General features: G+C 34.4%; 1 protein-coding gene across 1 annotated transcript; it reads right to left on the minus strand.

The window, feature by feature from the left end:
* Nucleotides 1–15,581: 15,581 nt before the first annotated feature.
* Nucleotides 15,582–42,900, minus strand: LOC113495496 (growth hormone secretagogue receptor type 1-like; the record flags this gene model as incomplete). The annotated part of the gene is made up of 2 exons (XM_026874279.1): nt 15,582–17,638; nt 42,713–42,900. Coding segments are annotated over 2 exons (1,221 nt in total), but the record flags the coding sequence as incomplete, so codon positions are not given.
* Nucleotides 42,901–50,714: the final 7,814 nt, after the last annotated feature.

A 50,714-nucleotide genomic window follows, 5' to 3' on the forward strand; every position in this document is an offset into this window, starting at 1 on the left:
ACCCAACAAGCGTTTTAAAATACTTGTAGAGTGGTAAATGCCTCCAATGCTGGACAAAGAAGTCCTGTCATAACCTGAATTAGATTAAATATATTTTCCATCAAAAACCAACAATGCTATGTATGACCAACCGCTATCGCCAATGTAATATTATAGTAAGGGTCTTGCATCTTTTGTCACAAGAAATTGTGTTTCAAAACTTTCAGGTTTTTTATTGAACAACTTATAAGTTTATTCTGAACACGTTTGGACCATCGGCACGGGTCCCTTGTCCGAACTTCAAAGTGGAAGAAGTTGAAATAAAAATTCAATTTTGAAATAATAAAAAACAAAAGTTTTCTCTGACTTCATAGTTATAGTAATTTGAATAGTTTTTGATCGATGTCGTGTTAATTAAAAATAGTATTTAAATACACATATTACTAGCTGTTAAAATTATTTTCAGCCTACTTTATTATAAAATCAAAGCTTGCTGTTTTGTTTATTTCTAATTTTTAATCAGATGTGTTTGACTCAACCATGTTTCATCGTTTTCGCCATCGTTTTGATAGGCTTGTCCAACCTGTTTGTATCGACTGCGGCAGAGGGGAGGGCTATGTTTTTCAAGCGGTGATGAACTTTGGCCCGCCTTACGGTTGAATGTATTTTGACGTTTGAGGTGTCATTACATACTGTCTACGTCTTTGTCAAATGGAATATAGACTTTGACTGTATTGATACACGAGTGGTTAGCGCGACGTGTCGCGGTTTTATCCCCGCGTACGATTAACGTTTGGATGTTAAATAAATGCGGACAACATCACATACATTGTTCTGAACCCAAAGTAAGTTGCTAAAGCACTTGTGTTATGGAAGTCAGATACAACGAAGGTACCACAAACACCCAGACCCGAGACAATGTAGAAATGGCAATTTTTAAATTGACCCGCCCGGGGATCGAACCCGGGACCTCAGACCTAGCGACACCTTGAAACCGGTGCGTACGCCGAGGCGGAAGTGGTTTTAAGTACCTATACTGGCAAAAATGGGTATTTAATTAAATCGGTATATTCCGCCAAACAGAATTCCAAAAACTATTGAATACGTCACGTTATTAAAAAGTAAGCAGGATAAAAAGTGCTTTAGTTTGGTAGTGTGTGCTAAAAACATAATTTGCTTGTAAAAAGCGCACTTTTAAGTGACGTGCAAGAGATTTTAAATCACTATATCCCCTTATTCATTTGATTACGAGATAAAAATATATTTTTGAAATCTCTCTGACGTACTAAACAGATTTTCTTGTCAAATTCCGTATTGTTACATAGTTCTCATAGAGCCCCGACTAACTTAACGTAGTTAACTTTGACGGTGAGGAGTTTAACTGTAGTTCAACTGTTTAACTGTTTGTTAGGTGTATAAGTTACATTAGTAGGTAGCGAGATTCTCTTAACTTTTAAGCTATTGTTTTGTTCATTATGTAAAGGGAATTTGTTTTGTGATGAAAAACTTCTTAGGGATCTGTACCCATAGGTGATTGGGGTATAAACGGAATCCCCAACCCTAATAGGGTCCTAGGTTCTCTTCTTGGCGATAAGAAGTTCATGGTTCAGTCCTGAAATTCATTTATAAGGCCTTGATGTTCAACGCATGGATTTGTATACACGAGGTGCTCATTCGATTCCAACTCAAACAAAAGTACCAATGTGACTGTATCAAAGTTACATGTATTTTATTTATTATTCTAAGATGCCACTAACTCTAAATTCAGAATTTGAAATCGCCTATCTACAGACAGCTAGCGTGATGATCAATGCTCAACCCTTCCCTATACGGGAAGAGGTCTGTGCCCAGCCGTGGGACTTATATAGGCTATCATTTCGTCTTGTAATTGAGGATTACTTGGCTCTTATATCATAATTATATTTTTGGTTTGATTTGTATTCAAAATTCGTGCCAACTCTTTCATACGTCAAAATAAGGTTGAAATTACCATAACATATTGAGACCTATTCTCGAAAGACCAAAACGCTTTGAACATTTCTATGTAGATACTACTTTATTCTGAGGTTGAAGGTTATTGACCTGAGGTGTTGGCGTGAATCAAATTTACTCCCGACCACACTGGAATACTGATGTGTGGGGCAAATAACCTGACTGGTTACGTTACGTAATATTGGTCTTTTATCTTGCACGTCATTTCGAAGGGAATGCTTGGAAACGGCGAAAATTTGAGCCAAAGCCAATCTGCTTTGTGGCTAAATACATTTCTTGAACTGCTGGGCACAGGTCTCTTGAAGAGCCTTTCGGGATTAACCGAAAGGGTTTCTAAGGTACACAAAGCCCAACCATGTCCCTTCCGGAATAGAAAGGGACATGAGGAGAAGATGGACAAGGGATAGGAGAATATGAAGAGTGTCCAATTTAATCCAATAGAAGCAACGATACCTTCCATATTCAAATCCATCAAGCCAATTGGGCTGGCAAAGCAAAAAAAGACACGTCTACGTGTTTCAGTTGTTTTTATATGAAATGCAATAGATCACAGTTTAAATATAAACTAGTCCTTTTAGAAAGGTCACTCGCTGCCCTACTCTAGGACTTTACTGTGAGGTGCACTAAAGGTCAAAGGTTACATGTAAATCTCAGCGGGACTGCAGTGTTATATTTAGTCAACCTGGATTTACTGAGATAAATAGCTAAGTCTAATTTATTGACCTAAATATCTAACGTGGAAAGTGCAAGTGGAAGGATTACTCTACTGAAATTTAAAAAGGGAGCTACAAAAATTTCCTATGTATAGAACTAAGTATTAGTATAAGTGAATTCCTGAATGAAAACGATTTTATGACATAGAATATTTTAATAAGGATATATAAAATGTATAATATTGAAAGGCTCTTGTAACGGTTATTTTTAATTTAGTTTATCTCATTTAAGTACTTTTTTTTTAAATAAATATCATACTATATTATAATATAAATTTTATGTACCTAGTTGATCAAAATTTGCATGCCTTGAGTGCATAAGTGCTTTGAATCTTCCTAACTTTTTAATGATGTGATAAAATGAAAAATTCGTATGCGGTTATTTAGAAAACCTGTCTGACGAACTGCTTAGATTGCTTTCGTTAAATACTCTATTCCGCTTGTTAATTCCAACCATTTGAGAAGATCATCAACGCGCTGTAGAAATTGTAATGTGTGATTGTAAAGTGTTATTTGTCTACAAGTCAAGAACAACTTCGCAAAAAAATACTTAGTTATTTCTTCCACTCAATGTTTCTGTTTCCCCCAAAACTGGGAATAATAGCAACATATACATTACTGGGCCCAATAAGAGGGTAATACGGGCTTTGCGTATTATTGTCGGGCAAAAAGCTTCGGATTCAGAGAAATGACCTGAACAATGACCTTCGGGAATAGGGATGTGACACGAAAAAAAAAAAAAAATATTATTTATTTGACACAAGTAAACATAATCATAAAATCTTACATCGAGACCTCCTTTTAAGTAAGTATTTACCTGTGCTAGGAGGCCTCAAATATCGAACACGAATATCGATACACGTTTAAATCATAGTTTATTTCGAACTACGAAGGAGATTTTATTAATATCAATTTAAGTTTGGGAGTTACCTAATGGCCTGTTCATCTAGTGGTTAGTAGTGGGTCGATTTTCACTTTGGCAAAACGCTTTGTGTGCTGAGCACAAAAGTTTGTTCAGTGCTTGGGTGTAATTCTCTGTAATATGCATATATTTTGAAATACCTAAGAATGTTTATCAGTTTTCTAGTAGGCACAACACTCATAATACAAGCTATCTTTACTTACAGACTAGATGGCGTTGTTTGAAAGTAGTGTAATTCAAAACAATCATTCTTATCAATGTAAAATTTACTAAATATACTAAGCCCGAAATATTGAAACGTCAATGCAAAAATCCCAGACAATTTTCCCGTCTTAAAAATTATACACGTAAAATACCTACATGCTATTTGCAACAAATCAACAAGACAAGAAAAGCTAACTATTAAAGAAGTCCAAAGAATACGCAAATTAGGTCGAGAACCATTCACATCTAATTGGTTATCACTTGACATCTCAAAGTATTTTCCATTCTTCGTATTCTTCAAATCTGCTACTGCAAATAAAAAGCAGCTTTAATATCGAAAATTTTAAGTTCCATATTCCTTTACACGACGTAATTGATCATCATAAGCTTTCTCGTTTCAAGTTGCAAGCACTCAACGTGTCAAACGTATCGATCACTCAATACAAATATTTTCAGCATTCAGTTTCTGTATTGATGGCGAGTATAATACTGTGATTAATACGGGTGCTTTGTGATGTTAACACTTTTTAGTCGACAGACAAGGTTTGGAAAATAATATTATTTTCCTCGAATGTATAATAAACCCTCTTTAAAAAAATAAGGAATTTAATCCACAATGGAATTCAAGTCACACAAAAACACCTCGACTCAGGATAAACCATCGTGAATCACGCAAATTCGATGCAAAATAAATATTAACTTTTCTAGAAAGTAAGTAGGTCTAAGAAAGAAATTGAATTTGTAGGACCAAGTTCTGTTCTGATATATTCTGGCGTAAAGAAAAGCAAACCGTCTGAGTGACGGACTAAGAGACGGTCAGACAACGGAGCCTTTAAATATAGCTCCGTTTTTTTCTCCTCGGAAAAGGGTAACCCAAATAAAACCGTTTAAGTGCGAGTCGGACTGGCGACTAAAACATCATCTGTAAGAAAGACAGAGAGGTGAGCAGTACCTCAGTAAAAACGTTTCGTTCTTCGTACGAAGTCTGTACATACCAAAACCTAAATATGGATAGTGATTAACAAAAACTTGTATCGATTATATTAATACGAGTCAGCGTAAAATATCTATTTCACGCCCCAGTATGCAAGCATCGTCATACATATTAATCTTCTCTCGATGTTATAAATATTCATTCGCCACAATATTCATCACTCTCTCAAATACCCTTTGATGTCCACACATCGTCTATCATTGACATGGTTTCTGCTGGATTTTTATGTAGTTTGCATGGTTTTATTATGTTGTAAAGCGGTTTTTGTGAGTTAATAAACACAAATAAACTATGTTGACAAAAATTTAAAAGATGTAATTTTAGAATCTCCATATTTCCATAACGGGCAAGTCACAATTATTACCTAGAAATAGCTATATTATAGCCGTTAGTATTAAATATAGAAATAATAGATTTATGAACCCACGTTTTTAAATGAACTCAAATAGTCTCAAAATCGGTCCAGCCAGCAGCATTTTATAGTTGTAAATTGCATTGTCATCGGGTTTGAAGCTAAGTTTAAGCCTGCTAGCTTATCGGGAAGTGCCTGAAAATTGAGTTGCAAAAATCCAACCGGAACAACAAACAAACATACAAGCAAGAAAATGAGTGTATAAAACCGTTGGAAAAAACGAATACTATCGTTATACGATAAAATATAAATCATCGATAACTGTCTAGTACAACACTAGCCATTTAAACATTGTTTTACGCATCTCGGTGTGTGTCGACTGGTGAAATACGAGGAAAACCGAGGACTGGATGCCCGACGGAGATTTTTATTTGAGCACGTTTTTGAAACTCACGAATTAATGGGTGTTTTAAAAAGTTTGCTGAGATTTATCACGTTTATTCTATAGAGTTTTTTTTGATTATTTTTTATTTATACAGAATGGTTTTTTAATTTGGTTATTTAAAATGAATTGGGCACGGGTTGGATTTCATCGCTTTAATTCTTTAAACTGAATTGATTTTGACATTGTCTGTTTGATTCCTACAATCTGTTTTGTCTACAGGAAAAAAAAATGTAGGTTGGGAATTTTATATTTGCCTTAACAATCTATAAAAAAGATTTATACGTGCACAGTGGTAGTTGGTTATTTCGATTTGAACCCCCACCCTTAAAATTAACCATATAATGGATGTAACTGCTACTTTTATCCGTCTTTTTAAAATCATTTTCACTTTTAATAACATTTCCATTTCACAATCACATCGACTACTCGGCCTACACTAACCCCGCCCATTTCCGAGTTATGATTGACGTTGACGATGACGTCACATCCATCCATTTGATCGACTGACAGTCAGTGGTGACGTGCGTGCTGCTCCATAACTCACGCCAGAGGCTGTGGTGCGCCTGATATTGCATCAAGCTATAGATGGGTGACTTGTATTCTGAGTTGATTGTTTTATTGTTCCTCCTTAAGGTATTTGACAAAATTTTATAACATAAGTTTGTTTAGATTCAGAGAGAATTAAAAAAAATATTGTATGTGTATTTTTCATTTCATCACATCATTAAAAAGTTGGGAAGACTAAAAGCACTTAAGACGATAAAATGTTAGCTTACTGGTAAGTGACGTCACACGAGATTTGACATCACTGTATAACCTTATTTTTTTTACTATTACGAGTATTTTTGTAAAACTGTCTGAGGACGTAAATATTTATTTTTGTAAAATGGCCTATCAGCCCGCATTTGTAACTAATTTGACAAACGCTAACCTCAACTCAAACTTCGTCACTGTCTTAATTAATTATGTAAAGGTAAGGTTTCCTGAAAAGTTTTTACAGAAACTTCATTTTGTTATGTATTTAACTGGGTAATAAGTCTGTCTAATACGCCCGGCTTGTTTTTAGTCGGTCTGAGTTGTGGGTTGAAGTCCTCCATTTTATTAGCGTTCCACCTAGGAAACCCAAAAAAGCACACTATAAAGGAGTATTTGTTTTTTTTTCTATGATATGCTGTCCTTACAGATCGGCAATCTCCGTTAATCTATAAATTTTCCCTATACCACTCCTCCTTGAACGAACCCTAACAGTAAATATGCCACTTATTCAATTCAAAACTTCTTCCTGGTACTTTCATTAGCCAGTTTTAAATTATTGTTAATACTTATAAATTGTTACGTACCGGCGAACTTCGTTTTGCAAAAAAAAAGTACATAAGAATAGGACCAGCTGTTTAGGAGGAGTACATTAGCATACACACGCATAGTAGAATGATAAACATAAAAAAATCTTACAAAAATATTAATTTAATAACTTACAAATGACAAATGTTTGTTTCAAATACAATTACATCTGCAAACGTATTACGGCGTTAAAAATACGTTTACTTGTCAGGTTTAATCCAAAGATTTATTATTATCTCTCCGCCATCTTGAATTATTACTCAAAAGTAGTATTTAAAGAAGACTTACGGGTAAGGCAATTGAAAAACTTTTTACACGATGAGGCGAATTTTTAACTTTTAAATAAGCAAGTTGGGTACTTTGAAAACTTGCGTATATCGTTTTAATAAGTTCGGATGTTACTTATCTTTCAACTTTTAAGTAATGGCAAAGTAAGTTACCAAATGGATGGCTTAAATAATTATTGTTTATTTCATAAATCATCTCTTTTAAATATGTTTGAGCTGTTATTTTCACTCTTTCTGTACCTACGCTATATATTAACTTCTGGTAACTAATAAGAGGTAGCTAGGTACGTTGTTTATTTGAACATTTAGTTCAATAGCTTTCAGTACGATTTTTTTTAACTATTAAGAAATTTTCAATAAAAGTCATTTCTATTACAAGTAGCCAACAACAACATTAATCGAATCTTATTTTTTGTACCTGAATTATAGACTAAAACATTTTTGTCTTTATTGAAACGCCAGACATTTTGATGTGTTCAATTTAGCTTGTTCTGCCAGAACACCGAAAAAACAAACCTGTTTATTACTCCAGATTCTGTAGCTCTCAAAGTGCATATTAAGATAGTATCGTGTCGCCGCCTTAGCTGTAAAATTACTTAATTTAGTCCATAGTTATACAGGCTGATGACGCAGAACTCTGAATTTTGTTTTTAAACATTTATTTTCAACAGCCGACACTAAAAGAGGTTTGTTATAAGTTTGACGTGTCTGTTAACATAGCCAAGTCGAATGGATTGAGTGATTTCTGTTAGTTTGTTTTGTGTATAAGGTGAATTATGTGCCATTGTCTTTAAATATGCTTAAAAATAAACGGGTGTCAATATACGTATATATGGGTGCAAATATATTTGGTGTGAACGTAAGTAAAAGCGTACTGAAATAGAATATTGATGATAATCAAGGGAGTTCTTAGCTTCGTTCGTTTAGATAATTGGTGTTTTGAAAAAGGGATATGTAAATCTGATTGTATTAAACTAAGAGCATCTACTACATCAAAATCTTTGCAATTCTGCTAAAGATGATTTGTCATGTGGGTTATTGTCGGGGTTTTTATTATTTTCTAAGTTTGTCTTGTTGTTTGTACCTATCGAATTTAATTGAATCCAGTAATCTATACTTCTATATCGATACTAATATATAAAGCTGAAGAGTTTGTTTGTTTGTTTGTTTGAACGCGCTAATCTCAAGAACTACTGGTCAAATTGAAAAATTCTTTTTGTGTTTAATAGACCATTCATCGAGGAAGGCTTTAGGCTATAAACCATCACGCTGCGACTAATAGAAGCTAAGATATAATGGAAAATGTGAAAAAAAACCGGGCAGGTATATCTAAATCATAACTTATATCTTCTACCCACGGGGACGTAGTCGCGGGCAACAGCTAGTTTGGTATGAATTTGCCACACCTTTTATGGGGGCAAATAGAACAAACGCCTAAGCTAGCTTTAACAAAATGTATAACTAACCGTCTTGCGTAAGGGCTCTTTTCGTAACTGCAAAGTGAAAATGCAGAAATATGAAACGTTATTTTTGAAACAACCTTTATTTCAGTCGCTAATGCATATCGTTCAATTAAGAATCATATTTATATTAATTACTGAATTCAAAACGAAATAATAAGTTACTGAATATTCATTAAGTAAATATCGGTAGGAGAAAAAGCAGGATTCTTTTTATCTGACTTGACTTGATTTGAATTCAATTAATGCATTATGATAATTCAATAATTGAAATATTGACGAGATTGTATGAAATTATGAGTTCATTTACATGATATAGATGAATGCATTGCTTTTTTAATGGGACGGTGTATTTACTAATAATCCCGCTGCTGGACACAGGCCATAAATTAATTTTGCAGTTTAAGTATTGATCACCACGCTAGCTCACTGCTGCCTTACGAAGGTTTGCAGAAGAATTTTTGAAATAGATTTTGATTATCGTATTCACAATTGCATGTAATGCATTAATTCTGATAGTTTTTAAACTCTTTTTTGGCTTTAAGATTTATAATTTTAATAATTAAAAAATTTGTATGCTTAATACCTCAAGCGTGGCTGAAAGTCCTTACAAATTTTTAGCAGTTTTTTTACTAGTCACGTGGATATTCGTTATTGGGTTGCAATCGTGGTTTCCTACATCCTACCTGTACCTTTACATGTATGAATTTATGGAAATTTGTAATTCCCAAATGTTTTTTTTTTTTTTTTTTTTTTTGTTTATGGCAATCTGCTGTTCTTTACAACAATTTCTGCCAGTGTCGTGTAGTGATAGCACATGGGTAAATTGTAATTATTTACTGGGACAGTTTCCTTTAATATTTTGTTTCTTTTTTACCTGAAACAACACAAATATAGGTGTTAGTAAATATTAATACTTATCATACAGATTATGTACAAACATATAATATATAATACTACATATAGAATAATTACAATCTTATTTTGTTAATTATTATAAATTTAATAAAGGCACATATAATTTGGGGATTGGGAAAGAAGGAAAGGAGATGACGGACATTAACTGGGTGTTGGATTTTTAAGTTACTTATGACCTGATCCATATTAAAGGAATTGTTGCAGGGGCAGTTGAGGAAAATGTGGTCTAGGGAGCCCTCCTCTAGACCACATCCACAAAGGGGATTGTCACGGACACGAATTTTGTGAAGGAAGATTGGAGTACAGCAATGACCAATGCGGATACGGCATATTACTGACGTAACCCACTTTGGGACCTTTTTGAATTTATAGAACCAAGGTTTGGAGGGGATAGAGGGTTGGATTGCTGCGAGTGCTCCGCCCTTGGTCTTACTGGTCTCTGACCAGTAAGATTGCCAGGCTTTGAAGAGGTCTATTTTAGCCTTATGGATCAGGTCATAAGTTTCTACTCTGTAATGGGACTTGTCGGCTAAGCTACTGGAGATAGCCGCTTTAGCGGCTGTATCCGCGCACTCATTGCCTGCGATGCCCATATGGCCTGGTATCCATACAAGTATTACCTCTATATCCTTACTGGAAAGAAGATGCAAAAGGATTTTAATTTCTATAATGATTGGACTTCGGAGGTTATCTTTTAAAGAATTTTTGACAATTGCTTCCAGGGCACTTCTGGAATCGGAGAAAATGACCGCTTTTGTAATATTACTATGCGAAGAGATGTATGAACATGCCTCTAGGATGCCAATACACTCTCCAGTGAACACTGATGTCTCTGGAGGGCATTGGAATTGGAGAAAAGTTTGTTGGTTCGAAATGTAGACGGCAACCCCAGTTTTGCCGTCTGGGCTAAATTTAGATGCGTCTGTAAAGAATCGAAAATGCTCCGGCCACTTATCATTTACAAACTGGGAAAAGTACTGATTCGCCTGAACAGTCTCTTTATTGAGGCCAATACTGGGGATGAAATTGGGGACAAAATGTACGACGTTGTATGGGGAGGCAAAGACGGGTAATTTACAACACTGGCGAATCGGGGCAGACTCTCCGACCATACTTAATTTACGAAATGAGTTTAATACTAAAGGGGGGACTTTATGTTTCCAATATGGACTTTGTCTAAACAAGATATCCAAGGTGGATAGTCGCGGCAATAACTTGTGGTTAGAATTAAAGAAGACCTTATACATAAATTTGTCAGCAAGGTATTGCCTGCGAAGGAGAAGGGGAGGGTCGCCACTCTCAACCTGCAGCGCGTTAATCGGTGTAGATCTCATACAACCCAATACAATGCGGAGGGATTTGGACTGGACGATGTCTAACCTAGCCAGTGCAACTTTGCTGCACGGCTCCATCCAAAAGTTAGCATAATCCAACAGACTCCTTATTGTGGCATTGTAAATGAGTTTTAATGTGAACGGATGAGCACCCCACCAAACGCCTGCGAGAGCACGCAACAAATTTAGCTTCTTCTCACATTTGTCAACGACATAGCCAATATGGGAGACACCAGATAATTTTGAGTCCAGGATGACACCCAGGAATTTCACGCGACCCACTAAGTTAATAGGGGAGCCTTCAATTTCCAGGTGAACATCCGGAATAACTCTTTTCCGAGTAAAGATAACTGCGGAGCTCTTAGAGGCAGACAAAGTGAGACCGTGAGAAACTAGCCAGTGGTTTAGGGAGTCGAGAGATACTTGCATGGACGCCGAAGCCTGATCAATCGATGCCTTCGGCAGATAAAGACAGAGATCGTCCGCATACTGCAAGATCCGACAGTCACTGTTGAGGGATCTATGGAGGTCAGAGGTGTATATACTGTAAAGTAGGGGGCTAAGGACCGAACCTTGAGGGAGACCTTTCCAAAGGGTTCTAGATTCAGAATCTACACCAGGGATGTGAAGCTTGACGTAGCGTTCGGAAAATAAGTTACAGATGCAGTGTCGCATCTTAGCCGGGATGCTCATCTGTCGTAATTTACTAATGAGCACGGGAAGAAGAACATTGTCATATGCAGCTGAAATGTCAAGGAAGACCGCTAAAACGGACTCGTTTTTTGAAAAAGCGATACGCGTATCCGTGACAAGGACGCCAATGTCATCCATGGTGCTGACACCTTTTCGGAAACCAAATTGTGACTCTGCTAAAAGATTGCGGTTCTCCACAAACCACTCCAATCGATTTTTAATAAGATGTTCTAAGATTTTACCAATGACGGGTGAGAGAGCAATCGGACGGAAATTATTTATATTGTCGGGGGTTTTTCCTGGCTTTAGGATCGGGATGATTAGCTGGGTTTTCCAGCTTTCTGGGATATGGGAGAGTGTGAAACAGGAGTTGATTAGGGATAGGAGGTACTGGCGACAACGATCACCAGACCTCTTGTAAAAGGAATAGGGAAAGCCATCAATCCCCGGGGCCGAGTCACGGACGTGGTTGAGCACTGACTCTAACTCACGTAACGAAAATGGCAGGTCCAAGGGGTCATAGGAGATGGAGGAAGGGACGAGGGCCGAAGGACATTCCTCGTTAAGAGGAACATAGGGAGGGGCTAGCTTACAGAGGAAGGGGGTCGCGAGGTCAAGAGGAATTATGGAAGGACTTTGGGATGAACAGCCTCGGCTGTATCCCTTAAACTTTTTCCAAATGACTGAGGATGGGGATGAAGGAGACAAGGAAGCGCAGAAATTCTTCCAACCCTCGTATTTCTTCTTTTTGAAGAGGCGCCTGGATCTAGCAAGGATCCGTTTATATTCCATCAGGTTGGTCACCGTCATAGACCCGACGTATCTGGACTCGGCTTCCTTCCGGGCTTTAACCATGGCTGAACACTCACGGTCCCACCAAGGCGGAGATGAAAGCTTCCCAGAAGCCGAGTTCTTAAGCGGGATGCTACGTTCGGCAGCCAACGAGATAGCACCAGAAAATTGCTCTATACAGGCGTCGAGATTGTCTGGAGTAACTTCCGGCATAGAAAGGACTAGGGAATCTAGGTATCGGGAATACAAGTCCCAGTTAGCACCTGGAAGCTTGAATCTTAGGAGGGGAGGATTGTCTCGACTGGGTAGTGATCTATTAATAAGGGTGGTGCGGATGGGGTAGTGATCACTACCATGGGTGTGGTTAATACGGTGCCAATCCAATTGACCCGTCAGGCTGTTCGAGCAGATAGCGAGGTCCACGCAACTTCTATTTTGGCCAGGTCTGGGAAGGCGGGTTTCCAACCCACCGTTGACGACACAGAGCCCGACCTCATCGATTAAATCGACAAGGTCCAACCCCGGGCCATCACAGTAGTCGGATCCCCAGAGGAGGTGGTGACAGTTAAAATCACCCAGGATTATGGTAGGGGTTTGGACGGAACAAATATTTTTAATATATTGGAAACATGTGGGATTAGGGGAGGGGATATATATATATATATATATATATATATAGATATATTCCCAAATGTTCTCGTGGGATCATTTTGATTAGTAGCATAAAAGTGGGTTGGATATTTAAGACAAAAATGATGGTAGCTATATTTTCGTCTGTGTTTTGATCGAAAGACTTTTTGAATTGAAAGTCTTGATTTAAGTTAACTTATGTGGACATCGGGCTGTGATTTAGGTTCAGAGACTAATCTTCCATTTTGTTCAGATGGGTATGAGTCCAGTCTTAAAACAACTTGTCTTAAACTACAGTTATTCTGATTGAAGTCTTATACGTTTTAATCCATATTAAATCAAACTTTGGGATAAATTAAAAGTGTGTTTTTTTTGTATCTCTCATTTGCTAAATGTATTGGAAAGATAAAATTGGCTTTTTGTTTTTGTCAAAATTGGAAGAACAAACGTTGAGGTTAAAGGCTATATAAGGTGACCAATTTCTTTACAAATTCGTTTTTGTCTGGTCTTTGTGTAACGGTCCCATGATATTACTACTTCACCGTTTTTTTTGTCATACCCAGAATCGATATTCCAAAGACAAGACTTTTTAAATACATATTGTATGTGTTATGGTTTTTCGTAACTCTGTGCCTGAATGTGTTCCGATTTTTTTTAATAAATTACAATTATTGCATCAAGACTTTACTTTAAAATGCTTACAAGTCGTTTGCCTTATTTAGTTTTAATATTAATGCACCGATATAAAAACCGCTACTGGACATTACGAGTATGCTAATCAATGTCTAATTAAGATTTTATGGCTCCCTTTTTAGCCTTTCCTTATAGGAATCTTCTTTGGTATTCCAATAAGTTAAGGACAGTTTTTCTTTATCGAGTAAAATTGCAATTAACTCAGTAAAGATATAATCCTGCCTGATTTCAGCAAATACCGTGACAATTTTAGCTCCGTTGGCCTTGCTATAAACTGACAAAGTAAATTTTTGTGATAAGAAATTCGGCAAATCAGTCACTTTTTCGTTTACTTGAGTGTAAGATATATTTAATTCCTTGTACCTTTCCTATATATTGAAAAGCCTTTGAACAGCAGTGTGACGTATTATTCTTGCATTTGTTCCATTGAAATTTAAACCTTACGCAGGGTTCGAACCCGCGATACGTGGAGCGCAATGCGTTTGGCGTCATGTCGACAACCACTGAGCTATCCGTGCAGTTTATATATTTACTTTAGCAGTTAAAACTTACCTTACACTTAACATGTGACTTAAAAGACGACTTGTTCCCAATTTATAGAAATAAAACAACAAATAAATATGCAATACATGTATTTCCAACTTTGCACACAAACAAGGCGTTCCGAGAATACAATTTAATTACATTCATCTTAATTAGCTCAGTTTTGAAACATTTCATTTTTCCTTAATCATCTGCTAATAATTATTATGTCATTAAACAGCTCTTTAAGTGTATATATCTGGCCTTCATTTGTAGTTCATAACTGTACCAAGGTACAAACGTTAAAGATAGTAATCAATTTAGGCTCTAGACTAGTCTAGGCAGACGGACTGCATTTCAACTGCAATCCAACCGCAAAGTGCAATGTCCGATTGCAGTTCTGCAATAGGGATGATGAATGGGTATAAAAAGAAAAAATCTCATTAGTCCCTCAGTTAGATAATTGAAAAGTATGAGACACGTATTTTTTCCTTTTTCAGAAAAACTAGAATTGACAAAGATTAACTGCTTTAAAGTTTGCTTGGCTTGACTTGGGCTTGTGACGTAACGATAGAGTAAAATTTATACTCAATCGTGACGTCACGCGTAAGTTTCATTCACTGTAATTTGGTCAAATTATGTTTGCGGGACAAATTAAAAAATAAGTATCCATTATTATACAAAAAACTACGAGAAGGACACTGCAAATAAAATTGTCATCATCCCTATCGTTTGCAGTCGTGTCAACTGATTGCATTGTTAAGTGTAATCCAATTTCCATTAATTCATCGGCCTTTGTAATTTTGTAAATAGATTAATTTTATGTTTTGTTTCTTTTTAAAACATACTGCATTATAATTTATTTGTTTCACATTACTACGAATAAGGTACGTATAAATTCCATTGCGGAAACGGCACACATTACTTTCTAACATTAATTTATAATACTACTGTAATAAAATATATTATTGATTCTATCGTATATACAATTTAATTAACATTTCGTCTTGGTTCATCCATTTTCGCTTTAACTAACATTCGTTCAATAATTCGTTCCTTTAGACATTTCGTTAATATCTATACATACAAATTATATATTTATGATGACACTTGGTTAATTTATTTTAATTTTAAAATTATATATTTTATAAATACAACATTTTTTAAACATAAAATACATCTTTATATTTTGAAATGAAAGCTTGCTGACTAGTTTTAGGTAACTTTAAACGTACGCTTCATTAATTGCACGTTTTTTCTTTCCAGATACAAACAACAAAAGAAAAAACAAAATTAACCATTTCAATAATTATTTACCCAAAGTTTTAAATTAATATTTTACACTCAAATAAGAGCAAAACATTACTACAGAAAAATAACACTATTACAACCATAATAACGTTTAATAAAAACAAAACCCTATTTATAAATCTTCTATCTCTTTTTCTCTAGTCAAAAAGACTTCTTACTTATTCCTGTACTAAGTTCTTTCACCTGCGTTCAAGTTAACAGTTTTGTAATCTATACAAGTACCTAAAGGGGTTTCTCGATAAGAGATAAGGACCAGACATGAGAGCATTACCAAATCAAATAGAATACGTGTGAAAAAGTTTGCATGAAAGGGACATTTCGTCCGAACTTTGAAAATGCGACGGCTAATATATGTTTGATAAACTTAGGACAATTTTTATATCACAGTAAGAAAACACTTTATTAGTTTAGACGCTGTTCTATGCTGTATAGCCGAATGGTTGAGGTCCGTATGGCAGACCCACTCTAGGTGACGTGAGTTCGATCCCCTCGTAAAACAAGCGTTTGTGTAATCCACGAATGCTTGTCCTGAGCCTGGGAGTTCTTGTGCATGTGACTTGAATGTTTGTTCCACCGCGACACAAAAATTACACTCCGTAATCGTTATAAATCAACAGTCTTAGCACTTATAACAAACTTACAAAGTCAGCAATAAGAAAAACTCTTCTGTAAGTCGATCTGTCAAAGATTCTTGTGACAAATGGACCACTGTACATCTTCCTCTCATACACAGAATACAAACACACATACGCAAGCTTTCATTTCATTACAATGTTTGATTAAAAGTTTATGAAAACCATTCATACGTCACTGCACTATAGAGATTAAGTTAAGATTATTGGTTAAGTACAAACGGAACTCACAGTATTGCACTGGATTCAGAAAAAAATGCAATGATTTAACTGAAACCAATTGCAGTGTTTAAAGAGATTTTAAATGCATCAGTGATGTACGAATTGATCCTAAATCATTTTGAATGTCTTCATTAAATGCACTGATTTCTTTAGCTTAAAGCCAAACGTTTCATACAAAACTCTCCTTAGTTCTGTAATCGTATATAAATATATTGTTCTCTCTATCCAGTGTCGGTATGCACACAAATTTGTTTCTACCCTCAACTGATTCACTGACATCTAAAGTTATTGAATAAACATTATTAGTTTTTACATCTAAGTTTAATATTTGTATTTGTTTATTGTTCTCATTGGCAGTATCTATTTCTAATTCGTTAGAGTTATGATTGTCGTGTATTTCAGCATAAGTATCGTTTTCTGTTTCGTTGATAGCTGCGACCATTTTCATGCTATTTCGTCTTGTATTTTCAACGTTTATTATTTCTCCTACTTTCATCTGTTGCACGTTTTCCTCTTTGACTTTCTTACTTTCTCTTTTAACAAATATTTTCTGGGACGAAGTTCTGTTGCTGTACCTTCTCCAGAAGGAGTCAGAAGTGTTTTGACTGCTTGAGAATCCCGTCGAAGTGGTTGTATTGAACGTGTCTCGTCTCTGCATAGTTTCTCTCAAAGTCCTGCTACACCTCATCAGCTTATTAATCTTCAACAACTTTACAAAGCCTTCCCTAAACTTCGAAGACATCAAATTGTATAATATTGGATTTATCGCCGAATTTAAATACAGCATAACTCTACAAAAATATAAAAGTATATAGTAACCGTCTATACCTAATGACATTATTGTCTCTGGCGGGAATACGATGATCCAAAGTGTGAGGGCTTTGAACGGTAAGAGGCAGAGGAAGAAGGAGAGGACGACGGTCCCAAGCATGAGAATGACTTGCTTCCTGTAGCGTACAACATTACCAGTGTTGCTGGTGTTTTTGGTGTTCTGAGCGATGATAATGGGGTTTTCCATAAGGTTTTTGGCTATGACGCTGTAGAGGACGAGTAGAACGCCAAGAGGAACGATGAAGAAGATGGCGATGGTTAAGATGAAGAACAGCGCTGCCCAAAAGGTGTCGGCCTGAGTGAGGCAGACCGGGACCTTCGTGCCGTCGTCATAGTCTTCGTAGGTGAAGGTGGCCACGGCGAGGATGGGGCTGGGGACAAAACATAATAATTAATTATGGTTATTTATTTTTCGAACTACTCATGTAACAATAAGATGGCTGCTTTTCGTTTTTTTATGACTTCCGAATTAGTTAATCCTTTTGTTGAAAGGATTTTCACACAGCCAAAAGTCTTTGGAAACAAGCATTTGTGGCTCACATATGCTATTTCTTCGCCAGCATTGAACCCGCGGCATTCGCTCATTTAAGTGATTTCGTTTCAGTTCTTAACATAACAATACGGTCAGATAGGTAGAGATAGAAACAGCTCAGTAACTTTATAAAACACCCAATACGATTAAGTACTCGCTTCGTTTGTTTTTGATCAAATCAATTCAAGATCAGATCAAGTAGCTCCGTGAAATTTTAATTAATAAAATACTTAAAGTACATAACATAAATAAATACAGTGAAATACATAATCTATGAACTCTAATAAAAGTGTAAAAACGTTATCTAACATCAGTGAGTCCAAATAAAAAAGTTACAAAGATTTTTAAAAAATTTGCCGCCAAGTGTTCAAAAACATTGTCAAACAGTGATAATAGTGATTTGACCGAACTAAAGTGCCAGTGAAAAGTACATTTATCGTGCGTAGTAACTTGCCTAAACTCCTGCAGGCGTAAAATCCACAAAACACTACAAACTTTCAATTTTAATAATTTTTCATATCAGTTATAAAATTTAAATTCGTAACTTTTGTACTTCATAAACAAAGACCACAGATAACATAACTGTTACAATACTTAAAAAAGCTCCATCTATGAGACATTGGATAAACTACCAAAATACTTGGACAATTACTTGATAATTTTATTAGTAAAAAAAACAAAACAGTGAAGAATAAATGTGCAGTGTTTTAATTGTCTAAACCTTAATGCTAAAGAACTCCAAGAAGTTTACTGTGAATTTAAAGTGATAAAAAAGGGGTCGTCAAGAAAAAAATTGAAAAATTCCCCGACAAACTTTTAAAATGTTAAATTCGCTCCAAACAAACAGTACTTAAATTTCGTCTTAGATCACAGCTAATGTCATAGCTCTGTGTACAGATAGTGACGGTCACAAGTGACGAGTCGTGAGTTCGAAACTGGCATAAGAATTTGTATTTTTGAAGATTTTTCAATTTGTAATATTTCATATAAAATATCAGTATGAATTTCTTACAAAATATAACTATTCGGAAAAAAGCGAAGACGCCAGTTATTACTTTGAATGAAAGCAAAACATCTACGTGCACTTCGACATTCAGTGACGCAAGTAGTTTACCTGATTTATCTGAAGATGTCGCTAGCAGCAGCGAACATGACAAAATATCAGATTTAAATTACCAAATTAACAGACTCACGATCGAACTAAACAGTGCTCTCCAAAAAATAGAAACACTGTCTCAAGAAAACCAGAAACTCAAAGATATAAATAAGGAATTACAAAAATCTGATAATACCAGTCCTATACAACAAACACCCAAAAATACGCTCCAATGTAACTCAGACCGAGCGAAAGAGGCACAGACGCCTGAAGAAGATACTCTTAAGTCACCAAAACCAGCACCAGTTCAAGATCATGAGAGCTACAAGAAGTTCAAGCGTAAAATTTGTATAATCAGCGAGAATAAACATAACAACATATTGACCATTGCCGAAAGGAAGTTCGAAAACTCTGAGCTATGCCACTACTTAACACCAAATGGTGGACTTAATACTATCATAAGTAATCTAGCACCTAAATTGAAAACATTCACTATGAATGACTACTGTATGATATTGATTGGTGAAACAGATTTTTTAACTACTCAAGATTACTCTAAACTCATTTCCTACGTAAGAGAATGCCTCAAAGCTATTCAACATACTAATGTAATCCTGTGCATGCCAACGTATAAGATAGGTTTAAATTATTATACACTTTTTAACAGAAGAGTAGAACAGTTCATAAACTTACTTTGCCGAGATGTAGTTACACACGAATATGCTTATATTTTTGACTCGAATAAAAATATAACATGGGACTCCGCAATGTACAGAATACATAAGGGAACTCTTAACAATTATGGCATGCAAGTAATCTTTGATGACATCGTCACATACATAAATTATATTCATGAATGTAATTATGTTAATTTTGAATACGGAGAAACTAATAATATAAAACAAAACGAGACTCCTGAGCAGTTATTTCTATTATAAACATCTTAATTTATTGCACCAAAATATTGCTGGCTTATTAAATAAAAGTAACGAACTTGTCGTCTGCATTGAAGAGATGTCAAATAATAATACAAAAATTGACATAATTTGCCTGTCAGAACACTTTATGATTATTGATAACGAAAGTTCACTATTTATACCTGATTATACTTTGGCAGCATGTTATTCTAGAGAAAATAGTAAGAGAGGTGGTACATGTATTCTAGTCAGGAAAGGTCATCAATTTAAAGAACTAAATAGCATTAAAAAACTGTCTATAGTCGGAATATTTGAATGTTGTGCAATTGATTTAATGACATATAAAACAATTATTGTGTGTATATACCGGGTACCTAAAAGTAATAACTTGAATATATTTTTTGATAAATTAGAAAAAATGCTAGATATCCTAAAAAGAGAGAATCCAAATAGAAATGTTGTGATTGCAGGTGATTACAATATAGATTCTCTAAAGCGAAATTATACTTTATTACAATTAGAATGTCTGCTACTAAATTTTAATTTAAAGTTAGAATTGTTTCAGACAACTCGACATTCAAGTGGAACCTGCATCGATAACTTTGCTCATAATTTTGGTAGGAAGTGTAAATCTGAAGTTATTGACTTTGGTCTCTCAGACCACACAGCGCAAATTTTAAAATTACCCGTTACTAAAGTTTTTTTAATAGAACAATGGCGAATAAAAAGACGTGACTATAGTAAATGTAACTTACAAAAATTTAAAAATTACTTGCAAGATTTATCATTTTCAGATATTTATGATATGGATAATCCCAATCAAGCCTATAATTTGTTTATGCACACTTTTAAATTGATATATAACTTATGCTTCCCTATAAAAAGGGTTACTGTTAGTATTAAAGACAAACAACAGTGGATATCACGTGGAATAAAACTTTGTAGCAAAAAAAAGAGAGCATTGATGTGGAACTATAGACATAATAAGAATATAACTAACAAAACTAAATTTAAAAAGTATTCAAAATTGTATAAAACCATAATTCATTTAACTCAAAAAGCACAAAACACGTATAAAATAAAAACAGCATCTAATAAATCAAAAGCTACATGGGCAATCATTAATAAGTCCAAGAATAACATACCTAAAAATATTATCAATTCCATAAGAGTAAGCGACCAAATTATAACTAATCCAAAGGAAATCGCAAATTATTTCAACGACTATTTTATCGAAAAAATTAAGCCCATCTTAGGATCAGGTGACAAAGTAACTTCATTAATAACTCATTCAAATAAATCCATGTTTATGGCACCAAGTACACCGTACGATATCTTTAAAATCATCAGGTCACTAAAAAATACTACAAGTGTTGGACATGATGAAGTATCCACTGTCGTAGTTAAGCACGTTGCATCCGAAATCTGCGAACATCTAAGTTACATTATGAACTTGTGTATTAACACGGGACTATACCCAGACAGTCTCAAAAAGTCTATTGTAAAACCGTTGTTTAAAAAAGATGATAAACAAAACATGAATTGCTATAGACCCATAGCACTTATTCCCATTCTCTCTAAAATATTCGAAAAATACATATATGAACAAATTTACAATTATCTAGAAAAATTTAATATTCTTACTAATAATCAAAAAGGATTTCGAAAGAATAAAACTATAAATCTGGCAGTTTTTGATGTTTTGAGTGCAGTCATGAATAATGTAGATAATAGGACACCGGTATGCGCTGTATTTTGTGACATGACTCAAGCGTTCGATTACGTTAGTCATGACATTTTATTAAAAAAATTAGAAGCATATGGCATCCGCGGAAATGTATTAAATTTGATAGAATCATATCTCAAAAACCGTGAAATATATACTGAGATCTCTAAAATTAATTTGAAAAGTAAAAAAGAAGAAAACTTTCAGTCTTCTAAACGTGCAGTTAAATATGGAGTTCCCCAAGGGAGTGTGTTAGGTCCGCTCTTGTTTATAATTTATATAAACGACCTCCCAAAGGTGACTCGTAATCCCATTTCCCTTTTTGCAGATGACAGTACGATAACAATAAAATGTAGTAACAAAACCACATATGAAAATGAAATTAATAATACCGTAAAATCAGTAATAGAATGGCTTAATAACAATAATTTAAAAATAAATCTAGCAAAAACTAAAATCATGCACTTCAGCCAAAAAACAGCCGCACCAGACATTAATATCACATACCAAGGAACAGCTATCAATAAAGCTGACACTACAAAATTTTTAGGTATTACTATTGATAGAAATCTTAACTGGAAAGCCCATACAGAAGACCTCAATAAGAGAATCAACTCCTCATCCTATGCCCTCTATAGACTCTCTCGAGTTATAAGTAATGAAGCGCTCTGCACGGCCTATCACGGTATGGTTGGTTCAGTCCTCAGGTTCGGAATCTTATATTGGGGAAATTCCACAAACAGAGAAATCATCTTTAAGTCACAGAAGCGTTGTATCAGAGCTATGTTCGGGTTAAAAGTTACAGACAGCTGCAAACCGTTTTTCATTGAACACAAAATATTGACTCTGCCATCTCTTTTTATATTCGAAGTAGCAAATTTTGTTCGGAATAATCCACATATTTTTAAAAAACAAGCTGACACTTTAATCCGTAACCGTAGAAAAAACGACTGCCTCAGTATAGTAAGTTCAAAAACTACCTTAAAGAATAAAAGTGTTTTCTGTTTGGCGCCGAAAATATATAACAAATTACCCAAAGAAGTAAAAGAAATGCCACATGCCTTATTTAAAGCCCATTTTAAAAGGTATTTATTAGATAAATGCTACTATAGCATACAAGATTTTTTAAGTGAGTGATGTATTGTATATATTTTACATTCGCTTTTATTGGTGGCATTGATCTTTGTATTGTAACTACTGAATTTTATTGTAATTATTTTTTTATTTTCTTTTATATAGAGTCAGTGTACTTGTGTAAATCTTAAGTTAGCTTAAGTACCATTTAAATTTTGTACGCCACAATGTGGCAGAACATGAGTTCATAATATTTATTCTAAGACCTATGCCTGTACCATGTTTTACAAAATAAAAATATCTTTATCTTTATCTTTATCTTTATCTTTATCAAATCGTGAGTTCCCAATACCCATTTCTACGTAACAACAATTTCGGTTGTTTACGCAGAACTTCTAGAAATCGGAACACATCCTTTGCGGGCTTAAAATCATTGTAGCGGAAAATCTACATACCAAAGGTTACGAATCAGCCGAAGATGATTGCTTTGCTGTTAATAACTTTATTTGGGAGAACATTATAATCTCAGGGTAGGTTATGTGTGATCTCAAAGTATTAGAGGAAGAGCGTATTAACGTTATGCGTAAGGGAGATGCCGTTAGCCATTATATAAAGCGCTATCTCTCTTTCTCAAAGGCGACAGTCTTGCGGAAATACTTCATAGTGTGATGACAGATCATTTGATTCAAATAGTTGGTCCTTAGAGATTTAAGTTGTTAGATCAAAAGTCACGTGTAATTGCCTTGTTACATGTTGTGTACTGCACAAACTTTGACTGCTGTCATTACTATCGCTAAAGGTAAATTGGTGATTGGTAGGTTAGAAAGCTGTTAAAATAAAACGTAAGAATTGATATTCAGTCATTCAATATGGTCATCAGACTATTTTTGTGTGCAGTACTTAAAGTATACCACTGTTTTGTTTGCTGTTAGGTAACGTATGTATATAGAAGAGTAACTTATGCCTAAAATGGAAAATAGTCTTTTCTCGCTGGTTCTTAAGATTTGTGGACAGTGAAACTAGAGTCTACTAGTAGTTTTATTTTCATTGAATGAAAATTCATATATTTTTTTAAACCCACATATGTAGAAACATGATGAAAATTTTTGGTAGACATAAGATCGTATTCTACTTAATTGCAAAAGGATCCAATATTATGTAGTAAGTAATCCTCTTCTATAATCACCATTGGCCTAGCCTTTTCCCAACTATGTTGGGGTCGGCTACCAGTCCAACCGGTTTCAGCTAAGTACCAGTGTTTTACAAGGAGCGACTGCCTATCTGACCTCCTCAACCCAGTCACCTGGGCAACACGACACCCCTTGGTTAGACTGGCTGTCAGACTTTTCAAGCTTCTGACTACCTGTAACATCTGTCAAAGATGTAGGAATAACAGCCGGAACCCACAATTTAACGTGCTTTCCGAAACACGGAGGACGTGTAGAGACACCCATCTACGGACCAACCGCGTCAAGCATAGCTTAACCTGTGATCGAATCACTTATGCTGTTATAGCTTAGCCACGAGCTCCACTAATCCTCTTTTATAATGTGGAAATAAAATATCAGGACAAGAGAATTTTCTCTCAAGCAAATTCGTAGATTAAGAAATAAGGACACTGGGTACAAATAAAACTAAATCCCTACTTCTGTAATACGCTCATGAAATTCACGATGCACTATGCGGATGAGAAAAAATAATATTGGGGACAAAGAGATGCAAAGAACAAAAGTTGAGAGAAATGGATCTTGACTGCACGGATAACCGGGAGGTTGAGGTCATTAGGCCAAGCCATCAGTCCGCATAGGGGGTTCGATCCCCGTGTAGGGCAAGCGTTTGTGCAATCCACGAATGCTTTGTTGATAATTAAGCTATCCATCTTTGAGTATCGCTTAATTCGTTATTTAGATATATTAAAATCGGTTAAGTGGTTAAGACATGAAAGCAAACAAACTAACATTTATTATTATATTAGTCAGGATTCGTGCTCAGTTGTCTTGTTCTTTCTGGGGATTCCGTACAGAACTTCAAATAAATATAATATATAAACGTGCTAAACTATGTCCACCAAAGTATTTTTCTACCCTTAAATTGCGCCAGGAACAAGATAAGGTGATAAAGAGAAATCTAACCCTATCTAATCTTTTAACAAAAACGATGTACCAAGGCTTGGTAGAAATCAAAATCGATCAATAAATTGCCAAGAGGCTTCGATCCAATCGTAATCCCGATACTTTTGTAATTAAGGTCAAGATCCAAGAAGGTTTCAAACATTTTTCTTTTTTCATCCTAATTTTCGAGAAAGGCAAAGGAATCTACGATAGTAGATGATTCAGCCGGCAAATTAAAATAAACAAATGCGTGGGTGCTGGTTAAATTACTAAGGCTGTATTACTTTGTTGTTGTGCTAGAAAATGTTTTATAGATATCTATTTCTAAGCCCCGACGGAAAAAGAGGGGTGTTATAAGTTTGTCCTGCCTGTCTGTTTGGCTGCGGCTCAAAGCTCATCAAAGCTCCCGAACGGATTAATCGATTTCAATTCAATTTGTTTTGTATTAAAGGTGAATTATGTGCGAGTGCTCTTCTACTTGTTTCTTTTTGTTTTTCAATACAAAGGGACAGTTACAGTAGGTCTAAATTTGTAAATAACACAAAGAGATCTTTGCTGTATTTCTTATTTACCGCCAGAAAAAAGGCAAGAAAAATAACATTTTCTGTTGTGTCACTAAGGGAGCTTATTACTCTATTTATTTGTGCAAATTAAATTAATTTATCAAAAGAGATGAGACCCGCTTCAAGTAAAAGTTTAATTATGGAAATCTCTTCATATTTCATGTCCACGCAATTCTAAAACGTAATGAAGTTTACTCGTTCCATTTCGACGCTATTTGTACTAGACTTTTGGGGAGTCTCTGCCGTTTCTAGGCATTGAGTAGTTACATATTCCATCACTAATCACATTCTCAAGCAATAATAAAACGATTAGGTAAATTAGGTGGCTCGGAATGGATGCGGAGGACCGGGCAATGTGGTGTAACTTGGGGGTTGACTATGTCCAGAAGTAGATCTTGATGGCCTGAGTTGATTGAATGGTTAAATAGAAATTAATATAGCACCCGAATGCTCGATGTTCTTTTCATAAGGTTAGCATTGATCAGTACGCCAAGCTCAATGTATGCGATGTGTCACATGTAGGAAAAACATCTTTTTTTGGCCTGAAGTTCCCTTTCAATTAATCCACGTAGGGTATTCTTAAATCATATGACGTTAATTAAATGTTTTGAAAAAAAAACAACATTTTTTTTATACTATTCTTTATTTTCACCTTAAATGGTCCGAATAATTCGTATTGCCGAAACATTGGAGTTACAATCACTTTATTTACTGAGTCTTTGATTTCGTTTATGAATTCCATCTTCAGAGTCAAGTTTACCAGCAATATATGAAGAGGATGTGTGTATATCCTTCCTTGAACCCTGCTTATACAAACAGCCATAAAATTAACATGGTAAACAAATTATTTAATACAGTGAGCGCCTTCGCAGTCAACACCTACGTTAATAGGGTTGTCGTTTATGTGTTGGCTGGTTTTAATTAAGATATATATTGTTTTAGAACTAAGTTAGTTTTTTTTTTATATTTGAGATTTAAAATTTAGTTACAAAAATTAGTTAAGTGGCTTGGGTGTCAGTGACGTGTCGAAAGATCCTTAAATCTTTTTGTGACTGTATCGACGTCTAATGTAGGTACGATATCTCATAATTTAATTACTAAATCAAAATTAAATTTTATAAATTAATCAAGTACTAAACAATCAGAAAACATTGGTAGCAAGATCAGACTGGCTGGGATAGGCCTATGGCCAACAGTGGACGTCGATATTCTGAATTGATTGATACAAAAGCATTATGCCGAACTTATTATCTTCGCAATGATTGAAAATATAAATTCGTCATCTCCTTACAAAATTGTGATAAAATGCACTCCATATATTTAACATAGATCGCGAATTACGAAACAAACGAAACATTCCTAACAGTTTGAATTGAGAACAGCCGCCATATAAAGTAGTTACAAAATGGCGGGGAGAAAAAAGGTCACTGTAAAAAGGATCTCTGCATCAGTGTTGAATAAAAAAAAGCTGGACAGTGCTAACTGTTGTGTATTAGTTTTTATACCGACCCAACCTTCGTACTCGCTCTATTCAGTATGTAAGTCTACTTTTTAATATAGAATTAGTGGAAAATCTTGGCAATTGGGTGAAATATATATTATTTGTTAAGATTTAGGTTTGGAGATGTATTTTTATTGTCGATTAGAGTCACTTCAGTAGGTGGTGTAGGTCTCATTTAGAATGGGTTGGGTGAGTATGATGTATTTCATGCATGGTTCGGAATATGCTGAATACCCGGCCTATATAGACAATTTTGTTGCAATATAAGTTTTGAATGTGCATCCTTCGATAAAATCGTTTTTGCATATTTTAAACTTGCAATTTTTGTCTACAATATCAACAGACTCATTCACCATATTTTGTTAAGCCACCATGTAACAATAAAATCCATTGACCAGTGTATGATAAACTGATTAAAGAGGTAAGATTTTACGTATTTTTTCACGTTTTAGCATAATCTAAGACTTAAATGATATTTAACTCAATATTGGCAGCCCTAAGCGTCTATTGTGCTCAGACAATGTGCAATAAGTTTAACATCGCGCTATAACTTACCCCAACCAGCTGATATGACATTGTCCGCCGATGCGCCTTCAGATCGACCTGAATTATTGCCTAGCATAACTGGTTCCCATGTTGGTATGCTTTTGGATAGTTTTAATAAGAAGAATATGTTTAAAATTTTGCTGAAGTTCAATTTTTAATGCTTATTTATTTTATAAATGTGAATATAAGTTTGTTTGTTACGCTTTCACGCGAAAAATACTTGACTTGATTATCGTAAAACTTTGTACACGTGTTCTTGGAAAGATTAGGAGTAAAAAGGGTGTTCTTTTTACTCGACTTAAAAAAAGACCAGTATATGAACTTTCAGCTTTACGTCAGCGATTATTGGATACATTAAATACAAAGAAAAGAAAACAGAATATTGTGTGTACATTGTTAACTAAAGTTTTAAGTAATGAAATACATTATTTTTCTTTCTAAGTCTTTTATTATTAAGACAAATCTCAATAACAACTTCACTGCCAATAAAAAAATCCACCAAACCTTTAAAGGTAAACTGTATGCTAAAATATACATCGATAGGTAGGTACTATACGTACTTCTGTTAAAAAACATAATTATATCTGTCGTTCTAGTAGGTACACTCTGAAAAGAATTTACCATATTTAAAAACTAAATAACGTCTAGCAACAATTTTAAATCTCTTCTACTAAGTATCACTACTAAAATTAGGTACAAAAAATATACCAAGACAAAGTCGCTACTTAACATTTGAGATTGCCTCCCACGGGCCCAATTAGGCGGTCTATTTAATTAATACAAATAAAAGTTTTATGAGCGAGAGTAGCAGTTGTTAATAATTACGACTTTTACAGCTTAATATAGAGAACGTTATTATTTTATGACTAAGCGCCCATGTGACAACCTGCAGTTAAATTAGAGTTATTGAAGAATTTTTGTTACAAAGCAACTCTATTTCGTGGGCTGCTATAATAGCATTCTTGCCTCGCCTTTATCGGACGAGGCGAGAATGCTTTATAGCCTTATGGCAGGTCACTAGTTATATTATTATACTATGCAACTGTTAATTTTTTAAAAAATATCTGTATCAATCATCGGGGTGACATCTTCTATTCAGAAAAAACCCCGTAAATAAAAAGAAAAAAAAATTATTTCATACGCGATTCGGCCGCCGCGTCGTCTATTAAGGACTCCGATTGAGTCTGAGAGTAGTCGGGCAATCCGAATAATTAAGCGTTAGGAAAACTTTGCATTATTTAAAAAAAAAACTTTTGGTTTTTGACAAGATTTTCTGAAACATGGTAGATAGGCGTGAGTGGTTCTGTGACTGTAGCTAGTAGATTGGTATTTTAGTTAGTAAGAGTCCGATAGATACAAACGCTATGCATTCAGCGTGGGTTGATGTTAGTGGTGTTTTACCCCGGATCACATAAAAGGGCAGCCCTTTTCTAAGTATCCGCAAAATTGAATGGGAGATCCTGACAGAAAGATGTTAGATAGATAGGCAGTAATTTTATATACATGCGCAAAATCGACAAATCTATATCTTAGCCTTCTTTCTTCCTTGGTGAAAAGCTAATAACTCCAACCCACACCGAGTGCACAGCGTGGGGATGTGTTGGACTCACACTGACTAAAAGCACTCCGGGTACCTTCAATTGCCAGGATCCTCGCGCATGAGCATGTGCGTTTCTGCCCGAAACTATAGCTTTGTCTGACGTAAGTGAGGTTTTTAGAAGTCACATACAGGCTTTAATAACATTTTGCTCCTTTCATAGGTTAATAAAACACACGTTCAACTTTGGCACTTATTTTTAATAATGTTTGTTTAAAAATAGGCATTTTCAATCACATTCAAACAGTTGGCAAACATTTAAATACATTTTACAAAATATTCTCTATAAATAGGCAAGTAATAATAATATCTTGTTCTTTTTTGCTACAAGTTACGCCGAAATAGGTTAAAAACGGTTTGGCATAAGAACAGTATCGTAAAACTTTTTTGCTAAATCTTTTTATTCAAATCATTATTGAAAAAATTATCATTCGTTGCCTTTTTAACTGGCGTTTTCTATAACCACTAAAAATATACAAAGCGTAAAACAGTTTTATTTTGTTCTTAATTGTATTTTCTAATTACAGATATCTTAAAACTAATTAAATTATCTACTGGCAGTTATGACAAGATTGGTTCTTAAACACACAAGATCTATACTAGATTTAGGAAAATGATAATACATAAATATAAATGTGGTCATCGATGAAATCTAAGTAGGTATACACCGCGATTTTTAGTCGTCTTACAAAAGCAGCCCAGTTCATGTATCCAATGACTAGAACACGTTCATGTTAAAAAAAATGATATTTATGAGATTTGAATAAATTTAAAATGCAATTTTTATTCAATATTATGATGCAATTTGTAGTTTTTTAGAAACAAATCTCTGTTGCTAGCGCGGTCCGAGCCTTGTAACAATGGTGAGGGGCGCAGGCGGCGGCATTTTTATCATTTTTTGAGATCTTCTCATCATGAGAAGAAATCTGAAATATACTCTTATATTTCAGATTTTTCTTGTTAAATTTTTCTTCGTACTTTTTATCTTAGTTGATGATAAAAAAATAATAATCGTGCCTAGGGGTATTTTACGTCTGATACAAGAACTGGGCTACTTTTGTAAGACGACTAAAAAATCACCGTGTATATAAAGTTATGAATAAATTAATGGTTAAATCAACCGATTTTAAATATAAACTGCAGAGCGAAACATGATGAAATTTATTGGATTTATATGGATATTATGGAATTGTATGACAGCTATTTCACGTTATAAAAAGAATCAACAAAATTTGTTCATCTAGTCCGAAGTTCTAAGGTAACAAAATGGTACAATAATATAACAAAATACAGAGGAATTGAACCTTTTCATAATTAATGACGTTTGAAAACAATAAATAAGTAAATAATATAATTATTATGTTTTCATTTAAAACAATAATGAACTGTGTGGGGAATAAGTTAGAGAAATAAATTTTAGAACAATAGTATTAATTGTCTAGAAGTAAATCAAATGAATACTCTCTAGTATCTGTAAAACAGGGTTTTTGTAATTTTAATTCTGGATATCTTTACTTGCATAAAAAAATAATTTATTTTTTATACAAAATATTATTTATTTTATGAATTGCTGATGACTGCTTTCATGACTACTTTTATTTCTATTACACATAAAATGTTAGTGGCATCCTTATTTTTTTTAATACCGTATGTTATATTTATCTAAAATAAATAAAACCTCTTTATTACAAAACTTACAATGACATACTACTTCGATTTATTACCAGCCGATTTTAAAATTAATTTGCTAACAATTATCTAATTACATTTGGCCCAAAATACCAAGCAACTTCGGCAAACGTAAGACTTTAAGCATATACGACAAAACTTGATATTTCGACAAGCAAATTAGACGAAACTCTCTGGAAAATCATAGTCTATGCTTTTGGACTTGGGCACTGCGACTAAACAGTCCACTTTAATCTTCTGGTACGACACAAATCTCTTCTCCGAGTCTATACTTCTCGCCTTCGCACTGTTTATTAACACACTCCGCCGCAACGAGTGGCTTCGACCCAGATTATCTTCATCTGACCTAATATTTTTACTATTGGAATGACCGATAAACTTGCTAGTATCACCTCCCCTACAATCGGCATCGATTTTATTTTCAACATCAACCACTTCGGATATCTCAATGTGACCCTCGCTCCTCATTCTATTTATTATTGGTTTTGTGTTCGAACAAACGGGCGCCGATTGCTGTCTCACGAATGTTCTGTTCGTAAATATTCTATCGAATATACCCTTTTCCACTTCGTCTTTGCTTTCTGATTCGGTTTCCGTTTTGTCGATGCTTCCTCTTTGGCTGAAAAGTTTCTTCAAGCTATTCGTCGTTCGTGTTAGACTACTGCTCGTTGTTGAACCATTTGTAATTGTTCTCTGGGCTCGTCTTGTTTTATCTTCCAACGTCCTTTTATAACATATGCAAACCTTACAGAATCCAATGCGGAATTTTGAAGACATCAAATTGTAAAGTATCGGGTTGATTGCCGAATTTATGTAGAGCATTACTCTAGAGAAATACAGAATGTTGTACCACTTCTCTGGGCTCACGTCATCGTACCACTCTGCTGGTGTCATTATAATCCACAAAGTCAGGGCTCTATACGGCATGAGACACAGAAAAAAACAAAGGACGACGGTCCCAAGCATTAAAATAACTTGTTTTCTAGCTCTAGTGTTGTAAGGATCTACAGTTTTATTCATAACTACTTTGGAAGCTGCTGTGATGAGATTTTTGGCAATGACGCTGTATAATACTATGAGGATGATGAGAGGTAGTGCGTAGAGGAGGATGATGATGGCGATGAAGAAGGTGATCTGCCAGAAGGTGACGGCTTGCGTGAGGCACTGAGAGACGGCGGTGCCGTCCGCGCGGGCGCTCGTGTGGTGCTCCGCGATGGCCAGGATGGGGCTGGAAACAAGAAAACCTACGGTAATGATATCTACAAAGCTGTGATTCTAAACAGATAAACATATAACTAGAATCTTATTATGATGATTTTCCTTTAGGTTTATCAAACAAAACAATTGTAATTTTTAAGGGATCGGATTGAATCGCGCAAATGTATAACGCATCGCATCTACATAGGAATGTTATTTCTACACGTCACTTTCATAAGTCATCATAATACGATTCACATGTCGATTACACAACAAATCCTACGGCTATCTACATTGGGACAAAAATAATAAATACGACAAAAAATATAAGGTGCTATCCAAGATGGTTTACACATGGCACTGCGAACCGCTGTTGTTGGGATATCAGATACTTGAAAATGGGCGCAATTTCATTAGTCGTTTGCTTGATGAGTATGAAAGATCTCTTTAAAATCATAGCATGGGGTTCAGTTTCCTTAGGTCATTAGCGCCCACATTCGTGTGGCGAAAGAACCTGAATACAATTGTCTGCACGGATAGATTGATTTGCTTAATGCGGAATTCGTATTTAAAAAAGACTGTCATGCTATGAAAATAAAGCTTAGTATGACAATATGACTATGCTTATCGTTTATTTAATTACCGTCTGAGTATTTTTGGTTGTTAGACGGCATGAGGGAACTTCCTGCATGCTTACAGGAGACCATTTTAATGACTGATGAAAATGTGCCACTAGGCATCAACTAATTTATAAGATTTTATCAGGACAGTGCAACATGAAATCAGATTCGGCCAAGGCGGTGTGCGGTGCCATGTATAAATCGCTTATTGTATCATTTTATAAAAATGTAACTATTATGCAACTAACCTACATACCATACTATTATACTTAGTTAATAATCTTAAATCATACAGACATTTATGATATGTAATTTCCTGTTGATTCCGATTCCTCACGTTATTATGATTCGAAGCGCGGGTTTAAATGAGACGTTTTATTTTATTAATATTAATTATAGTTGGGGCCATTTTGATCACTGTTAAAGACATCAAGTAGGTGTCTCCTCATAATTGGATTGTATAACACCTTGAGCATTCCAGTTTCTTGAATTTCCTTTTTTTTATTGATAGATAAATTTTCTTTTGATATTAACTTCAATTATTATAGAAAACAAACTAATTTAAAATACAAAAATGTAATATTCCTCTAAAACTATTCGTTAAATTAGTATTATAATTTAATTGTAAAGCCTTTTAAAATTTTTCAGGCTTTCAATGATACGAGTAGGTATTTCAGAAAGTTATGATACTCTAGTTTGACTAGATTTGATAGAATCAACCAAATAAATCTGACCATTACAGATTACCTATATCTATAACCTATAACTTGTTAGATTTTTGAAAATAAAAAATTGATGTAACTATTTTACTCTTTCCAAACTCGTTTCTATTTCACATACCATGGCGCCGTAAATCATTTCGTCAAGGGCCATTTACTGTAGGAACCGTTCGTTATTCAAACTCATTCAATTTGACAGATGGTCAGCCCGCTTCGCCGCCATGTTTTGTTTTGTCTGCGATGGCGGTTCGTTGTCTATGCTATTTTTGCGGGCGGAGAGCAATTTGGCTGTCACTCCGAGCTTTCATTAAGGCTATTAGGTCTTGGCCAGACTTATTTGGAAGCCGATAATTAGCTGTCAATTATAAGTAATCTCATTTATTCTTATTATTTTATTTGGTTCATGAACTTTTGGAGTTTTCTTATTGATCTAATAAAACACATAGAATATTCAATGTAGTGTTTTAGTCGTCATAATTATAAATAACATACAACCATTAAAAAGTAAGTAATTTGATGCTTATATAATAATATGAAAATGTGCATTTTATTGTGCATCAACAAAAAAATCTGAAATTAACAGTGCAACTAGTAAGTGTTTAGTAAAAACATATTTAGTAGACGTCACGTGAAATGTTGTCATAGTTTTTTCATAAAAGAATATTTGCGATACAATTTCGTTGAGAAAACTCATAAATTACCAAAACTTAACATTAAAAGAAAATCTCTTTAACATTATTAAGAAAAGATAAAAGCCTCGACAGTTATCTTCCTTTGAAATCTGTTCAATTAAGGCTTTATAAAGTTGTGTTCTAATGAAGTACTATTTGCAAAAACTAGTCATTATTACTTTAAAAGATCATTACTGGCTACAAAATGGGGCAGGTCGAGTACTTTCGGCTGACCAACACTTTTTTCAGGTCAATTCACTGAAAAACCATACCTCATGTCATATTAGACCAAGAAATGTTACTTTAAAACTTCGTATTTTTGAGTTATTTCTTAATTAAATTAGCTTGAAGATGACACAATTTATAAAAGTAATATAACCTTTACATGTTTAGCCAACAACTCAAATAACAAAAAACTTTGAACTATAAAGGAAGGGGATTTAAGTCTAAAATCAAATAACACACAGGTTTCCATTGCTTATTAATACCTATAAAAAATCGATAACACACAATAGTCTCAAATGTTCGTGTTTCACGTAACGCAACCTAAATATGTTTTCATATTTACACAAGCACACATAAAGCGAACACACAACACAGGTGTCACAAACATTTATATTGTAAAGCTAAAAACAGTACGAACCTTGTTATTCAAAGGGTTTTCGGATTTTTTGTTAGAAATTTACAACTTTTCACATTTTTTAAGTAAATTTATTTATATATTATACGGCAACGGTGACGCGTTAAGAGTTTTGCGAATGCCAAATGCACGGATAGCCGAGTGGTTGAGGTTAAAACGACCTACCCACTGAGCGCGACGTGTCGCGGGTTCGATCCCCGTTCAGGACAAGCATATGTGTGATGCAAGAATGCCTATTCTGAGTCTGGGTGTTTTAGTTCCTGTGATTTGAATGTTTGTGAAACCCGCCGCGATACAAGGATTAAATTCCTTACTGTGTAAGTAGGTTTTTTTATGCTCATATGAAGATCAAATATTCTGTTAAATGTTAGTCGAGTGTATCAAGAATTTCAATGCAAGTTGGTAGTCATGTATGGTGCAATGAGATAATATAAGTGTTAGAAAGGCCCATATTGAATTAATACAATAAAAAAACAAGATGTACGGAAGTCTTGTAATACAAATAGATATTTAATATTTTTGTTTCAAACGTTGGCCTAATTAATCATTTCTATTTTTTTATAAATTTTATTATAATCAGAGAGATGATTGTCAGATCAGCACTAAAACTCTTTAATCACAATACAACCTAGGATAAAAGCCTAACAAATTATTTGGTAGTAGATTTGATATTTTTTCCGCATCCGAACCCTTTTTCACAAGTGTTATAAAACAAGAAAACATAATTTCTAATTGTAAAAAGTTCCGTTTAGGCTTTAAACTTTAAATAACGAACGGTCGACAACCAATATGGCGGCTAAACGTAGAATTTATTGCAAAACGCCATCTATTATTTAAACTTGGAACCAATATAAGCCGACAGCGTCGCATGTGGGTGAGTCCAATAAGCTGCGGTATTAAAAATTCTTTAGAATAATGTACTGGGAAGAAACTAGTTCTCTTGTAAGCATTCTTCGTGAAAAGAATTCTGTTATTATAGCTGCTAGATAAAAGAGTCTGTTTCTTGGAATCTACGAGTTTATACGATGACGTCATAGCCTGCTTTGAGCTTATAATATTAATGATTTTGGAGTACAAAAAGATTTTACTTTTGTTTTGTACTGTGATCAAGATCTTTTATTAGTCTTCATTTGTGAGAATTCTGTTTAGTTGAGATAGTAATTTAGGTAGACTACTTTCTACTGAAATAATGCACAATTTTCGACGTATTCAAGGTCTCTTTCGTTTATTTAATAAATACACATCTAAAACATAAATTTACCATACAAATGAACAATAAACTACATCATAACCACAACGCAGAGCAAAATTTGTTCACTGGAACGCTAACTTTTATGTCTCTCAGTCAATAAAATGCAAAGCGCAGAAACGTTGCGAGTAACGTTTGACAAGAGTTTAGTTTTACTACTCAAGCAGCTCTGTTATAAAGTCAAGCGTTGCGAGCTATAAAACTATAAACCAGCTGGTCCTTATGTCACGAAAATATGCTCATAAGGGCCAAAGTAAACCGGTTTGGTCCTCTCGTCCGCGAATCAAAAGGACCTCCAAAACTAGGTTATTGTAGAACTCTTGAAGTGAAATATTTCAATTTTAAACAGTTGTTTCTTGGTTGTTTCAACTTTGGATCAGATTTATTATGAAATCTAAGTTCTGAATTTCTGGCATTCCAGTTGTAGAGTGTGTCGAATTGATGAAAGTTTACACATACCTATGAGATTTAATAAAAGCTCATTTAGGATACTTTCAGGTACTTATTCCTGTAAATGAAGATATTTCACACTTATAAATGGAAGACAATTATACATATATATTGTAAGTCCCAGAAACAGTCTTTAAGACCTTGTCACCCAAGAAAGGACTCACGGAATTTCTTCTGAAAATAATATAAATAATATTCTTATCAACGAAACCAAACGAAAAATACTCTTTGAAATCCTAAACAAGCTTATAACCATATCTTTAGGGTGCACTCCAAAAAAATCCTTTCCCTTTCAGCCGAGTTTTGAAACCTTAATAAATAAACCATGGCATGGACAATTGTGTTTGGGTGTGATTGGAGATATTGCCCTCTAAATATTTTCCTAAAGGACCCGAGATGGTCAAACTGTTTGACTTACGTTGTTGAATCGTTTGGTTTTACTCAAAATTCATATAAATATCTACACGTGAAATAGTCAACTCCCCTTGTGCATCTTTCATAAAAATCAGTAGGTATATTGAACCTTGCTTGGTAAAACCGCTTTTTAATAACATTAATTTATACGCTGAAGTTGCATTAAAATGATATAAATAAATTAAAATCATAAAAAATCTTCAGAAACAACTTCTAGAATTTTTAAAACAAATAAAACTTAATTGACTAGCTGTTGGTTCTTATTGGCTTAAGATGATTAAGTTTTTGATTAAAACGAAACCAATATTAAAGAATTCTCTTATTCCTTCCCGAAGCTCATCACATTAGCTCTTAAAATATTTAGTGCTTTCGTAGGCATATCCACACTCGCGTGCCCGCAAATATGTTCCTAATACGTATAAATTACTGTAACGTACATTCTTGTGTAATAATCCATAGCATCTTAGCCATTTATTCCATCTTGACATTTTCATTTCCACAGCCAATTTTCATTAATCTTTTTCAGCGATTGAGCAATCTTTGCGACTTCGGGTTCATAATTATCATTGAATGCTATGTTCGTATGTCAGAACTTTATTTTGCGGAATGCATTTTATGTGTCGGAAAATTTCTACTGTGGAAACATACTTAAGATATTTGTACATTCACATTTCATTCTGTTACATGACTTTTTACACTAAGGGCTTGTTTCACCACTGCCACATAAAATCCCGTTAAATTACTTGAAAGATTTTTTCATACAAAAAATTTATTTGTTTTCAATTTACCAGATAGCGGCTAATCGTGATTTTGAAACAGCCGTTCAGGGTTAATCACAAATAAGGAGGAAAAAAGCACTTGAAAAATAATTGATCACCTATCAGATTTACGATCGTAGCTACGATCTCTTGACACTCATCTTGTGAAAATTTAGTCTAGCTATCAAGTCAATTAATGAGATACAGCTCATTGACATAAGGACGTACGGACATCAGCGTCTCACGAAAAGGATTCCAATTTTACCTTTTGAAATAGACCTTCAAAATCTACTAGAAAAAATATAGGTCATCTTTTGGGCTTCGTACTTTCCCATCGTGGATGACGAAGGAAAAATCTCAATGAACATGACGCAAGTAAAAAAGTTACTCCTGACAAGAATAAAAAATTAGCTCCACATATACTATGCGATACAAACCTACTTTTAGATGTAACATCCTCTCAAAGCGTCCCAAACAAGATTTCTGTACCTCAAATAGAATTAATGCCAAAATAGTGTCGGCCTAGGGACAGAAACATTCGTATTGGAAAAACAAACATTATTATATTGACTTAATTCTGTTTATGAATGGGATGGCTGAGAAGGCTATTTTTGTGACCCAATGGAACGAAATCATGATAACATTTATGTATTTTATGATGTTCTAGCTTTACACGCGACTTCGTCGGCGTACAATTATTAAATAAAAGTTGTCTAAGTTACTTCAGCTACTTGCAAATAAAAGCCCCGTAAAAAACAACGACTTCTGCAATAAGGCCTGTTCCTTATTTGGTGATTATTATCAAATCTTTTCTATACGGCTAGAGGCTTGGGGATAAGGATGAAGGCTGGTTTTATTATTAGTATTTTTATAAGCTAACCTATTTCGCTTTACCAATGCATGTAAAACAAACGAAAATAATTCATATTTCACACCAGAAAAGCTAAGGGCAGAGACTCTAACAAAGCAAAGAAAATATCACTGAGAATTAACTCAGCGTGATAAAGAAAAACAGACCATTAAACTAATATCGAATGAAACTAAGAAGAAAACTAAACGGTGTCACGAGAAATCCATTACGTATTGGACGTGGAAACTGGTAAAGTGCAAATAGTCGCGGGATGCGAGGAACGACGTAATATTGAGTCTGTTCACGACTTTACGAGGTATAATAAGATATTTTCGTGTTTTTCGCTCTGTTTAATACAGAATGGTTGGTTCTGAATATTTGCTCTTAATTCGATTTGGCAGATTCATATTCTTAGTTTGAAAATTGCCTATGTAATGGGACTATCTATACGTTTTTTTTTCGTGAAAGAGCCAAGAGGGGTGTTATAGGTTGGACATGTCTGTCTGTTTGTCAGTCTATGGCATTATGTCTCCTGAACAGATTGAGCTATTTCAATTTCTTATTTAGTAGTATAAGTAAATTATATGTGAGTGATTTTAGACATATTTGATAAAAATAAGAAAGTTGTGGGGGTTGAAAGCGGGGAAGAATACCAATGTCTGCAAATATGCTCATAGGCGGAATCAAATATAAGAAAAATAAAATTGGTGCCTCAATCAAGAGAGTCCATAGTTTAAATTGATGAGAAAATTGATTCGTAATTCATATGAAAAATCACGAAATTGTAGATACTAATGACTCGGTTTAGTCTCAAGCGGTACCAAACTTCCCATTTCCAAAGGTTTACATTGAAAAGTCACAACACAAAAGTTCAGTAAAGACAACGTTCTATAAACTTTTCAAAAACTTATTTCGGAAACCCCAAGTCCCATACACGGAAAACAGTAATTAATGTGACGACTTCCTCAGCTCTTAACATAACTCTTGCATAAGTTAATAAGTCAAAGAACCAAACTTATAATGTTTTCTGAACTTCAGAATACAGATGGCGACAAAAGTTTTTAAACCCCGACGCAAAAAGAGAGGTGTTAGAAGTTTGTCTTGTCTGTGTGTCGCATCATAGCTCCCGAACTGATTGAACAAGTTAGTTGCTGTATCTGTCACTGTTAAGATACAAATAGAGACAAAATAACAATTGAAAAATAATATTCTTTTAACAACAAAAACAAACAACAGATTTTAAATAAAAGCTTCTGATCCAAATCAAATGAAATTGGACCAAATGACAGCGATTTCACGTTAAATGAAAAGAGAATCAACAAAATGGTGCATCTAATCCGAAGTTCTGAGCTAACAAAAAAGGACGAATCACAGACAAATTGAAATCCTATTCTTTTTTAAACTCATTTGAAAAGAGTTGTTCGAGAATACGGCTGTTGCAACATAAACAATAGCATAAAATAGTTGAATATTTATTATTAGGATTTTTCATTAATCTGATTGAATTTTGTCTCTGATAGTACTTCAAGTCAACATAATGCTTATACGTCAAAAACTTTGAGAACACCTTTGTTGAATCATAAAGTAATTTCGCCAACTTTGAATTCACTATGTTCCTTTTACGACTGGACATAAGTACTAAGTTTCGTAACTTCAACGACCGTTAACAATGAATTACCATAGTAAGGAAACTTGTCAGTTGTATAGTTAGCAACGAAAATGATTAATAAAATCTGTAGGTTTATTATTATCACTTAAAACAGGACTTGTGGATATATCACGGCGCAATACACAGCTTATCGTTTTTCATAGCCTTGACAACTAATAAAAATGAAATAAAATTAATCATTTCTTTTGCGTCTTTTGTCATTCTCGCTGAACAGTGTTAAAATTTCCTTCTGGCAACCCTGAAATGCAATCGCGAAACAAAATGATTATTACTACTACTATTAAGCCTATTTTGAATGCTAGTAGCAAAAACAATTTCTTCTAGTATATATATTTTGTAAGTCTACTATTTATTGCTGGCTGTACTTCTCAAATCTGGTATCCATTTCAAAGTTTCGTGTTTTTATAGATTTGTTTGTCCAAATACAACCGCCAGTAGACAACCAATTTTGACACTCATACTCAGTATGAGTGTCAAAATTGGTTGTCTACTGGCGAATTGTTTAATTAAGGACATTATTTATTAATGGTCTGGAATTTTTAGAGCTGAAGTTAAATTTGACAAACACATATAAAAAATAAATGCGAATAGTAGAAAACATGTTTTGAGACATCCATTATTGTTTATAATAAGTTCATCCTCCTAATAATATAAAAAAATTGTAACTATGATGTTTCACGCCAAAACCACTGAAAGGATTTTGACGAAATTGGAAACACGGATAGTTTATAACCAGGACCATGGCATAGATTTTAATGTTCCCTTGGGATCATTTTCGATTAATAGCAGCAAACCTACGGGCAACAGCGTACATAATTATATTGGAAAAACAAAAAGAGATGGTGGAATGAGCTCTAATGTTACACCCAAAATAAACCCCTGTTAGTCATAGACCAAGATAAATCGAAGAAGGGAAGTTCCTTGTCCAGCGTTAAGACACTAACGGCAACATTTACTAATTAGTAATGGTAAAGTATAACCTCTTTCATCAGTCTTAAGATTATAACTGGCTACTTTGATTCTTTATTAATGAGGGAATAAATTAATGTATTATTAATATTAATACAGAGCTAAAATTAGAGCTTCAGAGCCTCGAATCTTGTTTTGAAAGTCAATGATTACTGTTTTCCTACTTTCGACATCTTTAATATCTTTAGTGACGGACGGAGACATCAGTTATGTTATTTCAACCGTGTGAGGCAACGGATGTTGACGATATTATGAAGCAATTTAATCATATGATGTCATAATTGATTTGAATTAGCATCTAAGAAAATAAATTATGTAATTAAGATTTTTACTATATTAAAAAATGTATTACAAACGCCTAGATGGGAAAAAAATAATGCTTGCCAACGTTTTATTCTAGAGCATGAGGATTTAGTTAAAATTATTAATGACCTACCCTTTTTGCTATCTTGAGTGCAGCTTTAGATTGATTCAGCTTCTCATTGGACAGTCCACATAATCTTGTGTCGTCCTAATAGTTTGGGACGAATAACAATTTTGGATTTCGTAGTGCTAAGTCTTGATCTAAATTAGTACATGTTATACATGTACATCGACTCCAACATAAAATCGTAGTAGCACACCTAAACCTAAATATTTTATAGGGTTTATTGAGAAGCCGGGAGCAAAATCTTCCAATAAATATGTTGGTGGGATGGACGAATCAAATATGGAGCAAGCTTTGTGACACTCAAGGATATGAAACGAAGGCATCCATTTTTCTCACTGAGCTGGTGAAGAATTTCAGTTCGAAAAAGTTGAAAGTTTATTACTTTTAGTGGATTTTGTCAGGAATTTTGAAAGTAAAACTTTGTTTTAAAGAGCGCAGTAGACTAATAAACTGTTTTACTGAATTACGTTGATTTTCATTTAACTTAAATAATATTGATTGGCCTCAAAACATGGAGGTTTTTATCTGTAGAAACCAATTTCTATGTTCAACAACTTATAATTGTTTTTTTTCACAATGTAAATGTACGTTTGATTTAACCCACTTACTTATACCTAAATATAGTGGAGATGGTAATTCAGTTTTTGAGTAAAGTTTGATTAGCAATTAGAACTTCCATTGTATTAATAATTGACCAACAGTTTTTTACTTCAAAATGCGGTTACTATGATTATCAACCAGGACTCATTCGGTTTTTGTAAGCGAAACTTATTTCCGTTTAGTGTTATACAGCGTCTTACTTCCACAGTCATATAAGAAAAATAGCCTTGCGTTCCTCCAAAAAACTCCGGTCTACTTGTATAATCATGATTTATTAAAGATTTAGAATTTAAGAAGACAGGGAAACTGTATTAGCCTTAGTACGCATCCACATGACGTGGCAAGCTCCCTTCACAATGATCGACGTATGAATAATGTGTTTTTACCCTAAACGGTATGAAAAAAACTCTATTTTAGATAACCACGGCCGTCCTTAGTCCTCAGATGCGCGAAAAGGATCCTCGCTTTCAAAATGATAAATTGCCTTCGAATATCAGTTTTGAAACCAATTTATATTACACGAAATTGTTATTCCATAAGTCTTTAGCTGAAAGCAGCTGACACCCACAGTCCATTTTGGGCGTTATATTAATAGCTTTAGAGTCGAAATTTGTTAACAAGCCGACACTATTTAGCATCTGCCGCTGTCCGGCGGTCAAACGCCTCTGTTAATCACTGAAGGCTTCACGATTCACAAAATAGCTGTTAAATGCGATAATGCTGAAAACGGGTTTTGCTGATCGCAATTTTATCAACCAAACAATTTCAAAAATCACAATTCCTCTTTAGTGCCCTGGAATGATATTAAAACGAAATTCAAAAAATAACTTATTTGTTCAAGTGTCCCTAAAAAGTACCTGGTGAACAGCGCGGCGAAAAACCACACTAGCGCGCAGATGAGCGTTGCTCTGGTTTTTGTGCAGACGTACCCGGCGCGCAATGGCTCGCAGATAGCGTAGTACCGCTCGAAGCTGATCGCTAGGATGGTCAGCACTGACGCGTGAGTTACGGTCAACTCTACAAATGGTACTGCAAGACCTGGTGACAAAGAATTTTGATTAAGTTATCTTCAAGAACGTATTCTAGTTTCGCATTTTAGACGTTACGAAAAAATACAGTTAATTAAATCTTATGCCACTTATAATCTGATTTTGATAAAATTCGACTAGGAGTCCTACTAGTGGCTTTTTTCTGTTAAGGCGGCCCAACTCCTTCTAATGCCTGCACTGAACGAATATCTCTACAATTTTTCCCACCTTTTCCACCTTAACAATTTTAGTGCAATATTTGTAAACTGTATTCGTATTGGCATAAAACTAACGTTGTATTATCTAGATTTATAAAAGTAATTATTGTGCATTCGAGATTCATGTACTGGTCATGCAATATTATAAACAACATTTGTGTCAACATTTGTAAGTATGGATGGGTGTTTGTTACACTTTCACGCAAAAACCATTGAACATATTTGGACGAAATTCGGTACACAGATCTTTGACTAGGCAGTTCGTCGGTCTCGGCCCTAGGATATAACTGCTGTAAGTACGTCTTTTCTTACTTTAAACAAGAAAGCCTGTGTCTGGCCTTGAAGTGCATAAATTGTGAATATTATGCTAAAGTAATACTGTACAGGGTGCTCTATGTTTCGCTGATGAGCCCTCCCACACACTTTAAAGGTGTGGGATGTGAGTCTGAAGGATCTTTCTAAACAAGCTAGTGACGTCATTGAGTGCAACCTTCTTGCATACGTATATCTTATGGAAAAGTAATTTTAATATTTTTCGTTCTTGGTTTAAGTGCATGTCGTTTATAGTAGTGTGTCATTTGCACCGGACTTACCCACGCAAGTATCTCGTGTGATATTCATGTTACGTATATGAGTATTTTTTTTGTATTGTACATGTGTCCTAGTGGCCTTGCAAATTTCTATATAAATTAATCAATGCTCAAATTTTTTATATGGGAAGAGGCCTCATCCAAGCAATGAGACTTATCTAGGTTGGTATTATTATTGAAACATCTGACGAACTAAGCATATTTTAAGTCAAATATACTAACAGTATGTTTGACTTAAAAAAGTAACGGTAACAATAGACAAAGAAACTAATACAAAAAATCAATTAATTTTGCACTCCTGCCTACGATAAAATAGTAAATCACAAATCCAGTTATAAGAACAAAAGAGTAATCAAATAAAAAGCGGAATAAATTCCACATCACACAATCTAAATCAAAAACCCACCCGATACAAATATATAAAATTGATTAATAACAAAACAACAATAACAACAGTTTCTCTGAAACATTCGCATGACTCATAACTTGAGGGAAAATATTAATAAACGACATATAGGCACCAGATATGGAAGTCCGTGAACCATAAACAGTAGTGCCCAGTTACTGACTTCAGGAAATACAATAGAAAGAGAAATACTTCAGTATAGTGATGTATTATCGTGCGATACAGTGTTAATAAAAAGCTAGACGTTTAAAAACACCGTTCAATAATTATGTTTCGTCAACTTGATGGTTCTAAACAAATAGCGTAAAGAAAAGAAATAACCAAAAAGATCGGTCACTCAAAAAATGTATAACCTCGTTTTGTATTATTGACACGAGACAAATAGTTCTATTTAAACCTTTACTCGTAGATTCGGATTTTTTCATATTTATTCTTAGGTCAGGAGTACTTAGGTTTGGGTCTTTTTTGGATATAGCAATAGCATCCAGTGACAGAAAGGTACGCCGTCTTGTTTTGATGAACGAGTTACGTGATAGTAACATTATTTTAAAATAAAATACTTGGACATTGTCTCAAGTCAGTAAGTCACTCAAAAAAACACAGGGCGTATGTCACAGTGCGTGCCAGGTATAAAAGATTTGTATTTTACTAGGCCTGTGACTACTAGCACTGGTTAGAAAAACTTGGCGTTTACTGCCTAGACGATGGCGCCAAAGGACATCGTAAAAAGAAAATGTCGGCAAACAGCTTTCGGTCCTTTTCTCCGCGGTTCACAAGGTGTGGTAGCCGCAAATTGAAAGAGCTGTTTTGAGTTGTGATAATATTTTTATAGCGGGACCGTGATTGGTTTTGTGATAAATGTGGGGTCTATTTTGAATAGGTAAGCAATAGTTATTCATTTCACAACTTTTTCCAACAATATTTCTAATATGGTACTATGATTACCGCATTCTGTTAAATTTATAATTTAATATAAAGCATTTTTTTTTGTTTTTAACTCTTTCACTGACAAACTGTTTAATCAATTTTGTGCTTATTTAAATTCAGTTGTATATTTTTGTTCTTAAAACGATAGACATGTTTTTACTTAAAATAATTGATGTCCACGCAGGCGTAACCACAGGAAAGAACTACTTAGTATTACATAGTTCAAGCTACTTGCGGCAGAATCAGAGAAAAGCCATCAAAAAGCTAATTAAGCCGCCGGTAACTTCCACCCACACACAATAACAATATAATATTATGTATTCCAAACGTTTTCACCAGAAATACATACACAACTGACATTTACAAATGTTATTCTAAATGTGTATTCCGTCCTTGACATTAACTATGTAATGGAAAGAGACAGAAATGTTTAAGGTTATGCGTTATCTATTTGTTGCGTTTATCAAGTGTTGTGGCAGAAAGTGGGTTTTGTAAAATGAAATTTTGGATAAACATTGCTGCGATTCCACATTGGTACTTTAATATCAGTATCATTTAATATGTACTTGCCAATAAAAGTCCCGTCAAAATCGGTCCAGTCATTTCAGAGATTAGGAACAAAAAGACAAAAAAAGAACATGTTCTCTTTTTAACCTTAGCAATAGGGTTTTGCTTATACTCTTTGGCTACGGAACCATAAAAAATAATTTTCATAATATCTGCAACAAAGACACAAACAAGCCAAAAACATTACTACAAGTACATTTAATTCAAATCATCCTAACAATACCGGGAAACCGACAAAATAGTTTTTAAATGACCCCAAACTACTTTGATACGGGGGTAATAAATCTAGCCCGTATTCGGTACTAATAGTTTTCACATTATCTCTTAAATAGAGGCTCTGCCGTGATTTATTGTTGAAGATATACGGTTGTTGACTTAATGACTGTGGTGTCTGTTTTGCATACAAGTTTTTAAGGAAATTAATGTTTTTTTTCTGTGGAAAGTTCTTCTGTTGCGGTATTTGAATGGTTAATGAATCGTTCAAAACTATTGTTGTACTACTTATTTTTTTTCTGTAATATTTTAGTTTCGGGAGAATAGTTCATTACAAAAATTTGGTGGACCGGATTTGCCCGCTGTTAAATTTGTCTCGGGTGAATCTGCCCCTAAAAAATATTCAAAATTAAAATTAACCGATTCGCCCGATTCAGGGGAATCAAATTCGGGTGAATCGACTACTAACCCCAAATTAAATAATGGTTTTCTTTTATATTCTAGTTTTTTTTTACTGTGCAAGTTGTAATTGTAGCTTTTGGATTTTGTAGCAGTCAGATTTGCAGAAAAGGACGAATAAGGGAGAATGGTAAAAAGACAAACCCCATATATTTTATAAGAACATAAATTGGGATCAGGAGAGGAAGACAAAGTACGGAGCTTTAAACAGCGAAAAATATATACGGAACGGTTTAAATTATTTTGAAACGGGGTACTCGTACTTTATGTCATAAAAAATTCGTAAATTCGCCAACAGAGGGTATACAAGTGCTTGAAGTTCACATAGACAGGGGAGGTATAAGTGCGCGCTTCTAATTATTTATAGGAATGTGGTCGCCAATAATAACTAAGCAGGATATCCCTATCAAACTGCGGGATTTCTTTTCTTTTCTTTTCCCTTTCAATTCTTTAAAATTAAATTACTTACAATAAGGATGATGACAATTATTATTTATTTTTGAAGAAGCCGTCTTGTAATTACGTAGTTAGTTTCATTTATCCCGCAAACATAAACTGATCAAATTACAGTGAATACACCAACGCGTGACGTCACGATTGTGGATAAATTTTATGAAATTGCTACGTCTCAAGAACCCTATTCTAAACTTAATAGCAGTTTTGTTAATTTGTGACTACATAGATTTAACATTTTAATACCCACCCATCACCCCTATTCAAAATGAATTGGTTGTAATGACATCAGTAATATAAGGCAGATTAAAATTCTTCAAGCAGTATGTAACATTATCGAATATTATATAAGACCTACATGACGTCTATTTGAACCTAAAATAAATTGAAATGAGACATGTCAAGTATTTCTTAGTGAAATCTCCTTAGACTTACTTTGGAATCCTAAATTCATTTACTCAAAGTAAATGAAATGCTAAATTAATTTTCTAAAACCCTTTAAGATAAAGTCTAAAGGAATTGAAATGTATAATTGTAGTCTAGATGTTTAAATATCTAGTTCATTGCTCCATTGGGATTAGATACCTAGAATAGGTTTTTGGGGAGAAAATCTACAAAGAAGTTTATTGTACCATTTTGTCTTTGTAGTTTTTTTTCTTAATTTTATATCTAAATGTTTAGAGGAGTTTGTTGCTATGCTACCACTGCACAAGTTGATCGATCACACTTTAATCTACGCTGGTACAGTCAGACCGATGGGTCTGATCTATGTCCTAATCACCTAACATGTTCCTCCGCTGCTTTTATACATCCTTGGACAGTCGTTTCGGGTTAGGGTTATTTGGAAGCTGGAAAGTCTGACAACCATTCAAAAGGTCTATCTATCGCCTTCTAGAACACTGGTAGTTAGCTTCATCTGATGAAATTCGAAGCCGGACCACATATCAAGCTTACTACATTGTGTTCAATGATCATCTGTTAATTTTAGTTAATTATTTTAAAGATTAGTACCTCTTTGGTTTTCGCTAATTGGTTAGGGCGAAACGAATATCGCCGACAAAAAACGCGCTATTTTTGTCAACTGGTGACATTTTATTAGCAAAGTATTGAATCTACCAAAAAAGGACTTTTAAAGAAATGTGTTATTTGTTCTATGCTAAGCAGCATTTTCTTATTTCAGCTTTATACAGTTTAATATGTATTTTTTGTAATACCGCCAAAACATATTTTGGGACATAAAACAACATAATATATCATCGTTGTTTCTCTCAATTGAATGCTGAAACAATAGTTTGTTACAGGCGACATTAATGTAGGCAAATATCTCGATATTGCCAAACGTTCCGGTTTGCTAGAACTATGGCGGACAATATTGCTTTGTGAGATACATGGGTGCAATGCATGCTGGGAGAGCACGTAGTTAGATGGATTTCTAGATGCGGCTTAGAATTATTGGGTTTTATTAAAAAAAATGTATCTCTACTCTAAATTAAATCCTTTCGAAACAGCTTCACCAATTCTCATGAAATTTTGGGCAATCTGTCTTTATTACGTATATAATGTTTATTTTTCTGCACCATGGCAACTTTTGCTGGGTCAGTTAGTTTTACTATAAATACAGGCTTAATAGTCGATTTATCTCGGCTATCATCGATCCAGTTTATAATAGCCGTTAGATCATATTAACTTAAAACTCTTTGTATTTAAGATACAAGATGGACTTAAATCAGATGTGATAAAGTAGTGCTAATATAACTAGGACTGATATAAAGACATTTTTTAATCTGTAGGTAAGTGCAAATATTATAGCATGTTTTATTTTCTTCCTTATGACGTCTAAAGAGTCTTGCATATAAACAATAGGCACTCTTCACATAAAATTATAACACAAACAATTAACAAATTACCTTTCAAAAACTCGTTGACAACCCTAGGCAAACCGCAAGTGTAAACATACCTATAACCGTCCACTGCAGTCAGTACTTAGCTTTACCGCACATTTGACTATGCAAAGAGGAATGACGCCTTTTTGTGAGGCTTGGCAGCGTGCTAAATTGCCGAGTGCCAAGTATTGATTAAGCTAAAAATTAAATAACGATATTTGATTTGAAGTGGTGTTAACTGCAGCCAAAAGTACAAAAAAGCAGAAAGGAATAAACAATTTTCTTCTGGGTGACATAAGTGCGATTTTAGAATGCGATTATGGTGTTTTGATGCAAAAAAGAGACAAATCACTGTTATACTGGTTTCTCTAAAATGGTAGTTGAGCTTCTCCAATGAGTTAAAGGGCAGTGATGATGGCTTGGTTTATCAGGTATTATAAATAGCGCTTGATGATTATAATATCGTACTCAGGTGAAAGGACGCTCATTGGTGGCGAAAACACTTTCCTTGCTACATAGCCATGGTCAGAAATACGGCCTACATCAGTCTATGTACTAAAAGAACTTCTTCTTTTCGTCGTGGTGTTTTTGCGCATCAGGTGAAATCAGGTCAGATCCAAAAAGTTAGTCATTTTTTTGCAGTTGGATGTTATTTCTTAGTTATAATTCGAAAAATTGTGAAGGAAAACGTCACGAGGAAATGTGGACTGAAAATATTGGGCTGAAATAGTTACATCACAGTTAGACGCGTGGTTTTTTGTGTCTATCGAAACCTTTAAAGTATAATCGTTTTGAAAAGCATATCCAGTTTCCAGTCCAGTCCATAAAAAAGTGGTTACTTCATCCACCCTTTAGAAAGTAGTCGTAACTTTATACCTACAAAAACTGCTAAATAGAACAAATTCTTTGATAAAAAAGATTTCCTTTTGAACCAACTCAACAGAGGACGAAATTTAATACTCTTCGCATACTTATTAGGTCGTCTAAAGAAATATGGTGTGTTACCAACGGTAAGCCTTTGCCTTCGTTATTGTTGTAATAGCATCGTTATAAGATGCTGTGTCACAAGATATTGTACAAAGGGATATGAAATATTTGAAAAGGAATAGAATTTAAGGTGAAGAATGAAAGAGGTTACAGGACTTTTCCAATATGATTTCTAAGATCAATTTCAGATGATTCTTGAATGAGGTAATTGATATTGAAAGTTAAACCAGAACCAAAATATTGTTATTTATTGTAGGCCTACAAAACAGCTTAAGAAACTATTGTAAATGTTCAGAGAACGCTGTGAGTGCCGATTATACTATAATTATATCACAAACAACGAAAACTCCAACAGAAACGTTAAATTGCAGAACTGGTATGTACCTCTGGTGCAGTTCCAAAATATAATTCCCATAGGGACGGCAAGATACTCTATAAGTTTCCTACACGGTTTTATTAAAAGATAATACAATTTTCACAAAAAAAAACCGACTTCAAATGAAATGGTGATGGGAGGTGTGAGGGACCACACGGGAAGCACAAGCTTTCAAAAAAAACGGTTCACCCAATCGCAATCGCAATTTTTTAATGTTTGTTACCTAAGTAAGGTAAGAAACATTAAAAAAAAATACAGTCGAATTGAGAACCTCCTTCTTTTTTTGAAGTCGGTTAAAAATATGATGATGATGATGAAACTTGGAAATATTTCGAGACTTCTTAATAATATGTGACATTGTAGTATTATGATAATAACTTTTGAAAGATGGATCCATCATTGTTTAAGGGAAAATTGCTCAGGCATATTTGACCGGTTCTCCAAAACCGCTACGGACTCAACCGAAGTTCTAAAACACCGATTACGATATATATGCGCTTAAAAAAATATTACTTTCATAGTCTTTCAGTTGAAAATAAGTTAATACTTATTTCTCCATACCACAAATCGAGGACAAAAGCCTTGACTTTTCCAAAATCGTATTTAATTTTCTCGTTACCGCAAGCTGTCAACGTTATAGCACCTGGGTCTGGCGCTGCGTAGATAAGCCGAGAAGTATCTATGGAAACCGAAACTTGAAACTGTTAATCTTTTATTTATACACAAGTTAATAACATACAATAAATAAAATG

This window comes from Trichoplusia ni, chromosome 6 (assembly GCF_003590095.1).
Source record: "Trichoplusia ni isolate ovarian cell line Hi5 chromosome 6, tn1, whole genome shotgun sequence".
In the NCBI taxonomy this organism is placed as follows: domain Eukaryota; kingdom Metazoa; phylum Arthropoda; class Insecta; order Lepidoptera; family Noctuidae; genus Trichoplusia; species Trichoplusia ni.